At 31.5% G+C, this 55,401-nt stretch overlaps 4 protein-coding genes and 2 long non-coding RNA genes across 11 annotated transcripts; 4 read left to right on the forward strand and 2 right to left on the reverse strand.

The window, feature by feature from the left end:
• The first annotated feature begins 948 nt into the window (after positions 1-948).
• Positions 949-5,703, forward strand: LOC107903382 (subtilisin-like protease SBT5.4). The gene is made up of 9 exons (XM_016829398.2): positions 949-1,261; positions 1,409-1,518; positions 1,616-1,713; positions 1,802-1,966; positions 2,337-2,445; positions 3,550-4,185; positions 4,266-4,511; positions 4,587-4,701; positions 4,793-5,703. The coding sequence occupies exons 1-9, from the start codon at positions 1,178-1,180 to the stop codon at positions 5,552-5,554; spliced, it is 2,325 nt and encodes a 774-aa protein (XP_016684887.2). The 5' UTR covers positions 949-1,177; the 3' UTR covers positions 5,555-5,703.
• Positions 5,704-6,967: 1,264 nt separating this feature from the next.
• LOC107903381 (RNA-binding protein pno1) lies at positions 6,968-8,589 on the forward strand. Of its 2 annotated transcripts, none has more exons than XM_016829397.2 (2): positions 6,968-7,209; positions 7,667-8,589. In XM_016829397.2, exon 2 carries the CDS (start codon positions 7,700-7,702, stop codon positions 8,369-8,371), a length of 672 nt encoding a protein of 223 aa, XP_016684886.1. In that variant the 5' UTR covers positions 6,968-7,209; positions 7,667-7,699; the 3' UTR covers positions 8,372-8,589. The 2 variants fall into 2 exon arrangements, with proteins under 2 accessions (XP_016684886.1, XP_040948517.1); XM_041092583.1 differs by having other exon boundaries at positions 7,051-7,209; positions 7,700-8,589.
• Positions 8,590-8,868: 279 nt separating this feature from the next.
• LOC107903408 (protein DNA-DAMAGE INDUCIBLE 1) lies at positions 8,869-12,584 on the reverse strand. 2 transcript variants are annotated; one of them, XM_041092582.1, is made up of 14 exons: positions 12,331-12,584; positions 12,218-12,250; positions 11,622-11,749; positions 11,034-11,259; positions 10,864-10,929; positions 10,641-10,748; positions 10,482-10,543; positions 10,292-10,385; positions 10,097-10,189; positions 9,962-10,013; positions 9,789-9,859; positions 9,650-9,707; positions 9,430-9,455; positions 8,869-9,166 (listed from the first exon to the last, which is right to left on the reverse strand). In XM_041092582.1, the coding sequence occupies exons 1-14, from the start codon at positions 12,394-12,396 to the stop codon at positions 9,038-9,040; spliced, it is 1,212 nt and encodes a 403-aa protein (XP_040948516.1). In that variant the 5' UTR covers positions 12,397-12,584; the 3' UTR covers positions 8,869-9,037. The 2 variants fall into 2 exon arrangements, with proteins under 2 accessions (XP_040948516.1, XP_016684937.1); XM_016829448.2 differs by having other exon boundaries at positions 9,962-10,031; positions 12,331-12,582.
• An 8,854-nt stretch (positions 12,585-21,438) lies between these two features.
• Positions 21,439-24,294, forward strand: LOC107903407 (uncharacterized). The gene is made up of 4 exons (XR_001685792.2): positions 21,439-22,792; positions 22,905-23,096; positions 23,207-23,255; positions 23,368-24,294. It is a non-coding gene; the product is annotated as an uncharacterized lncRNA (long non-coding RNA).
• A 750-nt stretch (positions 24,295-25,044) lies between these two features.
• LOC107902891 (uncharacterized) lies at positions 25,045-26,314 on the reverse strand. Its single transcript, XR_001685623.2, has 2 exons — positions 26,217-26,314; positions 25,045-25,542 (listed from the first exon to the last, which is right to left on the reverse strand). It is a non-coding gene; the product is annotated as an uncharacterized lncRNA (long non-coding RNA).
• Positions 26,315-27,457: 1,143 nt separating this feature from the next.
• Positions 27,458-33,148, forward strand: LOC107903406 (sufE-like protein 1, chloroplastic/mitochondrial). Of its 4 annotated transcripts, none has more exons than XM_016829444.2 (3): positions 27,458-27,663; positions 29,475-30,615; positions 32,714-33,148. In XM_016829444.2, exon 2 carries the CDS (start codon positions 29,586-29,588, stop codon positions 30,606-30,608), a length of 1,023 nt encoding a protein of 340 aa, XP_016684933.2. In that variant the 5' UTR covers positions 27,458-27,663; positions 29,475-29,585; the 3' UTR covers positions 30,609-30,615; positions 32,714-33,148. The 4 variants fall into 4 exon arrangements, with proteins under 4 accessions (XP_016684933.2, XP_016684932.2, XP_016684934.2 ...); XM_016829443.2 differs by lacking the exon at positions 32,714-33,148 and adding an exon at positions 31,536-31,906 and having other exon boundaries at positions 29,475-30,610; XM_016829445.2 differs by lacking the exon at positions 32,714-33,148 and adding an exon at positions 31,647-31,906 and having other exon boundaries at positions 29,475-30,610.
• The last annotated feature ends 22,253 nt before the right edge of the window (positions 33,149-55,401 follow it).

Here is a 55,401-nt window from a genome sequence, read left to right on the forward strand (position 1 = left end):
GAACTTCAAACATAAACCGTGTTATACAAATAAGAAAAAGATTCAAGCTTTTACATGTAACTTTATTTTATTTCAATAATGTAAAACTTTTTAGAAATATAAAAATAATGTTGCAATACTTTTTAGCTTTTCTACCTTTATTTATAGCCCCAACCCCAACAAAATAAACCTTTTACAATATTTATTTATTTTAGAAATTTTATTAATAAGAAAAAAAAAGTAGTACTAAATTTGTAGGACTCTTGCAAGTTTTGATTTCATCCAATCAAATAATAATTGACCAAATTTGCAAATATTTATGGCATTTTCAAACAGTTTTATTTATATTATCCTCATAAAACTATGTATATATTTTTAAAAAAAATTTAAAAAAATTAAATATCTTAATTTAGTTTATTGTTATGTAATTTTATCGATTAAATTGATTCGTAACATAAACTCTTAAAATATATTTATAATAAAGATCGTTTCACATACCATATATGATTTGCAGGCTCGAATTTGTAATTACAATCAAGGTTTTTAGCGGGAGCCAAAAAAATATGAACTTATAATTTCATTTTCGAAGAGTCTAAACAATTTTTATTTTCAGAGGGTTAGAGTGTAATTTTATCATATATTAATTTATATTTTTTTATAAGAGAATTGAATTGAAAATTTTCATTTTGTGAGTTTGTTTGTCATTGGATTCGGCTCTGACGAAGATGTGTGGAACTTCCTTTCAATTTGTGCATATGTCTTGAATGGATACAATTTTTTTCGAATTACCGAACTAATTTGAATTTTTTTTCTTTAAAATAAAGAAATTAGTTTCTAATTTCCAATTAAATTTGCTGGATTGGGTCCATTAAATTTGAGATAATCACCCAAATCAAAACAAATAAATATAATATAATCTCAAAAGATAACTTTAAAAAAAAAAATCTTAGCTCTTAAAATCAAAATCCATTCCTAAAAAGTTGCCTTTGCAAAATGGGAGAGAAATCCATTGCTATCCGTTATCAAAGGGAAGAAACATTTTTGTTTCCAAAAACAAAGCTTCAAAAAACAGAGTTTAAAAACAGGGGAAAAAGCAGAGTCCCTTTACAACGACACCACCACCACCTTCTTCTTCTTCTTCTTCTCCTCCTTCACTTCACAAAACACAGAGAGTAGAAGCCATTAAAGGACCAAATCAATGAAGCTTTCAATGCTTTCTCCTTTACTTTTATCAGTCTTTCTTTTTTCTCTTTTGCAGTCATCAACTTTTGCTGTTAGAAAGGCAAGCAGAGCTTAAAAAATTTCATTCAATTTTCAGTTTGATTTTTTAGTTTCTTAGTACTAAACACAATTCTGGGTTTTTCTTGTTTTTGTCAAAGTTTCAATCTTTATATGTTCAAAATGTACCTATTTGTTTCTGTTTGTGCAGTCTTATATAGTGTATTTAGGAGGACACAATCATGGTTTAAATCCCACATCGGCTGAACTTCATCGAGTAAAAAATTCTCATTATGAATTACTGGGTTCATTAGTTGGAAGGTACGTAATTTCATATAATTACATTAAAAAAAATCCTCATTTCATTTTCCCTTTTAGATTTTAATCCATTTGTTTTTGTATTTACTTTCCCCCACAGCACTGAAACAGCAAAAGAGAAAATTTTTTACTCATACACTCGAAACATCAATGGTTTTGCTGCAATCCTTGATGAAGATGAAGCATCACAGGTTTCAAGTAAGAAAATTTCAATTATTTTTCTATTATATTTCATTGAATTTTTTTTTGGGCATAATGTTTGAATGTTCATCATTGATGAATGTAGAGCATCCAAATGTGGTTTCGGTTTTTTTAAACAAAGGAAGAAAGCTTCATACAACACGATCATGGGATTTTCTCAGATTAGAGAGAAATGGTGTTATACCTTCGGATTCCCTTTGGAAGAAAGCAAAATTTGGTGAAGACACCATTATTGGAAACCTTGATACTGGTAAAGTTTCAATCTTTTTCCTTTTCTTCAATCCATTTTTTTGCATGAAATTTTGGGGTATTTTTTATTTGATGTTTACACGTTTAAAAACAAATCATTTCTTCAAAATGACACTTGAAAGTTGACTCAGATAATTGGTTTTTGACTCAATAGTTTTCAAATGATCTTAAAAAAAACCAGCTTTTTTCATGTTTTGTGTTAATCTGCAGATAAAATTTGACAGTGGTAGGGTCTCAATAGCTAATGATTTTTTACTATACATGTCATGCTTTTTTGCTTATAATATGTGTGCCACTGTTTGCTTGTCAATGGCTATCATGTTTTGACATATTTTGGTTAAAAAGCAATGCCTTTTTATTATCTGATATAGGTGTCTGGCCGGAATCGAAGAGCTTTAGCGACGATGGGATAGGACCGATCCCGTCTCGATGGCGAGGATCGTGTCAACGTGGCATCGATGATCGTTTTCGTTGTAACAGGTTGATTCTACTTCACTAAAATGAGTTATTTCTTTGCTAAAAATGGGAAATCACAAGTGTTTTTTCTACAAAGGAATCTGCATATACAATGTATTTTCAATCAAAGCCATGTTCATGTATATACATATGTATGTATATATGTATAAATGCAATAGCAACCTCAATTATGAGGTAAAGTTTTGAAAGAAAAAAGGGCCCATACTTTAAAGTTTTTCTAAAGGTGTGTAACAGACCCTCCTTTTTAGGTTATGCAATGATAGTGGAATTCATATGTGAATCTCACATTCATGGCGTTTCTTATAAATTAAAAATTTTGTTTTCAAATTTCTTTTAATATCATTGCAGTTCACAAATCTTTCCAAATGATTCCTTTTTGTTATTAATTATCATTTTCATACCACATGCTTGACCATCAAGTTAAGCTATGATCTTCCCAATACATGAAAAAATTGAATCCAAATCATTTCCAAGTATTTCTTAGAATAGAATACAAGTGATCTTTGCTGTCTTTTGCATCAATGCACATGGCTTTGATTGTAAGTTGATAAAGCCATGGTTTTTAAGGTTGTATTTGGATTTTATATATTTAAATATATGTATATGAATTTGACCTTCCATAATTTTTTAAAATACACGAGATGACTTAAAAATTTGTTTTTGAATTATCCGAATCCAACACTTTCGATCCGAGAAACCTATGTTGTCACCAATGTCAATTTTGATAGGCTTTGTATGATGATTAGAAATCCTAAAGTATTTTAATCATTGATTCTTGTAGGGATAAAGTGATGACCCAGAATTTTCTTTTTCAATAATTAATTGATAAAAGTAACAATTTAAGAAAAGAAATATATTTATATTTTAAAAAAAGCAAAAGGGAATAAGGGCATTTCTTTTCTGACTATGATAAAAAAAATTCTTTTTATTTTCTACTTGATTCTCTCCCCCATAGAAAGCATAAAGTCAAATGTCTATTGTATTTATTAGTTTCTTTTGTTAAAAGTTATAAATTTAAAGGTAACTTTGGTTAAAAGTTATCATCAATGGAGCTTATGATTTGTTTTTGTCCTATGGCTGCAACTTTCCCATTGTTAAATATTTCAGGAAGTTGATCGGAGCCAAGTATTTCAACCGAGGGTACAAGGCTTACCTCGGCGAAAAGCTCAACGCGACGTTCAAGACTGTTAGGGACCACGAGGGTCATGGTTCTCATACTCTATCAACAGCTGGTGGTAACTTTGTTGATGGGGCTAGTGTTTTCGGTTATGGAAATGGTACTGCGAAAGGAGGATCGCCTAAAGCTCGTGTTGCAGCTTATAAAGTTTGTTGGCCCCCTGTTAATGGTAACCAATGTTTCGATGCGGATATCATGGCTGCTTTTGATGCTGCGATAAGTGACGGTGTTGATGTGCTTTCCGTGTCGTTGGGTGGCGAACCGGCTGAGTTTTTTGAAGACGGTATTGCGATTGGTTCCTTTCATGCTGTTAAGAAAGGGATATCTGTTGTTTTGTCTGGTGGAAACTCGGGACCTGATCCTGGAACTGTTTCGAACTTGTCGCCGTGGATGTTTACGGTTGGTGCTAGTACACTCGATAGGGAGTTCACTAGTTATGTTGAACTAGGCAATAAAATACGTCTCAAGGGAGCCAGCCTTGCTGCAGCAACATTGAAATCGAAAACTTCTTATCCATTGATCGGCGCTGATCGTGCCAAAGCAGCCAACGCTTCAGCTGTTGATGCGTAAGCTTCATGTTCGACTCCAGATTTGTAATTTCATGTTATTTCGATATCATTCGATGAATTGTTTTTCCTTCATGCAGTATCCTGTGTCAACCAGGATCATTGGATCCCACCAAGGTTAAAGGGAAGATATTAGTATGTCTTCGGGGAATCAACGCAAGAACTGATAAGGGAAAGCAGGCTCTTCTTGCTGGTGCGGTTGGGATGATTCTCGCAAACGATGAGAAAAGCGGAAATGAAGTTATAGCTGACCCACATTTGCTCCCGGCTACTCACTTGAATTTCACCGATGGTGTAACAGTATTTGCATACATCAATTCAACCAAGTAACTCTCTTATTTCCATTCTAGTTTGTGCTATAATAATTGTTTATGTTTCACTAATAACTTATGAACATATAGGAACCCTACAGCATATTTAACACCAGTGAAGACACAATTGGATGCAAAGCCCGCACCATTTATGGCTTCTTTTTCTTCTAGGGGACCCAACATGATTGACCCTGCAATCCTTAAGGTAAATTTTCAATGATATAACCGCAGGTATATGTATATATATTGTTTGATTAGCAAATTTAATGTTTTGGTTTTTGGTTTTCGGTTTTCAGCCGGATATAACCGCACCAGGAGTAAGCATCATTGCAGCATTCTCTGAATCAGTCGGTCCAACAGAAGATGAATCCGACACACGTAGAATACCCTTCACCTCGCAGTCTGGAACTTCCATGTCCTGCCCGCACGTTTCTGGCATCGTTGGTCTTCTCAAGAGTCTCCACCCCGAATGGAGCCCTGCAGCCATAAGATCCGCTATCATGACCACCGCTAGAACGAGAGACAACACTGTCAACCCAATGCTTGATTCAGATGGTAACAAGGCAACCCCGTTCAGTTACGGCGCAGGACATGTGAGACCAAACCGTGCAATGGATCCAGGCCTCATTTACGACTTAACCATCAACGATTACTTGAACTACTTGTGTGCTTGTGGCTACAACCAAACCACAATACAACTGTTTTCGAACAAGCCATACGTTTGTCCAAAATCATACAACGTTGCGGACTTGAACTACCCTTCCATAACAGTCCCTGAACTCAATGGCACAACCATCATTACAAGGAAAGTTAAGAATGTGGGCACACCAGGGACATATAAAGCTCATGTTCGATCACCGGTCGGAGTTATGGTTACGGTCCATCCATCAACATTGAAATTTACAAAGATCGGTGAAGAGAAGAAATTCGAAGTGAGGTTAAAACCGAGTAGTAAAAAAGTGGATGCGAAGGGAGGTGTAGGGTATGTATTTGGGGTATTGAGATGGTGTGATGGGTATCATTATGTGAGAAGTCCATTGGTAGTGAAACGTAAGTAGAAATTTTTTGTTGTAATTTTTAATTGGGGGTTTGATTTTATCGTTATTATTATTAGCATTCCATTCTTTTGGGGGGGAAAAATTTAGAAAAGTAAATGCCAAATGTAATAACGTTGCAAATAAGAAATTACATACAAGCATGATTCATATTTCTCTCTTGCAAAATTGTAGTGATCAATGAATAGGGTAATTATAAAATCCATTTTTTTTAATTTGGGTTATTTTAAGTTTGATTTTTGGTTCGGGTTATGATATGTTTGTTGCATAAGATTACGGAAATATCTCAGCTTAATTAATTTAACAATTACCATTCTGATTAGGATTGAAATTTCAAATTTTGATATGTACGAAACAATTTTAGAGAGATTAAATCTTCAACTTAACATGACATAAGGACTAATAGCAAAATTGAGCCTACTAATTGTGAGGTGAAAAGGTGGATTGATCTAAACATTTCGACTTGATGAACAACTCAATCAAAGACTATAGTATTACGAGTAGACCAATAATTCAATCTGACCAATATTACACAAGCTGTCTTGAAAATTGATATGTGTAATATTTTTCTATTTTTCTATAGGGCACTTGTCAACTCCCTGATTTTGCTTATGAATAGTGTAGCATATAATTTCGCTTATTTTAAATGATTGTTAAATTTAGTGCTAAAAATGGATAAATTCTTAGTGGTTAAGCCTGACTACATCATGGCATGGCATATGAACGCCAAGTAGAGAATTGGCACAAATTATCAGAAATAAAAGCAGCTTGACTGTAAGTGTGACAAGTTAGTTGTAATATTTTTAAGTGTTACAATGGAACACTTCAAGTGTTCCATGAAGCGAACCCAAGAGAGATCGGACAATAAGATGACTAACAATGATAACACATGCAACTAAAAAGTCTAACTAGCTAATCACTAAGCATTATATTATGGCAAATCATCATCATCAATGTAATTAACTAAATACACTAAAAATATTAAAATAAATGTTTCACAACAAATGAAAAAAATAAAAAAATATATACATATACTTAAATAACACTAAAATAGATACAACTTAGCATACAAATATCTCTAAAAAAGTAGAAAAATTAATAATAAAATAAAATTTATAAATATCCAAATAATAACAACAAATAATTGCAATATAATAGTAAAATAATAGCAAAACAATGAAAAAATAGTAAAAAATAATATTTTTTGTAAATTCGGGTTGAGTTCGGGTCAAAAAAAGCTTACTTAAGACTTAACTTGTTTAGAAAATAAGCATTATTTTTTTGTCCAAACTTAAATTTTTTTATCTATATTTTTACTTAAATTTTCTCACTTTTTAGGCCGACCCGGCTATGGACAAGTCTACTTGTATACTTTTGTTGAAATTATAAGGGTCTCATTGATCCAATAACCCATTTACAATTACAAGCCTGTGGGCTACAATTACAAACTGCTATTTGAGTCCTTTTAATGAAAAGCCCAATCTCGAAAGTACAAAATTCGTATGCCACTCAAAGGGTTTTAGGTTTTTAAGCTTTTCCTCTTCTTGGTTGCCTTGCCTGCGGCTACTTATCGCAATCTCTGCTTCTTTCCAGGCTCCACTCAACCTCGATCGAGGTCAAAGGAAACTGCTTTTCACTGTAATCCAAATCCATTCCAGGTCAGCTAAACCTTCAATTTCTTCTATGTTTCTTGATTTTCAATTCGAATGATTTGGGATTCATTTATATGTAACTATGTTTCCAATTTTTTGTGTTTTTGATTTTGGGTCTCTGCTAGATTTGTTCTTTTTGGGGTTTTGAATTCTTTTTATTGTTATGTTTTGTAATCCTGGAATTTATGTTGCTTAGAGATGGTGGATTTAATAGAAGTAATATAGCTGATGTAATTAGAATCTTACTAGAATAGGTTATTAGAGGCAAGTTTGAATAATTGATAATAATTAGGAAAATTTTATTTTAAAAAATAAGAACAAATAAATAAATAAATAAACCAAGGATGAATATGAACCAAAATATGATGAATTAGCTCATTTGTTGATGTAATTGATGATGCTACTTCTTTTTACTTTGTAGTTCAATTATAAATTGAACCTGTTGTAATTTTTTGCCATTCAGACTCCAATTTGCTTGTGTTGTAATAACATAAAGATGTCTACTGAAGCACCGGCCACCATGGAGATCGAAACCGTGCCTTCCGAGCCTAAACCCGAGTCAAATCCTTTACCCCCAAAGCCAAAATTTGAGCCTCTTAAGGCACACGAGATGTCAGACGGTCGAGTCCAATTCAGAAAGGTTTCGGTTCCACCTCATAGGTATTCACCTCTCAAGAAATACTGGATGGATATCTATACTCCTGTTTATGAACAAATGAAGATCGACATCCGTATGAATCTCAAAGCTCGGAAAGTCGAACTGAAAACACGACAAGACACTCCCGACATTAGTAACCTACAAAAATGTGCAGATTTTGTCCAAGCTTTCATGTTGGGTTTCGATGTTCCGGATGCCATTGCTCTTTTGAGATTAGACGAGTTATATGTCGAGTCGTTTGAAATCAAGGATGTGAAAACACTTAGAGGAGAACACTTGTCTCGTGCTATAGGAAGGTTGTCGGGAAAGGGAGGTAAAACGAAGTTTGCTATCGAGAACGCTACGAAGACTAGGATCGTCATTGCCGATACTAAGATTCATATATTGGGATCTTTTGCTAACATCAAGATTGCTAGGGATTCACTTTGTAGCCTCATTTTAGGTTCACCTGCTGGTAAGGTTTACTCTAAACTTAGACAAGTTAGTGCTAGATTGGCTGAAAGGTTTTGATTCTTTGTTATTTGTAATATGTTTTTGAGATTTTGTTATATGGATTTTTAAGAGTAATTTAAAACCCTTGAGAAAAGAAAAAAAAAACGAATAACGTGATGTTCTTTAGGGAGTTATTTGAGATGAAAGTTTTGATAGGTAGGCATTTGAGTGAAATGAATGTTATGTAAAACTATCATTATAATGTCCCTTTTTTGAATTTATTCTATTTGGGTTCAGTTTGATTGTGTTTGATTTTTGATGCTCGAGTTTGAGCTTGAGTTCGAACTCGTTTCATGTACAAAATTAAGGATTGGATTTTATTTTGTATGTGTTTTACGGTTCATGAGGATTAATTTTTTCGGAGTTTGTTATTGTCCTTTCCTAACAATGTCTTTTATGGGGTTTGAACTTGAGTTTTCTTTCCGAAAATTATGTACAATTGATAGATTGAAAAGTATTAAATTGTTCCTATTTCTTTTAAAGGGACCAATATTGAAATGGATTAGAAGTATATATTTTACCAAAACTGAAATAACATCTTCATTGAACTTTATCATGTTAAAACAAAGGAAATAAAAATGGAATAAAAGTTTCAATTGAGGAAATAAGAGTAGCTCAAGTTTTGTTTTAAAAACTCTAAAAGTCAATATTATTTCTAAGAATGAAAAATGGAAAAGATCATCTTCAACCTCCAAAGAGAATCCCAGCAGCCTGTTCTGCATTGCCATCGCAGAATTTCAAAGCTTCTACCACTATTTCTCTTGCAAATCCCAACTCAACAAGCCTTGCAACTTTGGCCTCAAAATCAGGTCTCTGCAGAAAAATGAATGAAACTCTCGATTTTATGACATTGCAACAAATTTCCTCAGGTTATCAGGGGCGAAGCTAGGAAATTGTTCTAGGGAGGCCAAAAATGAACAAAAATTTTTTAAAGGACAAATGTACAATTTTACCATTATATTAACTTGTGATTTCCTAAAACCTAAAGGGATTATATAAGCAATTTTTCATTTGGTCAATAATTTGGGGATGTCTGGTACAATTAACTGTAAAAGAATTGTTTAGAACAGACATACCTTTGTTATGTCACCATGTGCACCCCCTAGGGAGCAAAGAAGGAAACAATGTTAGAATGAGAACAAGAATCACTTGCAGAGGGATTTCATAGCACCTCTTTCCGAGCGATATATCAGTGCCGGTACGTACATACGTACGTGTTATATATCAGTAACATTAAACTCAGGATGAATTCACAGAACAAAAGCAAAACGACAACATGGGATGTCGAATACTGACCGGAAGGTTGACCTCCGGATTGCACATTAGCATTCTTCTCTGTTGTTCCTGTTGTAATCTAAAGAATCACAAAAGATCAGTCGAAAAAATGCAACTGCATGAAGCCACGAAATGATGTACAGATAGGAAAAAGACTTACAGCAGGGCCGGAGCTCGATGCATGCTTCGAATGCCTTTCTTCATCAAGGAAGTTATAAGGGATGTCCTTTTCTAAAAAGAGTAAATACTTGATTAACTTACATTACAAGAAACGAAATTCAATAGCACTAAGTCCCGAAAAAGATCGACATCAACGACCCCATGGTTACTAACCTTGCAAAAATGGTACAGAAACTTCTCCTCCTCCCACTCTAAGAACATTTTCCTTCAAATCGATAACACACTGTGTATGAACCGCACTAGTCAGAATTATCGATACGTAAGGATATTAAGTAGAGACAAAGCTACCTGGTGTTTACGGAGCATATCCAATCCGAAGAGAAACTCCATGTTGGGAGAGTCCAAAACCACAAAGGAGCAAGGGAAAAATATATTTCCAATCTACGATAACACAAAATAAACGAAGAAGTCGAATGCTGCATTAAGCATAACGAGTGTATGTACTTGTAATGTTTATACTAGAAAACAAGTATGCAATCATACCTTGATTGGAGCAACATGTATTCTTCCGAGAATCTCCGATTGGCCGACCCCATGAGCAATACCTTTATATCGTTGATCTAAAAGCCTTAGCAATCTATGAAGAAACAAGTAAAATAGCATTCAAACCGGCATACTTTTCTCCTATGTAAGAGAGGACGGAGTCACGGAGAGGAATATTTATAGCACATACCCGCATCGTTCGGCACAGCTTTTCGAAATTATAGTCGACTGTGCACCACTATCAACAAATGCCTTCACAGATGATCAAAGTAACAAATTTAATGAATTTATGAAGTACAGAACAATGACCCTTTGTTCGATTCTATACAATACCGGCCACCGCCTTTACCTGTAACGGGACACCATTAACCTCCATGTCAACATACAACATAACCACCCTTGCAAAACCTTCAGGATTATGTTCCAAGGCAGCAGCCCAGTTCTCATCAATTCCTTTCTGCATCACAAAGAGCATAGCGACCGGAAAAACGAGGGATATGCATATGTATACGACCACCTTTGTTAAACAGTAAATAGGTTCCAATTAAGTCAGATTAGTAGAGAAAACTAACCTGTTGTATGGCAGCTTCGATTTTCTTTTGTGCTTCAACATCGAAAGGATCAGCTTCAAGAAGAGCCTATAGAGTAAAATCAAATAAGTTTATAATAAGTATTGGCTCTTTTTAATGCTATCAAATCGAGATATAACTATAGCCGTAGACCGGTAGGGCAAGATACTTACAAGCTCCTCCAACTCCTTTCTTCGCAATTCTGATCGTTGTTGATGACGTGCCCGTAGAATGTCTTGTAGTTTGTTGAGATCGTCCCCGAGAATAGCTTGTGCGAGTTCCGGGTCAGCTTGAAATATCTGTCCGATTACATTAGAATCACGTCGAATATGTTGTTGGAAAACTCCAGGGTTCACAGCAGATCCATCAAGATTGAAGCTCAAATCATTAGTAGATTCTCTGCAAAGTGCAAATGATACATATCTTTATCAGGATAGAAACTGCATTAACATCTTGTAATAGGCATCTAGAGTCCCTTGTTCTAGGAGTCGGGTTGCGCTTTGCTTCTTTTATTCAAAAAATTTGGCAAAATTAGTTCTTATACGTTAGATCAAAGAGTACTTATAAGCTAAACGTTGGTCTCCGTACGTTAGTATGAAATACACGTAAAACTATTTGCTTATTTTATCAATCACGTTAATTTTTAATAATAGATATGATGTAATGTCTAAAAGCAGATTGCTCTTTGATTTAACATATAATGATTAATTTATCCATTGTTTTCAGTAAAGAACCAAACGAATAACCGATGCATAATTTACCTAGAACCAGAACTTGGTACCATCATAATTAAATCATGATCTTTAACACCCAATGCACTCAATTTCTCAAAGTTCTGAATTTCCCTCCCATGATAAAGAAGTTGTTGCTGTTGTATAGGCAAATTTGTCTGCCATAAACCCAAACAAAGTCATAATCAGCGTAAGCTGAGCATCAAACTCAACTATCAAAACTCTAAAAGCACCATGGAAGCCCTTATACTAATAGTTGGATATGCATTTTTGCTTTCTCTATCTAAAAAAAATAGATAAATTAAGCATTGTATATTAAATCAGAGAGTAAACTGATTATTCAGTCAAAATTTTTATCTATTTCTATAGTTAAAAACCGATCCGTGTACGTTAGTATAATGTAAACATGATATGCCATGTATCTCTATTTGGTTATTGCCTCGATCAAGCCAGTTTTTAAGAGTACAAAAGAATGAAATTTTAATTAAAAAAAGACTAATAAGCTCTTTGATCTAATCTACGGTAAATAGATAAGGCGCCCAGAACTCTAATACACACAAATATACATAAGCAAAGAGAGCATGCATATATATATATATATATAACCAAAGGGTTCTCACACTGACCTCCACTTCCAACAAAGCTTTCAAATTTTCAACCTATAAAAAACAGGAAAAGAATTCAACAAAGAAATAGGAATGTATGATAATAATAAAGAAGGGATAAAAGGGTACTTAACAGATTCATGAGGATCAACGTCTAAATTGAGGATCTGTTCATCAGCCGTCATTACAGTAATTCTCATCCTTGTTCTTTCTTCTTACCTGTTGGGTTTTAATGCAAAGGGAAGATAAAAAAAGGGGCAAGGCTTTGTTTCAATTGGACTTCAAATATATGAAATTGATTTTCTGGTTTGTTGTGTGAAGCTGAGAAACAACAATATGCAAATCATTGTGCAGAGTTAAGTGTTTGCTTACATTTCTCATTGTTTGTTAGGATTTTAATGAGGCCCAATCCAAGAACCATAATTTGATCATGTATTTTTATAATTTTATTAACATATCTAAATCGATAACACTATTAGTTGATGTCATTAAAGTAGTTATGTGGATTTTCTTTTTACAAATATTCAATTACGCTGTCAAAAACACGTAAAAATCTAATCAACTGTGTTTAACCAATAATAAATTTACATTTCAATCAAACCTTTAAGAGTGTTTTTTAAAGGTATAGCGACAAATATAGTCCTTAACATTTATATATTTTTTTTCAATTATAAATTATTTGTTGACATGGCATATAAGATAAACAGTGTCATGTCAGCATGAAGTACACATGAACTGTCATGCGAGTTGTCACGTTAATATTGTTAAAAAATAATGTCTTAGTCAACTTTTCCGTTAAAAAAAGCAGAAGTTATTTGACTCTTTTTAAATGGTTAAGGGTCAAATTTAGCTCAAAAATAAAATAAATGACAAATTGACAAAAAATATAAATATTAAGAGTTAAATTTATCATTATGCCTTTTAAAAAAAATACACGTTCACTCCCATGGCAACAATTAATGGTATTATTCATTTGGACCTACTAATAACATTCTAAAAGCAAAAGAGTCAAATCATTCCAAATTAAAGTAGAACGATTAAATCCCAAATTTCGACATAGTATATCAGACTGAACAACTCACTTTGTTTTGGAGGAGGCAAGTATGATTGATTTTGACTAGAGTCAATTCGTGTTTAAATTTTGTGTCATTTCATCTTCACGTCAATTTTGGGTTTTTGGATTAATTTGGATAGTATCTTTTGAGTTTGCTAATTCGATTACTTTCGATTCAAATTGTTTAGGGTTTTATTATTTAGATTTGATGTTGAAATCAAATTATGTAAGGTGGGGATTATTTGGATAACTTATGAAACAAATAAAAGTAATGCTTGAGAATCTTTATATCCAAAGGGCATGTTAACATTGATAATGAGAATATCAGTAATAAATTCAAGCAAGCAACCAAGCAAAATATCCCATATGAATAGTTTAAGAAATTGAAGATGGCCCCATTTTGACATCCCTCTTACTTCACAATTTTATTTTACTAAAAAATATAAAAAGACAAAAATACCCCATAATAATATGTATTTCTTTAGAAGAGTAAGGATATTTTAATAATTTTAAAATTAAACTGATATTCGATTAACTCGTGACGTTGACATATTTTAAAATATGCCATCCATTTTAAGAAATAGAATATGCACTCTTTTCCCTTCAAAAATAGCACCATGCTTCATTGATTCTTTATGTTTTGAGCATTTGGGGTGTTGAGGCTTTTCTTTTTCTTTAGGGCATAGAGGATCTCCCATGAATCTAAAGCCAATGCAATGAGTGAAAGCATTAATGCTCATGAAATTCACATTCTTCTTTAAAGAATAAAAGAATATTAATTTAGTATACAATTCATATTGTAAACAAATTTCACTTAATCCATAAATAGAAACATAGCATGTTTGTTAAGGTTGGTGGTATAGTTGTTTTGAGATGGGACTCTTCAACACCCATTCCATAATTTTTCTTAATTTGGTATCTAAATTTTTTACTCAATTTGATATTCTAATTTGACCCATTTTTTTAATTTGGTACCTAAATTTTTAGGCTCGATTTGGTACTTAAACTTGTCATTTTTCTTAATTTTGTATTTAAATTTTTTTTAGATTCAATTTATTATCTAAATTTATTAAATGTTATACAAATTATGCAAAATACTAACGGTGTTAATTTTTTTTGATGCGATAAAAATATTATTAGTATTAGATGAAATTCATGTTAAAAAAAAGTATTGAACTATGCTAAACGAATTAATATTAAATAAGAAAAAAATTCAAAACTCAAAATTAAAAAAATTCATTATTTTCAATCAATAAAATAATTAATTAAACAAATAAAACTAAAAATAATTAAACATATAAAATACAAAAAAATATCATATTATTTGTCACATATTAATCATACATTAACTATTTTTTTTTACCTCGTAAAAAAAACGTTGTTAATATATTAAGGTAATTTGTAAAAATTTTTACAAGTACCAAATCAAACAAAAAAAAATTAAATACTAAATTAAGAAAAAATGTCAATATCAAGTACTAAAGTGAACCTCCAAAAAAAATTAAAAACCAACTTAAGAAAAAATACCAAATACATATTTTTATATATAAAATTTCTCTAATTTTTAAATTAAAAAAAAGGCCCCTAAATGCATTTGAACCCTTATTGGGTACCAAATATATAATTTTTTTAGTAAATTATAAGAAGAGTACGACTCAAATTCAGATCACAAAATTTAGGATGTAGTTTATAATTGTTTGTTGCTGCTTTGATGACTGATGACCTAATCTTGAACATTATTAAAAATTATTAATTATAAAAATAATATCAGATCCAAAATTCAGCATCAGAATAAAGGGACTAAAACCAGAATTAGAGGTTAAAAAATGGAGGGGTTTAAGGCAAATCTTCAATCTTATTTGTAAAATATGATTGAAATTTATAGTGTAAAAATGAAGTTCAAACACTACATCTAGAGACAATAGGATAATCATATAAACAACCAAATAAGAATGGAATTGTAGTAGATAAAATCCCAACAAGGAAATTAGAAAGGAGGAGGAGCTGCATAACCCAAGAAAGGTCTTCCACAAGAAGAAGACAATTTAGGATCACAGTAATCTTCATGGAATGTATCTTTGAGCTTGTGAAACCCATTCTTGAAAACCCCAAAGCCGAACAACAGCCCAATCGCAACCACGACTAGAATCAAACAAGTGCACAGCATGCATACTCTCCCACAACACATCTTCTCATCAACAACCAAATAAAAAGGGGGAAAGCTTTATGGGTATCTTTTTTCTGGGGGGATTTATGGTGTTTATAAAGAAAAGAAAGGGATATATGGGTTGGGTTTTTGGATCTGAGAAGGATGAAAACGTGAAATGGAAGGGGGAAAAGGACTGGATGAAAATACTTGGACGTTAGGGGGGTTGAAGAGGAAGAAGAAGGTGAATTTGGCTTAAAAGGTAAGCAATAAAAAGGGGATTTTGTGAGAGAGATTCTTGCTTTGCTTGTTTCCCTTTTCTTTACCCTTTTAACTAACTACCAATTCCTTATCCAACAACACAACATGCACAAATTTTTATTTTGCTTTATGGTTTGACCTAAACTTTGAGTGTTCCATGTTTATGGGCCGGGTTAAATTTGTATTGGTATTACACATAATATTAATATATTTTATATTTATTCAATTTCGATTCGATTTAAAATGTAAACTTAAAATTTTATTTAAATTTATTTATATTTATAAAAAAATTATTCTAAACTCATTTTAAATACGCTCATATTACTTTTTTTTAATTTTAAAAAATATCAAAATTACTTTTTCAATGTTTAAATTATACTTATTACTATAAATTTAATTTTTATATATTATAAATTATATAATATATAACATACATTAAAAAAAATTCTAGGCACATACTCAATTTTTATGTTCAAGCTCGAACTTTGTCCATATATTAAGTAGGTTTAATTTTTTTACTCAAATACAATTTTTTAACTTAAAATTTTTGCCTAAACCCTCTTCAATTTCCTATAAACTTTCATATTTATGCGAATAACTTAACTCATGGGGGACTTTAGGGTTGGGTTTGTTTGTGTTGTGGGATTAGGCCTCCTTTTCCTCCTAAGAGTTGGTTATTATGAGATGGGCTTTTGGCTTTTAAGCTCTCGAACTCGTCGTGTTTTGATCCAATCTGCTTTTATATTTAAGGGTGGTGAAGAGTTATTTAGAAAAAAACATGTTGCAGAGAGAATGCTATCTATGATCAAATTATTAGATCGAAGAGGAAGAAGGTCTCAGGTGCGTATAATACAACATTATTGGTATAGGTTGAAGCAGTTGAGTTTGGGCCTAAAATCTATACATATATTATTAAAGATTAAAATGTGCTTCAAATCTATGTAGTCTTCAATAATTAGGAATTTAGTCTCTCAACTTTTCAAATTTAAAGATACAAGTCCGCTTGTTAACTCTATTAAAATTCTTTTATTAAATTTAGGTTAATTACAATATAGCTTTTCTTGTTGCATGGCTACCAAAGTGAGCATTTGTTTATTTCAAACTGTCAAACCAGTAAATTTTACAGAAGAAGTTTAATGAGGTTAACTATTGAATTAAAATGTTAAAATATGAAAAGTACATAGATTAAATTCTAACTCCATGAAAGTACAGGGACTAGTAGCACATTTTGACCATTGTTAAATTATGCATAATATTATTTATTAACAAATATAAACCCAATAACTTAAATAAACTATACATATATTAAAATGTTGAAATATGAAAAGTACATAGATTAAATTCTAAGTCCATGAAAGTACAGGGACTAGTAGCACATTTTGACCATTATTAAATTATGCATAATATTATTTATTAATAAATATAAACCCAATAACTTAAATAAACTATACATATATTAAACTTATTTTTTTTTAAAATACAAAATATGTCTAAATCAATTTCCATAGTCCTTCATCAATCAATAAATAAGAGGATAATGCACTTCAACATATTTGAACTCACATCCTCTTGCATTAACAACAATGCTCATGCCAATCGAGCTAAGACTCAATTGACAATGTTTCAAAGATTATGATTGTATAAAAAATAGCTTTATATAGTTTGAAAGTATTGAGCATTAAGGATTATATAGTAACAATTATATTATATATATTATGTGATACCTTAAAAAGAATATATTTTGTGACATTATTCTCAGGATTATTCTAAAATAAATTGTTTTCTTTTAGCTTTATGCATCACCTTAAAAGAATAAACCAAATTGGATAGAAAAATATGTCCAATTCAACCCTTTGAAATAAAGATTTCAAAAAATTCAATTAAAGACTCTAATTAACCTTTTAAAAAGATTCCTTGACAATTTGAAGTGCGAAAGACTTTCCCTACTCTTGAACAATTAAGCAAGATTCAACCTTGAAGAGTTATTAACAAAAGAAAAGCTAAGTAACATTGAATGAATATATAGGCCACATAAAGAGAAATCCTAATTACAATGGAACTCCTAAATTGGGTAAACAAGAAGTCTCAAGTAGGAACATAAAAAATTCTAAACAACTTAAAATTAGATATTAAATGTAAGTTCAATATGGTTTAAACACAAATCCAAAAGTCTAAAACTCATAATTCCCAAAAGATTAAAAAATACAAGAAACTCATCCAAAAATGTGTTGCAAGTCAATTAGTTTTCTAGCCTTAAAAAATTGGCGGCTTTGATGAACTTAATTGGATGAGTTTCATTCCATCCATGCATGTATATATATTTAAAAATTTATTATGTGATACCAATAAGTGTTGGGTGCAGTGATAAGGCATATTACATTCTTGATACGAATGTTCGAACCTTGGAAATGACATTGTTGAGAGGGGTAGCCGGATATAAAGAATACTAAAAAAAATGTATTATGTGACATTATTCTCCAGAACTTCAATGAGGAAAATCTCAAATGCACGAATGGAGTATGACAGAACACGAGCAATAACTCGAATAGAAAAACGAATCAATAGAATAAGACTCCAAGACCTGTATCAAATGACTATCTTTAAGGTTCTATTCGCCCCCACCTCTATACTCGGTGTGCAAATTCGTTTCAAGGAAATAAACTTTAAAAATACAATGAAGGCCCATAACTATTTGCGTTTTGCACAACGTAAATAGTCCATTAAGCACTGAGTAGAATATAACAAGAAAATCAATTTCTATGAAGAATATTTGCAATGATTTTTTATAAAACAATCTAAGAATGGTAGAAGATAGAGGAAGAATAGAAATATTTTTTTACAATTTTTTGATATATCATCTAAATGAAATCTCACTCCTATTTATAAAAATTTTCATATATCTTTATTGAGACATACCTTAGCATAATTAAACATAGTTCCCACCATGATTCATTTATCATACAACTCACATTAGTACATTAGATTTATACATATATGCATAGTAGATAACTCATCATTTTCTTTATGATTCAGATCACCATGTTATGATGTAATCCATTTATGCATAGTTATCATGTTATTATTCATGTTCATGTTTTATTAATGCATACTCACTTATTTATTATTTTCACTAAGGATCTTCACTTACGATTTGCACACACATCTATCATAAATCTATCATCATTTCAACTATTGTTAATCAATCTTTTCATGCTCAAATTCAACAAGATATATCAAGGATTGTTCTATATATTTTTTATGCATAGTTTAAACATGGATTGCCCCGGTTATGGAGGAATTCAATAATTTTTTTATTTGTGCTTATATATATAGTATATTTATTTTAGTGTGCTTTTCTATGTAGATTCACCCATCGAAAGTTACACAACATTTGGGAGCTGTTGATGAAGGATGAACTCTACCAACTTATTAATGATAAACTCTTCTTTCGGTCTCATTTATCTAGATTTTCCACTAGATGTGTCAATTTTAGTGTATTAAACAATTCAGTACAATTGAACAAACAACTAATCAAGCATAGAAATCAACGTAATTTAGCAGTCAACCCATCATTCAACAAACAAACGATATTAGCACATGATTGAAACTCAAAAATCAAATAGGCATTTCATCAAACACATTATAGGCGAAATAAAAAAAGTAAAAGGCTTGGGAGATGCTTATTCAAACCTGTCAATCTTTGTGAAGTACTGGAGTTTAATCTTCTCCTTTTTACAAAGCGTTCACAAAAGCAAGAAATTTTAACAACAAAAAATAAACTTTATTCTAAAAGAAAAGAGAAAATATAAAAATAAAAAATTTAAAAGTAAAAATATGTTTTCTGCCCTAGTCTTTACTCTAGTCCCTACTCTAATCTCCTTTTCAAGTAGCTTAGTGAAGTAGTATTTGTAGGCAAAATATTTTTAATGCATCAATTACAAAAATATCCTTGTTAATAAACTTAATTAAAGTAACCTTCACCCAAAATGTCTTTATGTTGCCCTTTTGAATTTGGTTGCGTAAGGCTCAATGTCGCAACATTACAAGACCAATGTCGCGATATTGACATCATAAAGCTCTGGGTCATGACATTGATAGGTTGAGGTCGAGACCTTGCTCGATTTCTTCACTCCAAGTCTAAGGCCGATGTCACAACATTACAAGATCAAATGTCGCAACCTTAACATCAAAGAGCTCAGTGTTGCAACATTGAGAGTCGAATGTTATGGCTTTGAGGGCCATCTCCTTTGCTAATGGAAAGCAGACAATGTCATGACATGCATAGGTGATATCGCAAGCTTGAGGTTAGAGAACTCCAGGTTGCAACATCACTTTCCCAAGGTAGCAACATTGTAGGTACTTGCTCATTTACTTCCTCATTCTCCTCAACTAAGTCCATGGAAATATCTTAGCCACCATTAAGTTCATAGATACATGTAATTGACATTTTTATTTATAGAAGCATAAAATAAAAGAAAATAAAATAAAAATTGCAATTAAAAATAAAGCCTAACCTAAGTATGGAAAAAAGAAATTATAAAAGACTCAACCAATTACTTTAAAACAAGCTCTTTAATTGTGTAAAGAGCTTAATTTGTTATATCAAAATACGACACATCAACTCTCTTTGTTCAAAGCATAAGTATAATTTTGATTAAAAATTTATTACTGTAAATGTCACAAGGCTCAATTTTAAGAAAATTTTAAACTTTCGTTATGCCTAAATCATTGTTTTCTAAACCAATTTTTTCAACAAGTAACACACTTGTGAGAAAGTCATTGGACAAGCACTTAGAAAAGTATATTTTGTAATGGTACATCATGGGGAGACCTCAATCGTAATACTTTAGTGAAATAACTTCTTGACTAATAATGTTGTTATTAATAAGTAAAGAGTCGAAACTTAATTACAAGTTATTTGAGTCCTAATTATATATACCCGATCGGTCTCTTCGCTAGCTCGAGATAACTCAAAACAAATTGCATGTAGAACCAATGATATGGAATAAATGAAAATGATGAAATAAGAGAAATAGATCACATGTATCATTATTCACAATGAATGTGTTTTCTCACTAAAGAAATTAATTTAATTTCTTCAAATTATTATTTAATTTATTGTAATTAAATAATTGAAATTCAAAATGAGAATTAAATTAATTAGTCATAATAGGTTTGTTGAATGAGACAATTAAATATATTTCATCATAAATTCTAATACAGTAAAGTTGTCATTACTTTAATTAAGCTAATTAATTAAATTAAATAAATAATAATTTTAAAAACAGAAAATAGTTATTGAGTTGGATAAATTATAAGTGTTGGATAAAAATTTAGATAATACATATAATTGTACCCAATACATGTAACGCCCTGTTTCTCTATAAATAGGAACTATGAGCTAACTTATTTACATAAATCATTTAGCATCATTATTTTGTCAGAAAAATAATGGTAATTTTATTTTATTTTGTGCATTGATTGTTTTGTTTGGACCCACACTCAAAGCAATTCAGGGTTCAAGAATAGCGGAGAAGGCTATATGGTAGAAAATTGGGATCGACTTAGATCCCTCATATAAAGCACAAATATAATTTCGGTTAAGGGTTTATTGTTATAAATATCATAAACACTTAATTTTAAGAAAAATTAAACTTCTATTGTGCCTAAAACATTGTTTTCTAAACCATTTTTTTCAACAAAAACCTCATTCATCAAGGAAAGAAAAGTTGCTAGAGCACTTGTTAACTCAAAGGGCATAACCTTAAATTTAAAGTGCCCATGGTGGGTTTTAAATACAGTTTTAAGAATATCTTCTTCCTTAATCTTGATCTGCAATATACTAACCTTAAGAACATCTTTAAAAATATTTAGCCCCAGTAAATCCATACAGCAAATCCTCAACTATTGGACTAAGAAACTTGTTTTTTACTTTGATAGTATTTAGTTGTCTATAATCCACACATAATCTTCAATTACCATCTTTGTTCTTAACCAATAAACAAGGAGAGGAAAAAGGGCTCTTACTAGTTTGAATGATAGACAAAGACAACATATCTGAAATTTGCCTTTCCAATTCAGTCTTCTAGTAATAAGGAAATCTGTAGGGCCTGAGATTTATTGGTTAGGCATCTGGCTTGAGAACAATGGCATGATCATGGCTCCTTACTGGTGGCATCCCTTTTGGCTCTTCAAACACATCAGAGTAATCATTTAACAATTTGTTTAAATCATTACGAATTTCTGTTTCAAGTTCTTCTAAAGTAAGCATATACATCTCCCCTGTCATCTATGGATCTTTTTCTGCTATTTTCTGCAACTTCTCCCCAGAAATGGCCTTCAATCCAGGATTCTTTTGGCCCCCTTTTAAGGTTATAGTCTGCCCTTTCCACTGGAAACTAAGAGTCATAGCATTGAAATCCATAACCACTGGACTAAATTGCCTCATCCAATCAACCCCAAGTACCATATCACTCCCTCCTAGAGAAAGTACTCTGAAATCATGTGCTCGCATTTTGTTGTGCTAAATGGCTCCTCACCATTGGCCACTGTTATTGTCAAAGGATGAGTTCGTTCTAATTCAACTCCTTCCTTGGCCCACTTGGGGGGTAATAAAGTTGTGAGTGTTTCCACTATTAATTAAGACATTGATAGGCCTCCCTTTAATAGATCCTTAATATTCTGAGTGTACTGTGTCCAACACTCCCTATCAAGGCATTAATAGATATCTCCAATGTTCCATCATTTCTTTTTCTTCAGTTGCAACCTCCTTTTCCTCTATTATTTATTCTTCCATGGAATTAAAATATTTAACCTTGCATTGATGGCCAGGAGTAAACTTTTATCCATACCTAAAACTGAGGTCGTTGGCTCTTCTATAATCCAAAAAAGCTTTTCCGTTTTGGGAACTGCCTTGGTTTGATTTCTAAGGTTGGGACAAGTCCTTTGAGGAAAGGTTAGGGTGAGGGTTTGGTTGAATTTGGTAATCAATCTGTACTGACATTTCATGCAATTTAGCTTGCCTGGCAGCAATGCCAGCAGTAGCTAAAGAAGAAGGCTTATTGGCCTTAACCCTGTGTTTAATTTCTTCCTTCAATCTACTGATGAAGCTGGATACAATATAATTTTCTTCCAGGTGAGGGTTTTACTGAAGCATAAATGATCTTAATTCTTAAAACTTCTCCTGGTAATATTCTACAATACTCTGTTGAACTAACTTGTTGAATTCCTCAACTACATCTGCACAGGTCCTATCACAAAATCACTGACAAAGATCTACAACAAATTCAGGCCAAGTAGTTCGATGCTTTTGCAAAATATAGCCATCATACCAAGTCTCTGCCTTTCCCACCAAATACATGGAAGCAATATCAACCTTCAGATCCTCAGCTACAGAAAACATTGAGAAATATCTTTGACATTTCTTGACCCACCCCAAGGTTTTTAGCAGTAGCAGCGTTGTTATTTTGATTTGTCTCAGGTAATGGAGGTTCAGATGAACTGTCAAGTGTAACCAAGTCTTGTATTTTGTTGGTATCTTTTTTTTCAGGATTTGGGTTCATATTGGGAATTTAGTTTGGTTCCCCAAGTTGGATGGTGTAAGTTTCATGCTCATCTATAACAATGACTTGTATTGGTTTTTTTTTTTTTTATCTGCTTTTGATTAGGTATTAGTAGCTACCTGATTCATGTTGTTTCTTTGTGTTTCAGGTGTATTGGAGGAGGATTCTTCTCCCTTTTTGGTCAATGACTCCAATATTCTACTAATATATCTCTGTGTTTCTACAAATGTGGCATCGATACTACTTTTTTGCTCTTCCCACCACTTACGAATTTTGGTTTCATCTTGCAGGCTTTCTAATTGTTCCTGCACCATTGTATTTGCTCATGCAACTGTGTGAATCTAGTGCCCTCGGCTCCCACCATAGTGTTCACATTTTTTTGCTTTCCTAACTCGACTAGTGAATCTTTGTAGGCTCTGCTTGTCATAACCTTGGCAGTGACAATGAATTTTATAAAAGAAATGGAGAAGAAGAAGAAGAAGAAGAAGTTTGATAATTTCATTCACAAGGAAGATTAATCATAACATACGTACTAACATTTCTTTGTTAGTACCTCATGATGGTGCCATGTGTGACTTGTTGTGGTCGGATCCAGAAGATGTCGTCGATGGTTGGGCTTTGAGTCTGCGTGATACAGATTTCCTCTTCGGTAACACCAACATTTCTTTGTTCAACCACACCAACAACACCGACTATATATGTCGTGCCCATCAGTTGGTCATGGAAGGGTAAAAATAGATGTTGAATAACCAAATAGTCACCATCTGGTCAGCTCCCAATTACCGCTACAGGTAAATGATTTTTTTGTCGTTCCTTGTGCCTATTAGTGGTTGGTTGGTTCATGGTGGTGATGATGCAAATATGGTAACGTTGCTGCAACTTTGGAGGTGGATGAGAATCTCAACAAGCAATTTCGGGTGTTTAAAGCAGCACCACATGAGGAAATGTGTTACAATATGAAGTTTGGTCTACGTTTTAGTGGTATCACATATTTATTTTCGTTCTCAACATTTATATCATTTGTCAATTTGATCTTTATTCCCTTTTAGTTAAATTTGGCTCTCAAATTTTTTTTAAAAAAAATCGGATTAGACTAATTTTTTTAACGAAAATACTAACTAAAATATTAAATCTTTAAACATATTAGCTCACATGACAATCCACATATGCTTCAAGATGTGTGAAAATTCATCACGCAAGTGCACGTGCCGAATCAAGTAATAAAGTGATAAGAAGATACCATTCTCATGCGGACCAAATTATAAGTTGCTAAGTACCAACTATTTAGTTTTATCTAATCAAAATCAAGAAAATAAATTATAGTTACTGCTAAAATTAAACAAAACAAGTTAAAGATATTTTATTAAACTAAAACAATGAAAATTACTAAGTTTCTCAATCAATTTTAAGATCTTGGGACTCTAACTTCACCTATTTTAGTTAATCAGTTATCTCTCGTTCAATTGTTCAATCTATGTAATTACTAACCCAAGATTCAATGGCATTAGCTAGACCCTTCGAGTATCTAGCTAAGTTAATCCCCCTTCCCCACTAGCTATATTCTTATGCTAGGCAAGTTGGGCTGAGTCACTACGAATAAACCTATTGGGTTGATAAAGGGCATCATGTATATTCCTTTCCTAGCCACAAATTAACCCATTCGTTTGCACTACTAAAGATAATCCTAGTCTATTAGGTCTAAATCTAAACCTTAATTTTCTCTTCCAAGACAAATCAAAATTATCAAATTAATGCAACTTGGTGATCAGGTAACCAAATTAAATAAGCACGGGCTTGAATAGATAATTAACAAAAATCAAAACAATTGAAGAGAGAATAAATTAATTAACTAAAAATAGGATCCATCATTGTTTCAAGAAAATTAAGCTTAGTCATGTTGATTTGAGAAAATCACATACAAAAAAAAAAGATTCACAACAAACTTGCATCGATACAAAGTAAAAAGCAATAATCTAGAGAGAAAAATAATTATCGAATTGATGTCGAGCATTATGGATCTCTTTTTCTTCTCATCTATACAAGCTTGAAGTTCCCCTTAGTGTGAGAGAATTGTTTCTTAGCCTCCAAGTTTATTCTCTTACTCTTTTTCCCCTCTTTTTCCTTAAATCACGTCACCCCTTAATTTTAGGGTTTTAATCGTTCTGCTCCACTGAACATAGAATTATGTGGAGTAGATTGCTTGCTGTTTGAAAATTCTAAATTAAAGATTGTGCTCCACCGCACTGAAATCCGGTGGAGCGGAAAACTTCTCTTCATTACTTTTTTACTCTATGCTCCAAGCCTTCCGTTCTTTATTCGAAATCTACAACATACAGAGAAAAATAGCAACTAATCCGGAATAACTCTAAAAATGATTTTTAAAAAAACATAATTAATCTGAAAAACTATAAAATGCACTAAAAATTAATCTAAATGCTAAAATTACCTACTAAAATGCTATAAAAACTATACTAAAACAAATCTAAAGATGAGAGTTATCACTTCACACTATTTTTTTAATTTTATGAATGTTTTATTTTTTAATTTCCAAATATTTTATATATTTTAAATTATTTTTTACGTGGCATATAGACAAACAGTACTATGTCAGTATAAACTACATGTGGACTGACACACGGGTTGTCATACCACTATCATTAAAAATTAATATTCTAATTAGCATTTCTATTAAACAAACGATTTGACTTATTTTGTAACATCTTGATTTTGGGCTTAGTCGGAATAGTGGTTGCGGGACAACAAATCCGACATTAAAAAATTTATATTATTATTTTGATGTCTGCAGTATGATACTAAAGTTGTGTGAAATTTTCATAAAGAAATTTCCTCGTTTGAGTGCTCAATTTGATAAAAATGACTAAATCACATAGGGAGCAAAACTTGAGGTCTAATTGATAAAGACACTAAATAGCTAAATCAAGTTACCACGATTCCGAAAATATAGAAATAATTAAAAAGGAGGTAAAAACCACTCACCTATCAAGCTCCAAAGCTTGGCCGAATGAAATCCTTTCCATGGCTGCCATTTTTTTTTCTCTATTACGGTTAAAGAAGAAAAATAAAGAGGATAGCTTTTGCTATTTTGTCTTATTATACCTATTAACTTATTTACCAATTTAACCTTTTACTAACTTCACCAAATCCACCTACTACATGTCCATCTTTGTCTCCTCACTTTTCTATTGGTATAATTCCATGCAAGAGCTCATACTTTTCAATTCTATAGCTATTTAGTGCCTTTATCAATTAGACCTCAAATTTTGCTCCTTACGCGATTTAGTCTTTTTTATCAAATTGAGCACTCAAACGAGAAAATTTCTTTATGAAAATTTTACACAACTTTATTATCATATTGTAGACATCAAAATAATAATATAAATTTTTCTATGTTGGATTTGTGATCCCGCAACTACTATTCCGACTAGGCCTAAAATCAAGATGTTACACATTTTAAAAGGCTAATGGTCAAAATTAACTAAAAAAGAATATGAGCAAAATTGACAAAAGATGTAAACGTTGAGAATTAAATTAATAAAAAATTCAGATTTGTCATTTAAACCAATTAACTTGACTTTAAATCTAATTCAATTGAATTTGATTATTAAATATAAAAAAATTGACTCCTTTTGAAATGCTAATGGTCAAATTTAGCTTTAAAAAAAGAATAAGAGCAAAATTGACAAAAGATGCAAACATTGAGAGCTAAATTGACAAAAAAATGGATTTGTCATTTAAACCAATTAACTTGAAATTAAATCTAATTCGGTCGAATTTGATTATTAAGTATAAAATATTTGAATCTAAATTTAGAATGACCTAAACCGAAAATGATTCGAAACTAAAATAATTCGAATATTAGATAACCCGTCTCTAAAAACTTGTATAATCTAAACTTAAATTGATCAGAACTCGAATGAGCTAAATTGATAAGTAGAAAGGCATACATTAGATCCAAGTTGACGGTTGATGTCAAAGATAAAAAAAAAAGTTATTTGAATCTTAGTTTGTAGATTCGTGACATCGAAAGCTGTTTCATGAATAAACTAAACTATAAAACAGGAGGACCAATATTTTCAAATAAAAAAATATAATAACTAAATGTCTTAAAATTAAAGTATAGAGGACTAGAACCATAAATAAACCAATAATATTGGGCTTTTCATTGGTAGGCATGTGGGCTACAATTAAAAAAAGAAAAAGAAAAGAGAACTCATTTAATCAAAACCCAAAATTGAAAGGACAGTTTTGTGGTTATTCATCTTCTTGGTGGCCTGCTATTAGTTGTCGCCATCTCTGCTTCCTTCCAGGCTCCACACAGCATCTATTGAGGCTTCACTCCTTTTTAAAGGGACAAATATTCAGTGTGCCCAAACTGAGCTTTATCTCTTTTGAAGGACGAATTAGCATTCCAAATCCAATTCAGGTCAGCTCTATCTTTGATTGCTTCTATATTTCTTGGTTTTCAATTCGAATGATTTGGGATTCATTTATATGTATTGATGTTTCAATTTTTGTCTTTAATTTCGTGTCTATGCAAGATTTTTTCTTTTGGGTATTGAAGGTTTTATTGCTGTGTCTAGTTAATCCTTGAATTATGTTGTTTGGAGATGAATTTAGTCAAATTAACATAACTGATGCCATTAACACTATTCTTTTAGATTTAATAGTGTTTTTTATTACCAGATTAGTGTCTTAGAGGCATGTTGAAAAAATAAAACATGAGGTGTCTTGAGAGGAATCGGCTAGAGAAGTCTTTGAAGTGGTGGCTGTCGACCGGACCCTCTAACAGTGGAGGTGTTATGCTAAGTGGTAGGCCAAAAATGCTAAAAACATTTCCTTGGTGGATTAGGCGCTGCAGTCAAACTCTGTAAACCCCTTTGGGTTTTCCTTGGAGTAGGGAGACAAAACACGGGTCTAAAACCGAGCATAGACACCCGGGCACAATACCTCCATTGTTTGAGGGTCCGGTCAGCTGCTCAGTGGATGATGCTTCAAAGACTTCTCCCGAAAGAGAGCCAATCCTTCAACAAGCTGCAATATATATGAATTATGCTAATTAATTTTAACAAAATATGATAAATTTTTATTATAATTATGGAAGTTAAAATAAATTATGAATTAGTTTTAAAAAACAAAAGAAAGAAAAGCAAATGGTGAAGTCATTATTCTTATAATAAGCATTCTTTTTAGATGATGGACATAATAATCTCAAACTAATTTATCTATATAACCACTGTTTTAGTACTGTTTGAGAGAAAAATCATACACCAAAAAGACATGATATGTTACCTTTTGAATTATTTTTAGAAAATAATCATATATACTTGTTCTAGATAAAATGATAAATTTCTATTGATGAATATATAATGGCATTTCAAAGGAATCAAGACAGAACGAAGGGGTATATCTTACTAATTTTACCCATTTTAATGTAATTTAGAAATTGAATTTATATCTATTTGTATTCGAGAAACGAAAGGTTTCAAGCTTATTATTTTACCTACTTGTTCTTGTGATAAGCATGAGATTCCAAAAAAAAAGAACCTCAAATTCATTAGACCAAAATTTTTGAAGAAAAAAATTAAGACACCCAAACTCCAAAGAATGTCTTTTTATAACTGATGATGTTTTTTTTATGAATGTTTTACTTGCTACATGGAGTACTATCATGATCTTACAACAATGGGTGAAATAATCCAAAACATAATAAAAGATCTCAACTTTTTGTTAAAAATTACAAAATAATTAAAAAAACCGATTTTATCTATTTTTAATCGGATTTTTCGATTCAACTTATATATTTAAACCATCGGACAAATCGATTCTCGGTTGAAGCTATCGATTTGATCTTGTACAACCATGCTTAGAGGTATGGTCTTATGATTGATTTATAACTGATGATTTTTTTATTTTATTTTTATGAATGTTTTACTTTCTACTTCAATCATAATTTGAGCTTGCTGTAATTTCTTGGTTTAATGTAATTTTTTGTCTCATGAATTTGGTAACTAAGTTCACTTTGGTAGCTGCATTTGTTTTTGTCCATTTTGACGCTTAACATGGCAGCTAAGTCAATTTTGGTCTTTGAACTTGAATTCCATTAAATTTTGATTGTGATATTCTAAGATTATTCCACATCATCCAAGTTCAGAAACCAAAATTGACCTAATTGCTAAGTTAAATTAAGGGAATATATATAAATATATATATTAACCATTAATTCTTCTTATTCAGGCTCCAACTAGCTTGTGGTGTAATAACAGAGATTGTTGAAGGCGAAACTTTGGTTGATAAGGTAGTTCGATTCCTCTCATCTCATCTGCCTGCGCTTTAAATCATTAAAAAATGGCTTCATATTCCAAATTTCCAATATGTTTCCATTTATCAAAGCCCTTCCTTTCCCCTTCTAAGCCCTCTAAGTTTTCATTCTTTCACAACACATCCATCTCTTTCCAAAATATCCCTACTAAATCCCCACCTCCACTTCAATCATCTTCCTCGAGTTCCACCCAGCTCCAGCCCATAGAAGAACTCCCTCCAAAGCTCCAAGAAATAATCAAGCTTTTCCAATCTGTTGAAGAACCCAAAGCCAAGTACGAGCAGCTGATGTTTTATGGAAAAAACTTGAATCCACTTGATACACAGTTCAAAACTAAGGAGAACAAAGTTGAGGGCTGTGTTTCTCAGGTTTGGGTCAGGGCTTATCTCGATAAAGATAAGAATGTTGTTTACCAAGCTGATTCTGATTCTGTTTTAACTAAAGGGCTTGCTGCTTTGCTTGTTAATGGATTGTCCGGAAGGCCTGTCCAAGAAGTTTTGAGGGTTTCTCCTGATTTTGCAGTGCTCCTTGGGCTGCAACAGAGCTTGACACCTTCAAGGAATAATGGGTTTTTGAACATGTTGAAGTTGATGCAAAGGAAAGCACTTGAACTGCTTATTGAAGCTGAAAAAGGTAGTGAGTCTTCAGGTAATGGTCAGATTGTGAATGATAACAGTGAAAACACAAGTTTAGATTCAAAAGTTGATGAGAATTCAGGTGTTGTAGCTAGTTCTCAAAATGGTAGTGAAGAAAATTCAAGTGGATTGGGAAGTAGAGGGATGAGGATCAAAGAGAAGCTAGAGAGGGAGCTTAGTCCTATTGAGTTGGAAGTAGAGGATGTTTCTTATCAACATGCTGGACATGCTGGTGTGAGGGGCAGTGATGGGGAAACACATTTTAATCTCAGAATTGTGTCCAAAGAATTTGAAGGGAAGAGCTTGGTTAAAAGGCATAGGTTAGTTTATAGTTTGTTGGATGAGGAGTTGCAAAGTGGATTGCACGCCTTGTCTATAGTGGCAAAGACACCATCTGAAGTTGAAGCAAAATGAAGGTATGTTTGTTTCTCATGACTAATGAAAAATATACTTTTTTTAATAAATTTTCATATGCTTTACTTTGTAGGCTTCCTAAAGCTTCTTCTTAATTGAGAAATGAGATGATTGTTCCTTGGATTTTTTATGAATAACTGCCTATTTGGCTGTTCTGTTTGGATAACGTTTCGAATTATTCGATGCCAAGGGTTTTCAGTCATGTTCTTAGTGTCCTTGGTTGGAATTTCATATAAAAGTTTAGGAATTTGATTTGATGTAAATGTGCAACTGTGAGTTGTGTGGGACTTCATGGCCTAATCCTACATGAGAGACTGTCACTAACATGGATATGATAAGTAATGGTTAAAATATGCCATAAGTCTTTGTACTCTTCACAAATTTGAAATTTTGTCCTTGTACTTTTATTTCTAGGAATTTAGTGCCTCTACTTTTTATATTTCAAAATTCAAGTCTAATTGTTAATATTGTTAATTTTTTTTGTAAAATTTGCTACTGTGACATTTTGAATAAAAAGTACTTGGTAGTAATATAACTAAAAAAATGATGTTGTAATGAACTTGAATTTAACAAAATAATTTTAACAGTGTTAATAGTTGGACTTGAATTTTGAAATCTAAAAAGTATAGGGACTAAATTCTAAATTTACAAAAATTACAAGGACTTATGGCATATTTTAACCATAAGTAATACACCTCTTTGTAGATTCATTCCCTCTGTTTAACTCTTTGAACATTCATACCATGTTAGCAATAAAAGATCATGATATTCTGTTCTATTAATATGTTAAAACATGGTTGTTCACTTGTTCTCTCATTAAATTTAAAGGCTATTTAAACATAATCAAGTTGAAGCAAAATGAAGAGCTGTCTTGGCTAGTGAAAAATATGGTCTTTTATAATACATTTGATATGTTTTACTTTGTAGGGTTTAGAAGGTGCTTAATTGAGACACGGGATTCTTGTTAGTCGGTTGTTTGAATAACTTTAAAAAAAAAAAAAAGATTATTATCAATCATGTTCATGGTTTTTCATATAGAAGCTCAGGGCTATGATTTGAAGTAAATGTGCAGCTGTGAGTTGTATGGACTTCAAGGCCTAATACTGCATGAGGAGCTCTAACTAACATGTATATGATAAATAATACATCTCTTTGTTGATCCTTTCCCTCTATTTTGCTCTTTGTACATTCACGTCATTCTGTTCTATCAAATATGTAAATGAGTGTTCATTATGTTCTATCATTAAATTTCATTGTTAAGGCTGTTGAAACATAATTGGTCATTTATATTGGTGTTACATACTCGTGCATTCTTTCTTCTCTTTGCTAGCAATTTTATTTCAGATTATCGCATGTGAGCTAAACATTTGACTATTACTCTAATTTTGGTAAAAGTACCATAGAAACCCCTATACTAGGAGTTAGATAGCATTTTGCACCTGTATTAAAAAAATGGGCAAATTGATCCCTGTACGTTAGATTAAAGAGCAAACTGGTTCTTTCTGTTAAAAATTTCATCCATTTCTATTGTTAAAAACTTAGGTAGCTAACGGAATAACTAGACAGTTACACATGACATGCCACGTGTACCTTATGTTGATATACAGGAATCAGTTTTTAACAATAGAAATAGATGGAATTTTTAATAGAATGATCAGTTTATTCTTTGATCTTATGTGCACAGACTAATTGTCCATTTTTTTTAGTAAAGGAGGCAAAATGGAATTTAATTCTTAATACAAGGGCCTTCATGGTACTTTTACCCTCCAATTTCTATAATATAGATTATAATTGTAAGTTTACAATGTAAAGTAGGGCATTATTGGTTGTATTGAGAGTTAGATTAGGGGAATTAAAACAATCAGAATGTCTTGGATAAGAGACCAGTGGTGAAAATTGATGCAATGTGTTTATGGCATACTATCAATGTCCCAATGGATGATCCACATCTTGCACTTGATCCTTAAATTTTTTTCACTATATGGTTAGTTGTGTGGGTACTTATTGCTTAGTTCATCGTATCTTTTATGTAAAATGATTAGCTTTGGCAAATCTTGAGAGCTGGCGATTACAATGGTGTATAATATTATTGCTTTAACGTGCAGTGTTTGTCATTGTTGTGTGACTCCAAAGCCTTACTTGTTAATCATGATAAATTAAGTGAAGATTATGTCTTGAGCCTTGTGGTAGACAGTTTATCAGTGAACATTGAGGGACTGCAAAGTGTCTTATAGGTAAAGAAAGAAAACCCATTATGTTAAATTGCATTTAGCATTCATCTTTTCACTCTATTGTAAAAGATATGTTGCTCCCCACTTTTTACTATTTCTACCCTTGATTTTTCCTCACCATTAAATCAGAGGTTAAGACATACTTAAGCTCTCCAACTTCCGTCCTTCTGGTTATTGCAATGGTGTATTCATGTCTAGAACTCTGAGTTTAAGTAACTTAGATAGATCAAAAGCCCTTTTTGAACCTACGTGACCTTATTTTCTGGTTGATTGTTAATGATTAATTGTTGGGGGAAACTTGCATGAAAATTCCGTTTGGGCTTGGTATTTGTGAATTATTACAGTTCAAGATTATCCTTAGAGGACCGATTTGGAACAGTGGTTAAAGTTTGCATTATGTATTTAGGTAGGATTTTGAATTAATCTAAGGCAAAACCGATATGACCAAACCGTAATTCAGTTCAATACAACTACTAAGCACGTAGGGTTTGACAGACAAACATTTTATTGAGGAGAAACTTGAAAGCAAACTGATTTGGACTCCCTGCCTTTTAGAAGCTTCTAAGGACCAATTAGTTTGATTTGAATTATTATAAAAATAGTTATATATATTCTTTCTTTTTTTTAAAAAAATTAATTAATATATCCAATTAATCCTTATTAATATGATATAATAACTAGCATTTTCATTTTTAAAAAAATTCAAAATGATTACTAACATTATAAATAAATTTTCATTTTTATCATTTGAATATAAAATATATATGATCTTATATAATGTGATTAAATCTAAAACTAATGAATTGTAATATCATCACATTTAAGCTCACTTTAATATGGTTAAAGGTAAATGATAATTAAGTCTAGGAGGTGCCTGTCATCATTTGTTGACTCATTTCTGTTGAAAAGACTGTCTGGACAACGGATGGCCTGATTTTCATTAGAAATATGGAATTGTTTGGTCACCAAACATCACGTGGGTTCAATTTATTCCATCAAAGTCAAAATAAAGGATAGAATTTATCTTATCATAAACATTCTCGTCCCATCAAAGACATCCTTTCTACTCAAGTTCAACGTATTAACACCATGTTACATGGGACCTCAACCTATAAATACCCCCAAGAACAATGAAGAGGGAATCAACTCTTGAAAATACTAAGCTTAGATTTTACCAATACTCTTTAAAGTTCTTATCTTTAGCATTCTCTCCACCCTTGTTCTCCTTAGCCTCCAGTTCTCTCCTTAACTAGTTGAATCGACTTCCATAGCATCTACCACTTTCTTCTTTGAACTCATTCCTTATTGTATTGTTCTATCAATAATTTGTGCAGTGAGCGTGGACGACATAACTTCTCAATCTTAAAGTGTTACCCCTCTGCTCCACAAAGCACTCCCATCCCACTAGTCTCGAGTATTTCCATTGACCTAAATCCTGCACAAACCCTTCCTTCTCCCTCTACCTAGGATTTCATTTACAGTATGCGAGCGTCATCCTTCCCACATTATAATAGTTGGTACAGGCTTTGAAAGTTGCACCAACAGGAGTTATTCCTCCAGTCACTGCTACTCCATCAACAACTATAACATATCAATCACAGCCTAGTGTGACTCCTCCTAAGCCATTTGACCATATAGCCACTACTTAAAAAAAGTTGTAACATGCCTCACAACCACATCTCCTCTGTCGACTACGATTCCCATCCCATTAGACCAAAGGTCCCATCAATAGGCATCAGGTCCTCAACCTCATGATTCATAGACCTAACAGAAATTGCAACATCTGGAAGAGAAATTTTCTTAGCAAGAACGTCGCTTCAAGGAGTAGAAAAAATAACATATCTTTGACCAAAGGAATGCCCAGAATGAACAACTCATTGTCGAACTTAGGGCAACATCAAAGGTTTCCAAGCTAGACAATCTTGCTCGACAAGAAGATGAGGCTTAGTCTGCCCTCCGTAGAGAATGAAAGTGTAATAACCTGAAAAACATTCGAAGAAATAATGTTGACCTCTCGACTATATCCCAACACTCTTGGAGCAAAATCTCTGTAGAGGAACAACTCAAGACCTTCAAGGTAGAGCTAATGCAAAAAGTAAAATGAATGAAAACAGACAAATCTGTTTAGAATTACTCCAATGAGCCACTAGCACTTGAAGTTTTGAAAAACCACATCTCCAACTTCTTCAAGCTTCCAAAGTTGTTCTATAATAGATTGAGGGATTCAGAAGACCATTTGGCCCAATATAATAACCATATGAACATATTGGAGGCATTCAATTGGGTAAAATATAGAGTTTTCTCCAGGACCCTCTCGCAAATAGCTCGACAGTGATACCTATTGTTGCATCAAGGATCAATCCACTCCTTTGAGCAGTTAGTTGAATAGTTCATGAGCTTTTTTTTTGGCAAATAAGACCCTCTAGTAATCCCTAGCATATTTGATGACCATTCGTTAAGAAGCAAAAGAATCCCTCTGCGATTATGTTAAAAGATTTAGTGTTGCTACCATGATTACGAAGGGAGTCACAAATGAGTAGGACAGTCAAGCTTTTATAGCTAGGACCTCTCATAAGCATTTAAGGCACATTACCGTTGTGAATAATCTAACCAAACTTTCCCACCATTATAAAATGGTACATAAATTCTCAAAAAGAGATGAGGTTGAAAAGGCACGTGTTGATTATTCTGCGTTAGCATCCTGCTAGAGTAACTATCTATGAAGATCACCTCCTAAGATATTTCAAGGTTATCAACAACTAAGGACTAATCTAGAGGTAGGCAGATGCAGACATGGACCTTATAACCAATTAAACTAGAGAAACAGCTAGAGAGTGAACAATATCTAAGCCATGTATCGTTAAGGACCCATCTGTAATTATAAGGGAAGGCGAGATCTGCAACCCAGAGTTTCATACAACCACTTCAGGACCTATCATGAGCTTAACTGCCTTTCAACCTAGATACTTGACCAAGTAAAAAACCAAAGAATCTTGGAAGTGGCCCCACATCTCCCGCTCAGTGAGCATTGCAACAAATCCAATCATCATTAGAAGTACCACAATGCTCGGGGGTATTGAACCGAACAATGTGTGCATTTAAATAATGCCATTGAAACTACTATCTCGAAGAAGCATCTCAGGTAGTTCTTGGCTCAAGAGCCCCATCAGTCAAATAAGGTTTAGGACAAAGAAATAGGACAATCATGATCTCAGGGCAATGATAGGATAAGTAGCCATTTAAAGGAATCATTGACGTTCTGGTAGGGAGCAAGCATGCAGAATGGGTTTCATTGAACTTTAAGTGAAAGACTCATATGGGAAGTATCCTATCAGTTTTCTCCATAACCAAGAAGCCCAAATCTTCCCATAGGAATCTTCGATTCTTAAAGTGTGATGAGAAAAAAGTTTTGGATGTAAAATGAGAAGACCCCTTGATGGTCTCAGCTAATATTTATTTCTTTTAGGTCAGGAGGATCTTAATTGATACAAGCAACTCTATTGACATTTTAACGGCAAAAGTTTTCTACCAAATGGGGCTTAAAGATGCGCAACTCAAGCTTGAACCTCAAAGCTAAGAAATGATTGGGTTGGTATTTGGTGACACCTCCCTCTCACGGTCCAGAAGGTAGCACAGGTTGGTGATATAATAGATAGGCTTTAGAGTTGCTCCTCGAAAACATCTGACTAACATGAATCTCACATGAATGGGAAAGGCATAAGAAGCTAAGGGCACAGTCTCATCATTATCAAAGTCATCTGTTATATCTTAGGTAGTATACCCGCTAACACCCCTCTCCTCAAGAGAGTACTTGAAAACACCTCTCAAAGTGATTTCAAATGGGACCACAAATGACTCCTCTTGGTTCATCATCTTGAAACGAGAACCACTAGGAATATCCTACAAGCGTGGATAGTAGAAGCAAGTCCCAAAAAATAACCTCAAAAATCAGTCTTCATTCAACTTTTGCAAAAAATAAAGTATCAAAATAACTGACCGGAAGGGTGTATTCCTTTCTTGCAAGCCATAGTAAATAAACCAAAAGTAGCCATCAAGAAAGACTCGTCGGTTGACCTGGTGCTACGTGGAAGTCATACAAAACATTTCAAATGTAGTTTGAGAAGGGAAGTGTGAAACTCGCTCTAAGAAGAAATAGTGAGAGGTAGAACTCGAGTTTTCCACCGGTGGAATCAGGGCTAAAGACCTTACTTAGATGATACAACCCTTCTAAGATATTAAACTCACATTTGTGATCTTTGGTGAACAAACCACAGCATAGTAGCAAATTTTTCATTTCCCAATGGGTCATGGAGAACAAATAATTGAGGCTAACAACAGGCTCATCACATGCCCTTTCGGATTTTGTAGCAGTAGCTCATCACCTTTGCTTTGACTTTTACCGGACTGTTCACCTCCATTGGCCATTTTCTCAACAAAAGTACAAAAAATTGCTCTAATAATAATAATAAGAACAATCACAAGGTGAAACGAAGTAAACAAATCGTTATAATGCAAAAATCGTTGAAAAAAATTAATAGAAACAAGAAAATCACCTATAACAGTTATAGTAATTTCAAAACAAAAAAGGAGGTAAAAATAACTTTGAGATTACAACCTGGAATATATAGAGCTATCTCCCAAAACACATCGTTTTGAAGAACAAGTGACACCCAATAGAAATTTACCACTTGTCTCAAAAGACTGTTGTTCATCATTATCACGACTCCCTAAAAGCATAGCCCTCAAAGTACATTTATGACAATCCCAAACTTTGGAAATTAACGTTTCATCATAGAATAAAGCCACGGTTCGAAACAACTTGGAGAGAAGTTATCATAACAGAGTTTTTCGAGGAAGGTCACTTTATAACCCTCCTCTTGACTCAAAGGGAGGGAATATTGTTATACCCTATTCGTGATAAGGCACGTGGCAAGCCTAGGAGATGTCTAAACAGTAAGCCTACCATTAACAAGCTGAGAGGTCATCTGTGAACTAATCCTTCTAAAAGGAATATTTGGGCAACGAATCGTCTGATCTTCATTGGGAACGTGGAATCTTTGGTCACCAAACATCACGTAGGCTTAACTGCTTTATCCCATCAGAATCAGAATGAAGGACATGATCTATCTTGTCACAAACATTCTCATCCCATCAAAGGCATCCTTCCCACGCGCTCTATAGTACCTCCAAGAACAATGAAAAGGGGATCGACTCTTGAAAATACTAAGCCTACATTATGTCAATACTTTTTGAAGTTCTTATCTTCAACATTCTTCCCACATTTATTCTCCTTAGCCTCTAACTCTCCACCCTGACTGGGTGAACCAACTTCCATACCATCCATCATTCTCTTCTCTAAACTCCTTCATTGTGGTATCAATGTGTCAACAAAAATCCTAATCAAATCATAAACTAACATGAATTTATACAAATACATATCCACCTTACATCTCATATTTTATTTTGGAAAACCTTCATCGCATATTTAAATATGTGTAATGGTGCATTTAAAAAGAAGATAAAGCTAAACATGCATTTGTCTTAACCCTATTTTTATTTATGATTTCTTCTTGAATTTTTAACATTTGTTTTTAAAATTATATAAGATTTTTTATTTTTTATTTTTGTAACTAATGATTTTTTTTATTTTTTAAAGGGTAAACTACTAAAATAGTCATTTTTATTTGCATCAGGTTACATTTTAATTACTTATGTTTGAAATGTTACATTTTAGTCACTTACGATATCGTTTTGCTACGAAATGGTCATTTTGTTGTTAAGATCTATTACCTTCCAAACGACAATCTGATGTGACAGTTAAACCATAATATCTGCCATTAAAACGTTATCATTTTAGTCACGTTATTGGTTTGACTATGTCCTTTTTGTTTGTCACATATACAGAAAAAATGAAAAGATGGACCACCTTTTTTGCCAAAAAAAAAAGAAAAATATAATATCTGAACCTAAAATCTATATAAAGAACAAAAAATTCATTATTTACTGTAATCCATGCCTAGACTCTCTATTGAATCGATCTTTTGTTCTTTCATTTTGAATAAAAAATCCAATTGATTGATGGAGCACTCAATTTGATTTCTATTGTTTCTATTCAACAAAGATGACTATGAAAATGAATGATTTTTTCAGTTAGAATGGAAATGAAAACTAAAAATAAAAGAAACCAAGGGTTTCTTTTTCAATTCAAGGATTAATCTGATGCACTGGGTTTGGTTATTTCGGAAAACCAAATTAACATTTTCCTTTAATTAATTTAGAAAATTCAATTAATTAAATTTATTTAATTAAAAAATTAATTAATTTACTTGGATTAACATCCACATTGGCATTTAAAACATATTTTAACTGCCACATCGAATTGTCGTTTGAAAGGTAAAACATCTTAACAACAGAGTGACCATTTCGTAACAAAACGATAACATAAGTGATTAAAACATAACATTAAGTGATTAAAATACAACTTGAGACAAATAAAAATAACTATTTTGAGAGGTTACCTATTTTTAAAAGCTTATTGCATTTTTTAATTTTTTTAAAAAATATTTAGTCAATTTTTAGATTTTTTTTTTGAAATTTTAGATTTTTTAACTTTCAGGCAAAATTATATTTAAATTTCTTTTATAAATTTATAGATTTTGATATTTTTATATAAAAAAAAGATATAAAATGTAGTATATAGACTTATTTTTATTTTAAAAAAAATCATCTTTTCTTCGTTTCTTTTCCATTAAAAACTTGGAAGAACCATAAATAGTCATTTCTTCATAATAATACATTAAGATAATTGGGGATAAAAAAATGTATATTTACTCAATTCCCGCCTATGAAACAAAGCATTTGTGTCCAAACATCAATTGCAAAAAAGGGGGAATAATCCCTAATTTTCCTTCTTTTTTTTTGGTCTACCAGCACTGATCGGTTTCCCATCTTCGGATCGGGTACGCCCGAGTCCTAACCCGTCTCGCACGTACCCCCAACGACATATCGTACACGGCTCTGGCCGTCGGATCCGACAATGTCGCGTAAGCGTTACGAATCTCGATGAAATCGCGGCCGTCCGATGAGGATCCGTTCGCATCGGGATGGTAAACCTTGGCCAGGCTTCGATACGCCGTCCTGATCTCGTTCAACGACGCCGTTCTCTCCACCCTCAGTATCTCGTACAAACTCCCCGCCAGAGCCACCGCCGCGCTATTGCTTTCAGTAGCGGTGGCCGACTTGAAAGACGCCGCTTGTGCCGAAGTCCTCAGGGAGGATGAAGTCTTGTTGGGGGAGAAAGCGTGGATGGATTTAGGGAGGAAAGGGGAAGGGAGGGTTGCATACATTGGGGAAAGAAGGGATGAGAGCATAAAGAATTAGGTAGGTCACAGGTGAATGAATCTTGTATTTATAAGGGTCAAAAGCTAGAAGATGTGGGTGCCGATATTTAAGAGAGAGAATCTGAAAAATAAATATCAAAATATATTTATAAAAAAAAAAAAACAGTGTGGGCTGTTTTGTCTGCTGCTGGTTTCTTCCATTTGATTCCGACATTATTGCAGGTATTGTCTTAACTCTTAATTTTCTGATTTTTTTCTTCTTTTTACTTATAAGCCTTCTAGAAGATATCTTGTTTCCGAGCCATTTTTTCCGGCTCAGCGCTACTTGTCTTTTTGTTTTGGGGTAATATTATTTCATTTTTGCCCCTAAACTTGGGAAATAAATTCATTTTAGTACGTACTTTGTTTCGTTATTTTAGTTCCTGAACTTGAAAATTATAAAAGTTTGATGATGTGGTGTTTTAAAATTGCACCACATTATCACTTGAAAATTAAAAATTTTATATAAATATTTAGATGATAATATGCTACAATCTCATTATATAATATTCGGTGTTTTAATAACTGGATCTATGGTTGAACAATTCAAATCATTAGTTTCCAATTTGACTAGTTCAATCTGTTCGACTATAGACCAACAATAATTAAATAAATAATTAGAAATTCATAAAAATTTTAAGAAAAACATATTAAATTAATTCAACTTGTTCAACTGTTCATTTTTGTCTTTATTTTTTATTTTTACCAATCTTAAGCAATTTTCGAGTCAATTGGTTCAGCCTTTTTATTTGGATCTCATATGCGTAATTAATGTCTGATTTTAATTGTAAATCACATCATAATTGTATTAATGTTGTTTTATGCATTTATAAATTATTATGTTGGCTTATAGAATGGAAACGATGTTTAAGAGTTGTATTACCTTATAGCTCGGGTTAAGTGACCGAACCAAGTGTAAGGTGTTATAGTAAGTCATCACATAAACTTGACGTCAAAAGAAATACACTCATATAGTAAACGGGAATAGCTTGTGCAATCTGTCTTAAGAACTACCTCCTTACCCGGTCGAGACAGAAGTCTATTCTTCTAACTGAAAATGTATTTGTACAAATGATCTATTATAAAACTGAAAACTTGTTTCTTATTTCTACCAACCAAATATGGAAGCCCCAGATAAGAGCCTTGAGATATAGAAGCATTCACTCCCAAAATCGAAAATGCAACATGCTTGAATTGACAATATTTTATTAATATATTTAATATAAAAAATTTCTTAAATAATATATTCGGTAATTGCCAAATAAATACTCCCGAAATAGGTTTAAGGAAGATTTGTTTACCATATTATATTAAGGTTCTAATAATATTTTTTTTATAAAATGCCTAAAACTACCCATTTCCCCTCTCAATCCATAAATAGGAGGATAATACATTTCAACGCACTCGAACCCACATCCTCCTGCATTGACAATAACACCCATACCAATCGAAACCATTTTTCTTAAAACAACAAAAAAAAATGCTAAAATTACAAGTTGGATACTTATCTTATTAAGCATGCACATATCGTTTTCATACTTCTTCACCACTCAAATTGTAAGGGTAATTGATTGCCATTAATCCTAGTGGTCATGCTTATATCCAAGTGGAAATCAGTGTTTGATAATGACGAATGTATAATAATATCAATCTTAGAAAAAAAAATTGAATGGAAAATCAAATTAAAATGAATATACCAAACCGGATTTAATAAAAAAATTAACTAAAATGAAAATAAATCTTTGTTATTCGATTTTTTCATTTTAGTTAAAATCGGAGATTTAAAGGACATTTGGTTCATTTCAAAATTCAGATCCAACCGTTAACATTATTAGCTTTTTCTTTGTTATGTTCATGTTCAATATAACGTTTTTTTTTAGTTACATGTTATTAAGTGGACATTTTTTTTATTTCAAAATGTCGCACAAACAAATTTAACAAAAAAAATTAACAACGTTAATAATTGGACTTGAATTTTGAAATTTAAAAAATAGAAAGACTAAATTCCTAAAAATAAAATAGTAAGAACTAGATTCCAAATTTTCGAAAAATATAGAGACTTATGGCATATTTTAACCCAAAAATTAAATTATTTGTTTAAATTTGGATTTTGATTTTTGATATTGAAAAAGAAATAAAACATTTTAATTCATATTTACATTTTTGTATGATAAAAATGTAAGTAAAATATTGAATAATAATTTGCTTGAATTTGGACGCATGATTTCCTCAAACCAACAGGCGCGCGGCTAAAGCTAGTCAAGCTTGACGTGGAGCTGAGCCGAGCCGAGGAAAAAGCTAAAAAATTCTCTTCTTCTTTTTTCATTTTATCTAAATAAATTTAATGTTTATAAAAATTTTAAAAAAATAGAGAATAAACGATAAAATATCCATAAAATCTTTTGAAAATATCAAAATCAAGATTTTTACATCCATTTTAACAATATTCGAGGCCAATTCAATAAATGTCTAGTGCAATTAACTCTATATTTTTTGAATAATTTTATTATAAATTTTAATCATATCTGATTTTTTTACATAATGTCTAGATTACTCATAACCCCTCCTAACCTATAAATAGGAGGATGATGCGCTTCAACACACTCAAACCTAAATCCTCCTATATTAACAATAATATCTATACCAATCGAACTAAGATTCAATTGGCTTTTATTAAATATTTTTTAGTACTAAAAGTTGAATGAAAGATTCATAAATAAAGTATGGACCATAGCCTGACTTAGTGACAGCCTTCAATAATTGAACGCGCCTAAGGTTTCTAGAAGGCTAATAAAACAGTACATTTTTTTTTAATTTTATTTTTTTAATGTTATTTGTAGTTAATTTTACTATACTTTCACAAATCTAAATCTAATTATAAAAAATAATTAAAATAAAATATATTAAAATTACGGTTTTTTCATACTAATTTCAAATTTTGAGTTTTTAAATATTAAAATATTAAAATTTCTTTTATAAATATTTCTAAAAAAATAGATTTGCAAATAAATAGAAAAAAACAATAACTTTTTCGTATAAAATCATAAATTATATTTACTATTTTAAATAAATTAAGGGTTTAGGGTCTAGACTACCCATAGCCCCTCCTAACTCATAAATAATAAGATGATGCATTTCAACGTACTCGAACCCACATTCTCTTATATTGACATTCATTCGATTTTATTAAATATTTTTTAGTGCTAAAAGTTCAATGAAAGCATCATAAATAAAGTTTGAATTAAAGAGTCTCAGTTTTTGCTTTGAGGGCACTGCGGAAAATAGAAATGTAAAAAGTGTACAGCTTGATATCACACAATAATATCGGGGTAAATTATATAGATAGTCATTCAATTATGTTTATATTTTTGTTTTAGTCTTTTAAATTTTTTTAATTTAGACACTAATGTTTGAATTAGCTCTTGTTTTGATCACCCGCAGTTAAATTGGTAACGAAAAGCCTTTTTCTAATTAGTATAATAACACATTTAGTCCTCAATACTTACTTATTCTATCAATTTGATCCTCAGACTTCATAATCAAAGCTTTTCAGCTTTTAAAATAGAGGCATTCCACTTCTATTAATTGTTTTGTTTATGGTTGAAATTATCCGATACAACAGGTAACCCTTTTTGTTTATATTTCTAAGAAGTTAGTTTAGAAATTAACTAAAGCCATTAAAAATAATAGAAAATATGAATTTTGAAAATATAATATATAATAAAATTATATAAATAGAAGGAAATTAAATGTTCTTATGAAAAATTAATTCTTTCACATTTTTTTCTTATGAAAAATTAAATGTTCATAAATTTTTCTTATATAATTATTAATTAAAAAATTAGATTTTTCAACTCCATATTTTTTAACTTTGGATTGAATTTCTAATTTTAAGGACCAACTTTGAGGACTATTTCAATGTACCTTAAAGGAAATATCACACCGTTAACAACAATAGTAAATCTGACGTGTTTTTAAAGGTTTTTTAATTTTCTTTAGCCAAACATTTATCAACCAAAGGGTTATAAAGTATTATATTTAGAAGAAAACGGATAAAAAAGAAAAGGAAATAAAGTTTCAAGATAAACTCATTGGTATAAGGAATTGGTTTGAAAAAGTCTCGTTAGTTGAAAGAAGATTTTTTTAGGTTTTACAAATTTATAGATGTGGAATCTTTCTGTTTTAAAAGCTGAAAGCTTTGATTCAGAAGTTTGAAGATCAAATTGATGTAATATGTAAGTATTGGGGACTAAATATGTTATTATACTAGTTAGAAAAAGACTTTTTGTTATCAATTTAACGACGGGTGACCAAAACAGGACTAAATTCAAACATTAATGCTTAAATTAAAAATTTTTAAAGTTAAATGACTAAAACAAGAACACAAGTATAACTGAGTGATCATTTGTACAATTTACCATAATGTCTATTTGGTCGCGAAACCCATCAACTGAAACCATGGGTGTATTTGGAAGGAACCCATATCTGTGGGGGTAGTTTTGCACGTGAGAGGCCTTCTAGAAGCTCTCCCTTTCATTACTTTTTTTAATAAAAAAAACCATTAAAATTATTATACAAATATTTTTTGAATATTTATGTTTTGCTTCAACATCTTAGATGTATTGGGGGATTTTGTTTTTGCTATGCTTGCAAGAGAATATAATAAAAGTTAGTATTTGGTATATTAGTGGCGAAGAAACTCCGCAAGCATGTTTAAGATATTTTCATTTCTCCATTTTATTATTTTTGTTACAAATACCTCGTTTATTTAAGTTTTGCTATCACATTCTTGTCAGATCGCAACCTCGAACATTTTAAACTTTTTAAGAGCAACTGTGCGCGAGGTCAAGCTTCATGAATATATGCATAAAGTATGGAGCTCTTTTAACTTATCAAATATGAGATAAGTGTTGCGTCTTCTCTTACATAGCTCACACGTGAAACCTTAATATATTTCCATTCTTTTACAGACTATTGCGCTTTCCAAGTGACAGATCATGATGAGTTATTCCCAAATTAAAAGAGGACCATCTTCGACCATAAATATCCATTTCCAATAGGTTCTGATAAAATTCTATAAAACAATAAAAATAATTTTTTTCACACCAATTAATTTAGCATTTAAAATTTTGGAATAATTTAGAATATAACATAATCTTTTTAGTAGATGTATAATTCCAAGAAAAATGGGTTGGTTTGGGGTGCAATCGAAATGTGCATGTGTTGAGCCACTAATAAATAAAAAAAGTAGAAAAGAGCTCAATTCTTTGAACACTCCCAAGTTGTCGACTTTATGAGATCATGTGATTGAACCGTAGACAAGGCCTTGGATTGATTGAAAGCCAACAATAATATATCGAACCAACCAACGACAGCACACAGGTTTAGCCACTGATACTCAAACTCAAAGGGTAAGCTTAAGCTTTAATTTCACCCACAGGGTTCAATTTTGTGTCTTTTAAGAACAATCTTAGCTATTTCTCTCACAGACACCATTATTAATATGTCCCCATTTTGTCTTTTTAGACTGTTTCACGTATTGGATCAGGGTAAACCCAAGTTATGCCCTTTAGTCATGGTTCATGCAAGGCCCATCACATTCTTTCTCACTGATTCTAATGACCCCTCGTTGTGTCCTCGTAACGGGATTGTCCTATCTTATATTGACTCAAATGGTTCTCAACTAACCTCGTTATCAGGTAGTCCCTTCTATAAGATAAACTACTCATGCCTTGACCTATAATTTTGTTGTCATACACTAAACATATTGATAGTAAGATATCTTTATTCCTACTAGTGTTTGTTGTGACCTACCTTGATCCAAATCATTGTTAAAATACATTAAATAAACCCTTAAAATTTGTTACTTTACTTTTAAAAAGCCCTTATACTTTTTTTTTCATCTAAATAATCCCTTAAACTTTAATTGGTACTCAAATCAGTCCTTAAACTTTTTCATTTTATTGAAAAAACCTCTCATACTTTTTCTTTTACACCCAAATAAGCCTTTAAGCTTGGTTTGCCATTCCATCCTTATTCAACATGTCATAGTGATTCGTGTGTTTGGTTTATTAAATTGGCTATTCAATGGATCATCATTTGAGTCTTATTACAAAACAACACTAAATGCCAGCTCAATAGACTACCCTCAGATAATATATTTTATGAGAACCGATTGAGTCTTAATTCGATTGGTATTGATATTGTTATCAGTGCAGGAGGACGTGGGTACGAGTGCGTTGAAGTGCATTATCCTTCTATTTAAGGGTTGGGGAGGGGCTATGGGTAGTTTTAGACATTATATCAAAAAGAGCAAATATAATAAGAGCCTATAATGAGATTAATATTTAATATATATATTATGAGAGAGAAGGAGGAACACTAAGGAGAGAAAGATGATAGTAAAAATTATTGTATATTTTATGTATAATTTATTTTATATTTAATAAACAAATATCTAAAGAGGATTGTATTAACTTACTATGAAATATGATTTAATTTAATTTTATATTGATATTTAATAATACAAACTTTATAAAAATATATTAATTATTAATTATTATATTTAAATAAAATACAATCAATATTTTAAACTTTATTTTTTTATAATATTTCTAGATATTAATTTTATCAAAATTGTTTATAAAGTATTTTAAGAATTTATTATTGAATATAATTAACTTAAATTTATATTAAAATTTAAAAATATAAACAAAATAATATTAATTTTATTCAAGGATACTAATATCAGTTTGTACGTATTTCTATCGTATTCTTTGACATCAATTTCTCTAACCAAACAATGCAATATTGTTACTTGTTTATTCCACTCAACTAACCATACAATTTAATATTTATTACTTTTCTATTTCATTCCTACGGAATAGTTATTTTATTCTTACTTTATTCTATTCTACTAAACCAAACGTAACGTAATTGATATTTAAATAAGCTCTTAGACGTTGACTTGTATCCAACTAAACTGTTATTGTGTAGAAGTATATTATTCTTCTTTATACTGTATTTTTATAAGAGAAAATATTTGATATATTACCAGTGAAATTTAAAATTTTCACAAGTAGGATTGGGTTGATGATAAGTGTATATAGGATATAGTAAATATATATATAAACAGACCCGTGACAAATTTATAACACTACTTGCGGAGTTAAAAAAATTCACTACTAGTGTACCAGATACTCGCCCTTTTTATAATTACTAACTTCTAATATCACATGCGTTATTCTACACCTTTAATATTTAATTAGTTTTTTTAAATATTGTACTTTTAATTGCAATAATATGCGTAAAATAATATTTCTTCTTTGAATTATTGAATATAATTAAAATATATTAACTTATCAATTCAAATATTATAATAGAAAATTTTCAAATAATAATTAATGATTTTTAATATATTCAACCTAAAAAATAGTTTTACTTTATGTAATTAATGCAAAGTAATATTATTCAAAATAATAACTAGTTGACATAATTAACTCTAATATTAATTAAGTAATAATTAATATGCTCATAATTCGGGTAAATTAGCTAAAAATGCCAGTTTTAAAACTGATTTAGCAAAGTAGGCTAGAATTTCTCAAATTTAGGGAAATAGGTTTAATTTGGAGAGAGGAACAGAAATTGCTTCCAGCAGGACGCAATTTCTTCCTTCCAAATTTTTTTTTCGTGTGTTAGGTGTTGGAAATTTTAGGAGAAATATTTATTTGTGTTTGTGTTTTAGAGAGAAATTGTTATAGTTTTAAAGTATGTTTGAGTTCACGATGATGCGTTGGCGTTCAGAGACCCACACATTTCATTTGCCGTATGGAAAGAGCACTATCACCTTAGAAGATGTCGCATTGCAACTCAAGCTCTCAACTCACGGTGGTTATACGGTCACGGGTTAAAGTATAACTGGGGATCCCAATTGACAGCGATTATGCTGTAACGAGTTCAAGTATAACTCAGGCCTCAGTTGATGGTGGTTATGCGGTTACAAGCTCAAGTTTCATGCCACCAAAAAAGGATGCTTTATAAACCTCATACATAAGTTTGAGATCATAATCATTGGAAAAAATAGGCTCACCAGTATTATCAACTTATTCTTTTTCTCCATCAAAGTAGTATCATTAACCTCATTGTTCGAAACCTGTGTCAAAGATGGGGACAAAAAGACTTTCAGGGAGGCGATGGTGGAGAAAAAGTTGAAACTTGAGTCAGGATGACAACGATTGTAGTTATTAATGAGTTTTTTAATCACAACAATTGTTACCACCCCAAGTCGTATTTTAGCTTTTCTCCACCATCACAATCACTCCTCCCCTTGAAACCTTCTTGCCCCCAACTCTGTCACAAGTTTTGGACAATGATGTTAAGAATACTACTTTGATGGAGAAAAATAATAAGTTAATTATACTGGTGAGCCCTTTTTCTCCTCTATGATTATGATCTCAAACCTATGTAAGGGGTTTATAAAGCATCCTTTTTCTGGTGACATGAAACTTGAACCCGTGACCGTATAACCACCGTCAACTAGGAGCCCTAGTTATACTTCAACCCGTGACCGTATAACCATCGTGAATTGGGAGCCTGAGTTGCAATGTGACATCTTCTAAGGTGATGGTGCACTCCCTTCACGACAAATTATATGTGTGGGTCTTTGAGCGCCACCGCATCACTATGAACTCAAACATACCTTAAACTATCACAATGTCTCCCTAAAACTCCAACACAAACAAACTTTCCCTCTCAAAATATCAACACTCAACTAAAAAAAACAATTTAAAAAAAATTCTAAGAAATAGTGGGCGAGAGAGCCAATGAAGTAGGGGGAGCAAAACCCCCTTTTATATAGGCAACTAGGGAAAAAATTTTAAAAAAAATTATGTGGGAGCCCATGACCGTCTGGGATTCCTATGATGGGATGTTTGAAAATTATCAAGGGATTCCCCAGTTTTGAAATTTTGTCACGGGGTTCCCTATTAGGGTTTGGGTTGAAAATGTGAGGAAGAAAATGCTTAACCCTAAACTCATGATTCTCGAGCTCGAGTATCCCGAATAAAATTTAGACATCACATCTCGGGTTCAATAACACGCGGTGCCCTTGCACTTAAATTGTGTGTGTACGCCTGGATAATTCGATCTTTGATTTAATTATATAAACATAAAAAAAATTATAAATTTAATAATGTTAACAACTTATTAATTATATTAATTAAAATTAAAAAATTTAATAATATTTTCTTACCATTTGCAATTGGATACCGGAAATGTATTTATCATCCAAATGAATAAGCGGCATTGACATTTTTAAAATTATAAAAATCAAATAAAATCAAATAAATTACGAAATATAAAATTAAGATAACAAGAATGTACAGGCCCTATTTTGCCCAGGCCCAAGCACATAAATAAAACCCAAAATAACAAAAATGTTCATAAATTCCAAATTACAAATATGCCCAATATGGCCCAAATAAAAAAACCTAGCAGCCCAAAATGGCCCAAAACTTAAACTGTTTCAGAAAAAAAAAAAAAAAAAGAAACCCTAGGGCACCATGTGCGCCGCACTACTTCTTCGTGCCCTTACAGCGCACTCGTCGCCCGAAGCATGACAAACATCTGCGGCCTTGCATCAAAATGGCCAAGGTTACCCCTCCAATGCTCGTTGACCTTGCCAAAAGCTGCAAACGGAGCAAAAAGAGAGACAAAAATGGAAAGGCAATAGAGATAATAGTAGAAACGAAAGCAAAAGAACAATGACAGCAATGTAATCGTGGCTATAAAAGCCACAAAAATAACTATGTAATTTTTTACGCAAGAGAATACAAAGAAGAACGAAAATCATTTCGAAGGTTTCTATTTATTTATCATTTTTATTTCTCTTTCTTTTTTATTTCTGTTTATTTTTTATACATATATTCTATAAGTAAAAGTAAAAGAAAAAAAGGAAAGAACTGCCCTGTACTCGAGATTACGCCGCCGATGACGGCCGAGGGAGCCACCTCCGATGATAGGTGGCCGGAAATCGAAAGGTTTCTTGAGATTTGGGGCCTTTTTCCTAAAATTATGGAGATTTTAGGGGTAGATTCAGATTTAAGGGCTTTAAGAGAATCGGGCCAGAAATTTTAGCATTTTTCGGCCACCGCATGCGGCAGCGTCGTCACCGGCGGCCGGTGGCCGATACGATGGCCGGTGACTAGAGTGGCGGCCGGACCAAGGCCGGATTGAGAGGCTGGGGAGAGTTTTTTTTAGGCTTTCTTTTTTTTAATGAAGGGGTTAAAAATGAAGATTTTTGGAATTTTTAGGGCTTTTATTGGGTACCAAAACGGTACCGTTTTGATATTGCCCCCAGACGCCTAAAATGCGCCGTTTTGTGCCATCCGACCCGCGCAGTGACTCGACCCAGGGGAAGGATCCGCGTGTTTTTTTAGATATGGGTTATTTACCCTTTTAGTCATTCCGCTTTTTAGTGATTTTCAATTATGTGTTTTGGTTGTTTTCAATTGCACCCCACAATTTATCGCACTTTCAATTTGGCCCTTATCTGAACGATGTCGTTTTGGGAGAAAGGAAAAATTATCCTTTCAACCCCTCCATGCTACGCGCGTGTTCAGATCGGTCCTTCTTTTTCTTTTTGTTTGGATTTCGCCCCAAATCTTTGCCTTAGTTTCAAAATTAGTTCTTTTTTTGTCTTGTTATTTTATTAATTAATTCGATTATGTTTTACTTGTTTATTCCTCACTATTACGTTATTATAGTGTGCTATTATTCTTGTATTATTATTGTTATTATTGTTGTTTTATTCATTTATCTAAGTTTAAATATATTTTTAATCTTTTTCTATTATTATTATTATTATTATTATTATTATTATTATTATTATTATTATAAATATTGTTATTATGTTAGTTTATATATATACTTACTGTTTTACGTATATTATTTTATTTTATTTTATTATGTTAAGCACTATTATTTTAACTAATGCATTAGTTTATGTTTTATACTAATTCAATATTTTCCATATATTTTAAATAATTTTTTTTTATAATTCATCTTTAAGAAATTTTTATCTTATATATACTTTTATGCTTTAAAAATCAATAATATCTTTATACAATACTATTTTATGTATATATATGTAAATTGTAATAAACTATTTTTATTCTACATACATATCTTTGATTTATATATATATATATCTTTGATTTATATATATAATTATAGGAATAAAGTAAAAATAAAGTAAAATTATAATTTATATATAATTATAACAATGCAATAATTTAAATAATAAAATAGTAAAAATAAGATATCTTATTTTATGGGATGCTAATTGTTAATATATTTATTTATTACCTGAAAAAATCAAGATGCTAATCATATATATGATTATTCATTATTTGAAGAAAAACTACAATATAAAATTGTAAAAATTATTTGATAAATAAAAAATTAATTGTGTCAAAATTGGATATGTGAAAGATTTAAATATTTTTCAAGTTCTTTCTTATATTTCTTGATTAGTTGAAATTATTATTATTTTAAGTTGGTTCGTTTAAAGAAGTTGCTATAGGATGCTGAGCAAAAAATTAGAAAAATGTTACTGATTTGCTTCCTTCAACACAACCCTGTTGAGCAGACAATTGCTGCTCCCTTCACCTTTCTTCACATTGCTACGTGCCTTCTTTCCTTTTTGTCCTTAATGCTCATTTTCATTCTTTTTCATTTCATATCATATATTAGAGTTTTTGAACCTTAGTGATAATTGTGTGTTTGGCGTTTTTTGTTTGTAAGGGGAGGAAGAAGTCTAAGCGCAGTGTTGAAGTTTATAACAAATAACAAAGAAAACAGAAATGATATTTAAGAAGACTTTATTCATTAAGCCATTCTTTAATGCAAAGGCAGTGTCCATATTATATAGGAGTGTTGACTAACAAACTAATTTAACCTTAATAGCTAACTACTTATATAGGAGTGTAATGGAGATTACATTACATAAACAAAAACAAATATAGTAAAGACATTATAGTAAGTAAGGTATAGAAAAGGTCTGGTTTAGGTTTAGGTTTAGGTTTGTCTTCCTCAAGTTTGTCTTCCTTGTCATTGTAGTTAACTAGGTGGATCCTTTTCTTTATAAGTTTGGTGAGGAGAGGCTCAAGTAATTTAGTGCCTTTGTTGCACTTGTAGTAAATGGTTTCACGGTGGAGCCCTTTCTTTATGAGGTCGGCGCTCACAGCCATTGCTGTGTTAAATATTCTCCCCTCCGAAAGAGATTTCATGACCATTAAGTACGTCTCCAGATCATTTTTAAGTTCCATCCTTGCAAGATACCTCACGACAAGAGGGAAATTTCTTGATGTACACAATGCGTTAATCACCTAATGTGAAGCAGCAGGACTACGAGACAAACCCGAGGTTATCATCTTTCCAACGACGACTAACGCATTTTTATTACTTTCAGGAGTTAAACATTTAGGTGGTGGGTTAACATTCCGAGGAAATGGTGGTGGGTGAGTATTTCGTAAAATAAAAGAGCATAGTTTAGAAAGATCAAAAGAACTTTTTGGAGGTTTTCATGGGAAGTTGAAATTCATGGTGAAAGACTTTAAAAAAAACTAAGGGTTTTTGTGGGATAGAAGATGAACAAGAGCGTCTATAAGCAAGAATGCAGAGGAGGGGGTGACTTTTCCTGCTCTACACAATGTATCATCATTTACTAAATCTCGTGCAATTTGAGTGCAATTTTTTTAGTAAAATTTTTGTGCAATTTTAATACGTTTGAAATAATAATAATTTTGAAATGTGTAAAACTGAAATTAGATTATGGAACTGATTTTCCTGCTTCATTAAATGAATTAATTAAAACCATAGATTCAATAGGACTAGGATGCATAACTAACTTGATATTCTTGCCAAGACTTACCATTACAAGAGAAAAGAACATTTTTAGTAATGCACAATACACTTACAATTAGAAACACACACAAAAAAAAAATGAAAGCTCCTACCCCTATTTATAGAATTTAATAACTGTTGGATTGTTGACACATATCAATATCCTTACCATTAATTTCTTAAATATCTACTAACTACAATGTTCATGTACAATATCTAGTCTTCTAGATGATATCCTATTTTCTATTTTATATTCTAGAATATTTCAAAGAAATCATCTCTTAAAAGTTATATTTTTTAAAAAATATATAAAAAATTCTAAAGATAATTTTTAAAATTAAAAAAATCTAAAATAATAATTTTGGGGCCTAAATAAATAAATTAACAATTCAAATTTAGCATACTAAAGTATCTTATTTTATTTTGAAAGAGTTTTCAAATATACATAGTTTCAAATTTATATGCTCTAACGTGAAATTAGTTATATTGTAACAAGATTTTAATTTGACATCTTTAAAATTTTAATTTAGCTTGAACAATTTCAATTAATTCAACTCGATCTGAAAAATTTTCAAATCCAGTTAGGACAATAAAATGAGACTTGCCAATTTGATTAACTTGAATTTTTTATTCAATTTGACTCTGTTCGATCAAAAGCTCACCCTTAATTATCATTGGTGGAATTATGAGAATGGTGTTATGGCTTTGCCCATTATGCATTTGTAGCAGTGTGGGCTCCTTTCCTGGGGTGTTGAGGAACATTTTGGTATTGGGGCAAAATATTTAGTAAAAATAACTCAAAATTTTATATAAAAAATTATTTTTAAATATAATATATAAGAAATATTGATTTTTTATTTTAAAAGTTAATTTTTTTCTTGAAATATTTATATATAATTTTTGAATGTTTATCAAATAATGTCTAAAAATCATAAAATTATTTTATCTAAATAAGTACAAAAACTCAAAACTCAAAATTAGTATGAAAAAGCTATGAATCCGAATAAAATTAGATTGTCTTAACTAAGCTTATGTAGGGCTGAAAAAAAATCGAAAATCGACTTGAATCAAGGCATTTGGATGATTTATGAAATGTAAGTTTAAAAATTGTGGTTACTTGAATTCAAATCAAATTCTATATTTTATTTAATATATAATTAATTTTAATTTTAATTATATAAAAATATTTTATATTTAAAATAATGAAAATAATTTAAAAGTTTTTAAATTTTATTTATTTTTAGAAATATTTATAAAAAAGAACTTGAAATATTTATAAATTATAGGAATACATATCTTTGATTTATATACATACTTATATATATATTCCTATAATTTATATACACACCTATAGATATATATCTATACACATTTTTATTTTCACAAATACATAAATTTTTATTTTCATGAATACATATATACTTATATGTTTTCATCCTACAATTTTATATACATATATATATATCTTTTACTTTTTATGACCTTATTCATTTTCTTTATTTATTTCTTTATTTACATTTTCATTATTGTTTTGAAAGAATGTTTTAATTTTATTTATTTATATGCTTGCTATCTTGTATGTTATTGATTTGTACTTTTTATTTATCTCATTTTTATTGTTGTTGCTCGTATTATTTTTTTATCGCATTCAATATTGTTTTGTACGCATATTAACATCGAGTTTATTTCTACCAGTTCGAGTTAGGTTAATTCGATGCATGAATCATGATTTTAAAACAAGTAAAATCTCGTGTTTAGATTTGAGAAGGTCGTACCCTAACTTACTGGGTTTCGATTTTCGCAATAAATTTAAATACGCGAATCTTTTCAAACTCAAGTTTTAACCGATCTTGGGAATTAAGAAGAGATCGTGTCCTAACTCACTGGGCATGATCCTTTTTTCCTCAAGTTTTAAACGATCTCGGAAATTAAGAAAAGATCGTGTCCTAACTTACTAGGCATGATCCCCTTTTTTTAAAATCCGAGATAACCAAATATTTTCTTAAGTAAGTAAATTTTTGGCATTCATTCGCGCATCTGGAATTCAAGACATTGTGTTCTAACTTACTGGATATAATTCTCTTTCTCGACGAACGTGAAATATGTCATTTTCTTGAAAATTTTTAACATTTTTAATAAAATATCGTATTTTAAATCTCTTCAAAGTTTTTAAATCTTCGACACTAAGACATTGATTAATCAACTAGGTACCAATTTCGGGTGTTACGAGGGTGCTAATCCTTCCTCGTACGTAACTGACTCCCGAACCCGTTTTTCTGA

Source organism: Gossypium hirsutum, chromosome D05 (assembly GCF_007990345.1).
Source record: "Gossypium hirsutum isolate 1008001.06 chromosome D05, Gossypium_hirsutum_v2.1, whole genome shotgun sequence".
In the NCBI taxonomy this organism is placed as follows: Eukaryota; Viridiplantae; Streptophyta; class Magnoliopsida; order Malvales; family Malvaceae; genus Gossypium; species Gossypium hirsutum.

What these genes read in the sequence shown, in the direction of transcription:
- LOC107903382 (XM_016829398.2), top strand. Translation starts at nt 1,178, where the DNA reads ATGAAGCTTTCAATGCTTTCTCCTTTACTTTTATCAGTCTTTCTTTTT. An exon ending in TGAAGCATCACAGGTTTCAA is followed by an intron (nt 1,714 to 1,801) that starts GTAAGAAAATTT and finishes TGATGAATGTAG; the next exon opens with AGCATCCAAATGTGGTTTCG. An exon ending in TATTGGAAACCTTGATACTG is followed by an intron (nt 1,967 to 2,336) that starts GTAAAGTTTCAA and finishes TATCTGATATAG; the next exon opens with GTGTCTGGCCGGAATCGAAG.
- LOC107903381 (XM_016829397.2), top strand. Translation starts at nt 7,700, where the DNA reads ATGTCTACTGAAGCACCGGCCACCATGGAGATCGAAACCGTGCCTTCC.
- LOC107903408 (XM_016829448.2), bottom strand. Translation starts at nt 12,396, where the DNA reads ATGAGAATTACTGTAATGACGGCTGATGAACAGATCCTCAATTTAGAC. An exon ending in GTACCAAGTTCTGGTTCTAG is followed by an intron (nt 11,260 to 11,621) that starts GTAAATTATGCA and finishes TGCACTTTGCAG; the next exon opens with AGAATCTACTAATGATTTGA. An exon ending in AGCTGTGCCGAACGATGCGG is followed by an intron (nt 10,386 to 10,481) that starts GTATGTGCTATA and finishes GTTTCTTCATAG; the next exon opens with ATTGCTAAGGCTTTTAGATC.
- LOC107903406 (XM_016829444.2), top strand. Translation starts at nt 29,586, where the DNA reads ATGGCTTCATATTCCAAATTTCCAATATGTTTCCATTTATCAAAGCCC.